General features: G+C 37.4%; 2 protein-coding genes across 2 annotated transcripts; both read left to right on the forward strand.

Annotated features, from left to right (window-relative positions):
• The first annotated feature begins 16,786 nt into the window (after nt 1-16,786).
• On the forward strand, nt 16,787-31,719 carry LOC117407201 (solute carrier family 22 member 15-like). The gene is made up of 12 exons (XM_034011904.3): nt 16,787-17,200; nt 18,670-18,882; nt 20,167-20,299; nt 20,473-20,637; nt 21,242-21,371; nt 22,098-22,313; nt 23,093-23,233; nt 24,299-24,384; nt 24,616-24,736; nt 26,102-26,174; nt 26,786-26,974; nt 27,827-31,719. The coding sequence occupies exons 1-12, from the start codon at nt 17,114-17,116 to the stop codon at nt 27,899-27,901; spliced, it is 1,629 nt and encodes a 542-aa protein (XP_033867795.2). The 5' UTR covers nt 16,787-17,113; the 3' UTR covers nt 27,902-31,719.
• Nucleotides 31,720-34,903: 3,184 nt separating this feature from the next.
• On the forward strand, nt 34,904-48,169 carry mab21l3 (mab-21-like 3). Its single transcript, XM_059029098.1, has 7 exons — nt 34,904-35,228; nt 37,251-37,391; nt 38,237-38,308; nt 38,801-39,092; nt 40,313-40,494; nt 41,594-41,788; nt 44,154-48,169. Exons 1-7 carry the CDS (start codon nt 35,169-35,171, stop codon nt 44,385-44,387), a joined length of 1,176 nt encoding a protein of 391 aa, XP_058885081.1. The 5' UTR covers nt 34,904-35,168; the 3' UTR covers nt 44,388-48,169.
• Nucleotides 48,170-57,096: the final 8,927 nt, after the last annotated feature.

The raw sequence follows: 57,096 nt of genomic DNA on the forward strand, positions 1-57,096 counted from the left end.
TTTCAGCCTCCCATTTCTGATTATTTTTACAAACCTCTATCAGGATTCTCACTCTCTCTCTAGTCTGAAATACTGTATCAGACCACATTGTTTTATATGATGCACGTGTGTCTGTTACTGATACTGCTGACCCCTGCTTCTGAGATGAGGTGATGTGAGCATTTTATTTAGAACAAATAGGACATAAATAGGGACTGTGATGAATGGCCTGAAGAACATGATGTGCCATATGATAAACTGATAAACTTGTAAAGCCTATAGAAGCTAGAGCTGTAAAATGTGGAGAAGTAAATATTTATCATATAACAGGACATGGTGGTGGGTGTCCAACAGAAAGTCTGGAACTTTAAAAAAAAAAAATTGAGAAAAAAACACGAAAACTTATGGTTAACTTTTCAAATGTGTTCACACAGGGCTGGTCACACTCTAGTAGCCATCAAGGTCAAAATGAAAGTAAACACAGAGACTTATTCATTTAAATATTCTTCTGAGATAAAGGTCACAGACTTGTGGTTTTATTATATAGTATTTCATGCACAACGACGCAAGTTGGAAAAATACTGAGAAAACAAAAGTACGTACTGTATGTCACCTCACCTCTGCAATGTACGCACTGGCTACAAACCTAATGCCAGGAGGTAAGAGTTAAGCTTGACTGGCCTCGTTCTTGCGTCACCTGGTGTCCGACCAATAGGGTTGTTGCACGACCCCAGACAACCCCAGATGATTTCCCTCCCTAGTCAACGGAAGCACATAAGATAGCAGAACGACCCATGGGTTCCATGTATATTTTGTGATAAAGGTCACAGTCCCATATTTTTATTATGTTTCGCATACAACCACACAAGGTATGTTATCGAGTTAAAATGAAAATACGGTTATATTATAACAGTGGTTAGAAACCTTATCCAGCAGTCTGGAGGCTCCGTTGATCTGCACCAACTCACAACAGAGGAATCTTTTACAGTAGATTGAATGTGTAGCTTAAAAAAACTAAATGGAAGAGAAACACAACAACATTGAGAATGACTTGTGCAGGTGCAGAGCACATTTACAACCAGTTTTTATTGCTGCAGACTCTCTTAGCCTACAGCAGGGGCAGTCCAGAGCCTAGATTAAAAAAGGGCAACTTGAGCAACCATATCTAAGGAGTCTAAGGAATCCTTTCCTCAGCACTGACCCATTAACCCTCGCATCGCTGCACACATGCAAAGCCACCTTTCATTACACGGTTTTGCTTCTAGTTCCTGTCACAAACCATTTGTATAACAATTTACTCGAATCGCAAGTTCATCCACAGCCACACAGACAGTATTAATATGAAAAAGAAAACACTGTAAAGACTAAAACCATACAAACAGTTTAATTCTGTTCATATATGCAGTAATAAAAGCAGCTAGCTAATAGAAATGGCTGTAATAAATACATATTAGCCTTAAACACAGATGGTCAGTAAAGCCTGTATTATTATTATTATTATTATTATTATTATTATTATTATTATTATTATTATTATTATTATTATTATTGTATTTTATTTATTTATTTATTTATTTTGCAAAGATGCAACCTTTCCATTGACAGTCTCATTTATATTTCGGTGATCTCAATTATTCTGGCGGATTCAAAGAAAATTGTTTATCACAAGGTCTTTAATGTGTTTCTTTAGGTCAAATCAGTTTTGGGTGGACAGCCTGATGGATTTCTATGTAAAGGCAAAACTTGGAGGATGAGACTGCCCAAACACTTTGCATTTTTCAGAAGGTTTTTGTGATGTTATTGTGATGACAGATGAAACGTCAAGACATTCAGTGCATTCATCGATGACATTTTATCAAAATACCACCTTTAGAAGGGTTACTTAACAGTTAAATCTCTGACAACAACCCAGATGCAGAGCTCTATTGGAAACTGTATTCAGCTTTGGTTCCTTTGAGCAATGCTGACCTTCAGATGCATCAAATGCGTCTTCAGTCTCAAAACCCAAACGAAAGCTGTTGTGACACTATGATGAGGTGCTGACTTAAAGAAGGTAAAATAAATCTATAAAACTTGTTCTTTATACATTATTATCTGCTGTTTGGTGTCATATTTCAGTTTAGAAGAACAGGGAAACGATATGCGAAGCTTATATTTACATCCTGAAAGTTACATTTTGTACTTGTAGATAAACCTACAAAATGTGGCGATGTAGAGAGGAAGTAAGCTAGTGAAGTAGTTCCTGAAGGTCAAAATATCCCGCAAAGGTGCTTTGGTGTAATTCATAAAGCTATGTTATTATTTCTTAGCAAAGGGAGTTAAGAATCATAATAACATGAGTGAGTTTCTTCTTCAGAAGCTGTTAAGTGGTCTGATTGCCTCTGATTCAACTCACTGCCCATTGTGAATAGTCATTGTCTGTATCTGAAGGTGTCATTACTTCATTAGTCTTGGTACTGGGTAAGAAGTTGGGTGTGGATGTTTTTTTTTTTTTAATCTTGGATACTGTTGAGCAAACTGAAATAGCGTGTTAGTGATTTATTGGGATTCTGTCACTATCACAATGAACAAGGGTTATACAAACAGCTGGTTCATCGTGAGTCTGAATAGAGAGCTACAAAAAGAGCAGTCCATTCAGGTCCACAGGGGGTTGCATAATAAGGGAAGGATCATTTAAATAATTCTGTCTCTGGCCCCTCAGATCCATAATGCTTTTTTATTTGTTTTGGAGGTAATTCTAAATTCTGGAAACCTCATTTGTTGAGGCAGATGTAAAATTAGAATCACGAAATGAGCCAGTGGATGTGGAATAAATGCTAAATTAGCTGTCCTTAATGGATATATTACCACCGGCATTGCCATAAAGTAGATTAGCGAGTCTGACAAAATGATTATGACAAGTATTATCTGTATCTGATATAACAATAGACATATTATTAAGCTAATCTAAATTCCCATTGTTACCAAGTAAACTGTGCATATATATTTTATAGTCTTGTTGCCAATAACTGGTAGCAGCAGATGGGTCAGTCCATGAAAACATAACATTTGTTACATTGGCAAGTGCAATACTTTTTGATGATACAACTTTCTGTAAGGACAGACCCATCACCACAAAAATACTGGATAATTTTAATAGGCTGATATCATTTTCATTCCATTCTGGGGAATCAGAATGTATTCAAAAAGAGCCAGCAACTAGGATTTTACTGGAAATAATATACAAATGCAACAAAAACAGAACTCAGAACCACACAGAATGGTTGTTAACATCATTAAAGCATCCATAACTTCAAAAGGTTAAATCTGTGAAAAACCACGTCAGGTCAAACACACAGGAGAGTTCCCAGTATTGGTTTGTTTGCCCCTTGGATCGAAACCTCTTTCATGTTAGAATGGCCGACACAACTTTCTTGTTTTAGAGTTTCACAGAGAAATACAAACTGTTGAAAGTATTCTTCCACTCCAGTTCTGTTATTTAAAAAAAAAAAAAGAAAAGACATGATAATAGAGTTTTAAAAAGCCAATTAATTATATGCCGCCTCCAGAAAAAACACAGAACTTTAGATTCAACGGATTAAAATCTTTGGTCCAAAATTTGTTAAATGGTACAACATATTTTCTTACGCTAGAGATCCATTTAAATGTGTGAGCTGCTTACCTATTAACATAAAGTCCTTTACTGGACTTGTTATTATTATTATTATTATTATTATTATTATTATTATTATGTATTTCTTAGCCGATGCCCTTATCCAGAGCAACTTACAATTGTTACAAGATATCACTTTATTTTTACATACAATTACCCATTTATACAGTTGGGTTTTTACTGGAGCAATCTAGGTAAAGTACCTTGCTCAAGGGTACAGCAGCAGTGTCCCCCACACTGCTGCCCTGTGTAAAGTATATATCTTTCTATCTAGCATTCATTATTTATGAAAGAGCTTTCTCTGCAATTTCAGTAGTTTGTTAATATTCATGTGTAAAGAAAAATTATGTGAAATACACACATTGTTCTTTCAAGCTTAAAGGGTACAAACCACACGTATTTAAGGTTTTCTCACTAGCAGAGAGGTTGATCTTCCTAAGGGACCTTTTGCAATGATTTAAACAGCAGAAGTATTTTAGTATTTTGTTTGTAAATAATCAAATAAATGGTTATTTGATGTACTTTCTATAAAAAGTATATATATAACCAGTCTGTTAAGAAAAAAAGTATCACAAGTGATACATTCTGTCTATCTACAGAACACTATAAAGTACTATAGTTTCTGCATTTCCCAACTTCGACAGCACCATAATTAACATTTTGCAGAAAATAAATCTTGTGATAATGTTGGGCAGTTTTGCTTTAATTCTGCAATAAAATACAAAGAAGAAAGATTTTACGTTGATGTTAAAACAACCTGTGACGATACCCTTGTAAACTTACCCTTAGAGCAAAATAAATATGTAAAGTAGTGGAAAAACAAGCTGAAACTTTCAAGTGTTTAACAACCCAACTCCTTGCTAAACAGGAAGCTAGTTCTGAATACCTTGGAGCCATTTGGAACTAAAGCACAAGTAGTTAAAGGAATATAGTTCACATTGAAAAAGCAATGAAACAAGACTGTTGACATTTATAAAGAATGATATGATTTAGCTAGTTAGAAAATACAGTGGAGTTTATAGGGTAATCTTATTATAACACAAGAACTCTAGTGTTTCAAAGACAAGCAATGGGCTGAGTACAATGAACTGATTGGTTTTGTCACTTGATGAGAATATTTATTCTGTTTGTGTCTGTCTGGACGTTTGACTTAAATAAGTTGGGTAAAAATGATTGTTATGAGAGTATAAACTATATCTAATCAACCTCACCATATACAGCTCGTCGAGTAGGATTTCAGCATTGTTTAGCATTGCAACAACAGGCACGGATACACACCTGTCCTGAGATAGTACGTTTGCAGTTAGCCCTTTTGCACTTTGTCTTTTAACCACATGCCACAAGCCCTATAATGCTTTAGGGACTGATGGTATTCAGGCTAGTGGTACCCCCTGACCAGCCTCTAGAGGATGATGGGGAGCTGTGGCACATTTGTCGCTAATAATCTAAGTAAAATGTGTTATTTACTTGCCATTTTAGATCTATTGGTACCAGTACTTGTACAGGACGGGCAGAAAGGGGTGAAAAAGAAACTGTGAAAGAGAAACTTTGTTATTTGGAGGCAGTGTTTGTTTTTTACTCAGGGGAATTCGGTTCAAATCCTTCATGGATGCAGGGGACAAAAAGTCATTTCTATTTGACAGCTGTTCAGGGCCTCAGTGCAATAAGCGCTGGCTTCTTTTCCTGCCCGTATCTGTGCAGAAGGCAGCCCGCGAGCAGAGCTGTTAATTCATTTGTCTCTGCTCAGAGAGGGTGCACATGCCAGACTGCAATAGCCATTAAGAGAGGGAATGAGCACAACATTAAAGTTATCCAAAAGATGATTTCTGATTTAGAGTGGAAAGGTGTTTTGTATAATTAAAAGAATACATTTAAATACAATTAAAGTCTTTAATGGATCCACCAGTTTAGAAACAGTGTTTTGAGATTCATGATAAAACCTCTAGAATGAAATGTCCATAAAATAATCTTTAGTGAATTTATTATATCATGTGTTTTGTTTTTTGTATTTTTACACCCAATTCATTATTTACCATTACCACCCCCTCAGTCTGTAAACATTTTTATTCATCTGTAAGTATTCATCTGTTTTGTTATATTTACTGACTATTCTTAGGTGTCTTAGTTAACACTGCTTCTGTGTTGCTTAGAAAATCTCTTCTTTACATTTCCACTCCCATGTGCCTGGAAATAAAGTAGGAAACAAAATCCTGTGTTAGTGTATCAAGGCTCCTGCATGTTTGCAGTGGAAAAGTGTAGTTTATTTATGCATGGAATAAGGGGGTTCAGTGACATGGAATAGTTTTAGTTTTTAATGGTTATGCCAAAATCACAAGATAAATGATCTCAGGATCTTGACATTTCTTTCTTTTTTCCATGTCCTCAATGAGCCAACTTGGGGGTGTGGGGCTCAAGCTTGGTTTGCTGATGCAGCCACTAAAACTGAGAATAAAAAAAATGTGAGTATTGGAGAATCAGAGCTTGGAACCCTTTAGAATGACCAGTCTTCCATTATCTTAACACACTGTACTTAGTGTAGAAGCACAGATGCAAAACAGCATGCTGTGTTTCAGTGTGTTGCCAGCTCCCTTCGCCTCAGTAGCAGGCGGTATGGGGCTGAGTAGCAAAATCTTGTACCCGTGGGGACATGTTTTTTTCCTAGCTAAGTGGGATTAACATACCCAGCAGACAGGCGGCCACTCTGCCTCAGAGAACCTGTTTCAGGAACCTCAGAAGAGTCAACAATTACCAGAAATTGGATGTGCTCCCTCCCACTGCAAAGTGCCTCTGATAACCATGGCACCATCTGGTTCTGAACTGTAATAAAAACTGAACAAAATACATAAACATTCTGTCAATGTCTTTTTAAATACCTTTGTTGGTTTTTGCTGTTAATGCTTTTTTTAAAATAATTTCCTTTAGTTTTACCTATAAATTTATGACTGTGTTTTTATAGTAATGTATGTCCACTGTTTTTGTAATTACTGGTAATATACAATAGAATATACATTATCATAAACTTATTACAACGTTTATTATCATATAGAACATTTTGATTTATGATGTATTATACGCTTAAATGAATAAACAAATGTTTTGTCTAGTGCCGTTTACATTACCATATACAGTACTTCTGCCTACACTTTTGTAGTGCCAATTTGAAATAGGGTAAGATTTTTGTCTGAACTACGTTATTAATAATAGTAGTTATAATTATATTCCTAAACAAATTATGTACAGAAAATGGCAAAGAAATGTTGATGTTATTTTTTTTTTATCCAGGAAATAAACACTCAAACAAATAAATACAGTCACGCACATATACATACATACATACATACATACATACATACATACATACTGAAATCGTGTTGCACACAGGAAGGCTTCACCGTCCTTGAACACTGGACCACATTTTACAACAAGAACTATCTATATAGGCGGGATGGACTGCTCTTAAATAAAAAGGGAACCAATCTGCTCAGAGAAAGGATCTTCTAGGAGGTTAAGAAGCATTTAAACTAGAAAGGAAGGGGGGAGAAATCAACAAAAAAACAGAAGGGAGATGTCACACCTAACCCTGAGTGAAAGAAACGTGCATCTATATATACTGTTGTGCTGGGATTCAATTACTAATTAATTATTCACTTGAATCCCAGCACGTGAATTAATTCTGTGCAACCCCGTGCTTACATATTATTACATATTTTAAATGCACGTGAAGTGCAATCCCGTGCCTAAATATAATTATACAATTTTAAATCACACGTGAAACACAGACCCGTTTATATCCCGTGTACCAATCTATACACCAACATTAACACACGCACGCAACATACAACATATAATATGCACACAGGGGCGGGGCACATTGCCACAGGAGACTACATCAAAACAAGGGCAACAACTCAGGTAAGACAGCCATTAAATGTATTTATCTAAATGCTAGTCTCAAAAACAAATCTAAAAGTCTCAAAAACAAAATGTTAGAACTTGAAGCTACTGCACTAACAAGTAACTATGATGTGATAGGTGTTACAGAAACTTGGTTATCCGAGAGTGATGGAGACGAATATAATATTAGTGTGTATACACTGTATAGGAAAGACAGGCAGGACAGAAGAGGTTGAGGGGTAGCGCTATACATCAAAAATAGTCTTGATGCCCCAGGTGTTAAATCTGGAAGAAAAAAACAACACAGAATCAATATGGGTCAGAAAAAAAATTCAAAAGGCATAATAATAGGGGCATGCTATAGACTGTCAAATTCAGGCACCAAGCAAAATAATCTGTTATACAATGACATTAGAAATGCGTGCAGCAAAGGAGAAGACATATTAATGGGGGGATTTCAACTTCCCCCATATAAAATGGGAAAACCCGATGGGGAGCACAACAGACGAAATTGAAATGGTAGAAATGACAAATGACTGCTTCCTAACGCAATTTATCAAGGCACGACTAAAGGGGATGCCTTGATTTAGTCTTTTCAAATAACAGACAGAATAACTAAAACAGAGGTCAGAGAACCATTGGCAAACTCAGATCACAACATGATCTCATTTGAAGTGCTTTGGCAAAAACATAGACAAAGAGAAAAAAACTGCAAATATATTAAATGATTACTTTTCTTAGATAAGTTTTTACAAAGGAGGATACGGACAACATGCCCCACATGTCGACCTATTCCTATCCAGTTTTAAATAACTTTAGCATAACAGAGGCAAAAGTGTTAAAGGGATTAGGAGCTCTTAAAATAAACAAATCCCCTGGGCTGGATAAGATCCTCCCAATAGTACTCAAAGAAATGAAAGAAGTTATTTACAAAACGCTTACCAAGATCATGTAACAGTCTCTTGACACAGGGGTTGTACCGACAGACTGGAGAATTGCAAACGTAATACCGATCCACAAAAAGGGAGATAAAACCAAACAAGGTAACTACAGACTTCTATTATATGTAAACTTATGGAAACTATAATAAGATCCAAAATGGAAAATTACCTATATGGTAACAGTATCCTGGGAGACAGCCAGCATGGTTTTAGGAAAGGGAGATTGTGTCTAACTAACCTGCTTGGTTTTTTCAAGGATGCAACAATGAAAATGGATAATTGCAAAGCATATGACATGGTTTATTTAGATTTCCAGAAAGCTTTTGACAAAGTCCTGCATAAAAGATTAATCCTCAAACAGAACACAGTAGGGATTCAAGGAAATGCATGCACATGGATTAGGGAGTGGTTAACATGTAGAAAACAGAAAGTACTGATTAGAGGAGAAACCTCAAAATGGAGCGAGGTAACCATTGGAGTACCACAGGCTGACACCCTGGGATCCTTTTGGGATCAATAAGCTACTAACAATCAAATGAGCAAAATGGGCCAAATGGCCTCCACTAGCTTGTAAACTTTGTTATGTTCTTATGTTCTTAAGTGCCTCTGCATTGCCGTTGGAGATCATGTGGTGATTGGTGGGGTAATTGACCACAACAGAACGTGACTTCATGACACAAATGACCTGCTTCTGTAGATGACATCACTGATTGTGATGTTTACAAACCTCAGCAAAATGACAGAATAAAACACAGATAAAAACTGTGACAAATTTGTTTGTGCACAACCACAAGAATCTATAGGCAGATACTGAAGTTGAACATTGTATTAAAGGTTCCTGGGAAGGGGACGGGCAGAACTTGGCAATAAAGGTTATGCCCCTACTACTTTTGAACACAGTATGGGGAATTTAGGGTAAACTAGTTAATGAAAATTATAATTCAGTCCCGACAGTTGCGATACATTACCAAGGAAGCAAGGCACAGTTGATGGTTTACAAAGTGTATTGAGATGTCCCTACATGGAGCAATAGTGACACCCAGTGGTCAGACAGGTTCATGGCATGTACAATCCCAGGTCTCGGGAATGCAAGGACTTGTACAGATGGCGATTCAATTTTTCAGCAATTTTTCAGCAATCCAGATGGTGTGGTTGCCAGTTTACAATACTATGGATGGAGATACTTATTATTATACGAATACAACATGATAGGATGAGACATATTTAACTGCATAAGGATGACAGACTTCAAAGAAACTTGGCAATAGCTTACATTCCCTATTTTTTCATGTCTTCAGTTATAATACATGTCTCTATATTTATATCAAAGGTGTACTCTCTGGAAATGCCTTTGGAAATATTAATCGCATTGTTACCAGGTTTTTAGCAAATATTTGTACATGTATTCATGTTTTACATGTATTCATATTTTACATTATTTATTATTTTAACTAAGAAAATAGCCTTGAGATATAACTCATTTGCAACAGATTCCTACGAGCTAAATGTAAAGCAGCACGCATACGAGAGCTGCCACATGTTACGATGTAACACAGAAACAATGGGTATATTCATATCGTATGTCAGTTTTTTTGTTATGGTATGTTGAACACCGTGCAGGAAATTATTATTTTCTTTCACTTGGAATACCAAGGGATAATAACAAGAAAGAAAGTAATGATGATAGATTCAAATTGATCCCATGCCATGCTTTTTGTAAAAGAAAAAACAGTTTACAAAAGCCCATTAGATTACTTTATATAATCTTAAAATCTTTAGAACACACCTAACTGCCAATAGAGGTTATATGTCATGGCTGCCTTACAGAGTGTTGTACTGATGGCGCTATAAAGAGTTCTAGCCCCATCATGTGGACAAATGCGGACTTGCAGGAATCCACTTATAAACAATGATAAGAAGTTCTGAGCAACTAAAATTATTCTTTTTTTTCATTCCTTATAAATGTCAAGACATCTCTTATTCATTTTAAAGCTATTATTTGCCTTGAAACACCATCAAGAATAACTTAAAATCCTCAGTCATTATTCTGAGGTAAACCGAGACATGAGAAAGTCAAGCAGACCACCTTGTGCCTTCATAACAGGATGTGTCTGTATCTGGCGCTCCTGTAAACACATTGCCCCACCCTTACAAAATACATAATGTAAGCCCTGGTTTAGTTTTGTCTGCAATATTCTCAAGACTGACATCACATATTATAAAATACAGGCACGTTCTTATCACCATGAATCATGAATCTTGTTTTCTATATTCTTGGTATTAGAAAACCAGTAGAAAAAAAGCAAATTGCTAAACTTGTTTTGTTATATAGACATCAAAACACCAATCTCTCTTTCCTATTTTCACCTGAAGAAGAGACATCTGAGGTCTTGAAAGCTTGTGATTAATTATTGTTTAGTTAGTCCCATAAAATGGATCACATCTCCTTCTCTTTTGTAATCTGGAAACAATAAACAAGCAAACTTTTCATGTTTAAGGTACTTTCAGATTTACTGCTTAAGGTTTGCACCACTTCTGAAAACAAACAAACAAAAAAAACTATATTAAACTACTACTAAGAAATGAATTAGGCACAGGTCAGATCATGAAATAGTGTACTGGCATCCTGACTAGCATATGAGTTTCAGTGCCCTATCCTACAGACAATACAGTGTTCCTCTGACCCTCTTCTGTGAAGCTGCCCTTGTCTGTACAGTATCTGTTGTGCCTGGACTGTGCCGGACCTTCCTAGTGTTTATCAAAGGCTGAATACAGAAATACTGTCTATTAGAAATGTTATCAGCAAGAAAGCATCAGTGAGACTAGCTGCCCGGTCTGATGTCTCAATTCGACTGAAAGCAATCTTATTTTAGATTCATAATATCTTTATAATAAATAACACTACAGATATTATATTTTTTACTTTTTGCGCTTTATATTTTTATTTGAAGGAGAATTTTTTAACAAGTTTAAAAGATAAAATAAAAATGAAAACCTTATTTTGTGTTGATTTTTGAAGAACTGAACTTTTGGACCCAGAACCCAGCAAATGGCCCAGGACTGCCTTCTAAAAGTTTGTTTTTTCGCACGGCACAGTGTAAGCAGCCTGTGATTTATGGATTAAGTGTCATATTATGGGATAGCTTAATTGAGTGTGCACAAAAAAAGATTTTAATTTTCTCTATTTTTTTTTCATTTTATTTACAAAAGGGCCCTATGATCTGGCATCATGCAGGCACCCAATAGCCTTGTATCTTCTATGTGTTAAATCAGCAGTGAAGGAGGTAGTACATGTTACTAGAAATAGCTCTTCATCATCTGTTTATCCAGTTTTTCCAGTAGGTGTTGTTTGTCACAAAAGAGTATTCACTAGTGAAGTCATAAAAACATTGGTTGGTTACCAGAGAGAGAGAGAGAGAGAGAGAGAGAGAGAGAGAGAGAGAGAGAGAGAGAGAGAGAGAGAGAGAGAGAGAGAGAGAGAGTACTTTTATATTCAGTATTCTAATACCACAGAACCAATACAAATAATAATAATGTGGGATAAAAACAAATGGCAAGGTGATAAACACTCAAAGATAGAAAACTGCAGGGAGCATCGGATAGCCTGTGGTGAGCGTGCAGTGTGCTTGACTGAGATGGGACACAGCTGGAGAGACATTGCTACACAGCTGGGTCCCTCAAAGCCAGGAGCCTGTATGGTGACCGTCGAAGGAGAGCTGCGCTAACGGAGACGTTGTGCGAAGATCCCATAGAGCACAAATACTAGACATGCCGGTGGGTCTGCCTTGACGTTAGCACTTGAGACGGGATTGAGTTTACAAAGAGACACCTGTGAGTCAGCAGTGATTAATGAAGGATGACCAGTCTTGATTTCATGAAACCAATTTTCTCAGCTAAAATGTTAATATAGGTTGAACTTCAGTAGCTCACAAGTAAAAGAGACAGCAAAGAGCCCACAGCGTTGCTGCTCTAGATAATTGACAGCCCAATGCCAGACTTTTCACTTACTGCAGTTAAAAACCTCTGAATAGACAGGTAGTTACATACTGTGATAACACTTTATGCCACACATCAGTGATTAATGAAGAATGGCCAGTTTGCTATAGGCTGATCTTTACTTTTTTTTTTTCAAGTAAGGACGGTTAAAAAAGTAAAAAAGTTGACTTGCTTTCAAAATAAAAAAAATATCTCCATGGTATATCTGTTCACTGCTTATGTGTAATTTAGGTAACTTTAAAATAATGGCAAAATTTATGTGGATTTGTAAAGTTTCATAGGATTGCATGAGACTATCATCTAAATGACAGCTATTTTGTAATGTTTTTTCTAGTCCTGAAGATTATAGCTATATGTATCATAATTAATTAATGTGGAACACCACAGGTATAGCAGCTTATGCTTTAGAATTCATATGAATTTGCATAGCATTTTTCAAGTGTAACCATCATAATATAATATATATATATATAATATAATACAGCTGTGAAAGGGGTATGCACAAGTGGTCAATACATATTTGTATCACAAATTACTTACATTAAATATTTGGAAACTATAAGAGTTTAAAATAAATATATATTGTGAAAACTAAGTTACAAATAGGGAGTGGGACAGGGTGAAGTGTCCCTGTCACATTATCATTGATTGACTGATCCATGTACATGCATGGACAGATGGATATAAAAATGGCTACAGAAAGCCCACTCAGGAAAGTAAGCTGTTGGGACAGTTGGTGCAGCAGTCAGCTCCAGCTGCAGCTGCCAGTATACCTTCCACCACAGCTCTGACCACCCCATGCATGTGGGAGCCAAATGGGGAACAACTGCACAAATGCATATTGTTGCAACAATGGACAGGCTGGTTTGATGTTAATCTAGGCCAGAAGGCAGCATACAGTCAAGAGTCCAGACACAGATTTGTGGGTACAAGCACACAGCAAATTTATTTTAATAGTCAAATGCTTCAGACCATACATAGCCTAGTTCCACAGTTCCATTCTATAAAACACATGTCACAGAGCTCAGTACTTGTATTATTTTGATCACTAGTTAACCCATGTTACTGCATCCTCACAGTCCTCCTCACAACTAAGAGGTAATTCATGGTAGAGCTATGGCCAAAAGTTTTACATCACCTAGAATTATATGAACATCGTCACCTGGTTGGGACTTGGCTCAAGAAGTTGTTTTTCTTGGCATTTGTTTGTATAGTAATAAACAAAAGGAAACTTCCTTGTTACGGTGTATGCATGATTGAGTCACAGACAGGTTGAGAACATACTGTATCGCTACCACACCCAGCATACATTGCTCTGCTTATACCCTAGAGCTCTGAACAAAAGTTTTGCATCACTTAGAATTGTAGGATTGAGACATAATTAAAATAAAAACTACATGAACATAATTTAGATCTTTTATTTAACATCATGTAATCAAAGGAACTACAAAATGATATTGTAAATGGAAGCCATAATTGTAGTACAGTATTTCATGTTAGATTTTGAAATGTCAATTGTTTCAATTTTTGTCCATTTTTTGTTAAGAATATGGAAAACTACAAAGTGTGTTTCAATAAGTTAGCAAAATTAGTTAATTCTATAGGGTCATGCAATACTGTTGGCCATAGCTATACAACCTAGTAGGAGACGCAAATGAACTATATACGTTACTCAAAGGTACAGCAACCAATTAGTAAAGGGTCATGACTTTATGGTTTGCCTGCCTGACAATGGGCTGCCTTGTGACGGGGAGTTCCACTTTAATTGACTGCTACTGTACATACTTTACACTGTTAAGCTGTCTTGCATCTTGGACTATTATCTGTTGTGTGGTTGATTTCATCATTTGCTAAGTTCTCCCTTAAGTGCCAAGTTGGTAAAACAAAACAGTTGGTGTCACCAAAATAGAACTAATTACAAGGGATCCTATGTGTTCATAACTTTGGATTGTTAACTGTACTTTTCTCCATTCCTACGTTTAAAGTTATAGACCTTACGTGTGTAGTAGTCTGCCCCGAAAATGTCATATCTGTTCTTAAATATACAGACTGTAAGAGAAAAATGCTATAACTAGGGCATGCATTTCATGAAAGCAGTTTTCTTTGGTAAAATATGAATGTAGGTCAAAAACAGTCAGACAGCAAAGCTATCATGAGCAATGAGCCCACAAAGTTGCTGCACTAGATCATTTACAGCCCAATGCAAACCTTTCACTCACCGGCACTGCAGTTAACAACCTATGAATAGATAAGTTGTTAAATATGTCCAAAGTACTGCAATACCACTTTATTACAGCATTGCTCTATTAGTAATAGTCATTTCATTTCATTGTCACAGTCAGCGATTTATTCCAGTTCTCTTAATTGAACACTAACGTATTCTGCTTCAAGGAGTGATTCAATAAATGAATGCTCTACTTACAGATCATGGTGTCGTGTAAAACAACGGCAACAGCCAAATGAAAGTACATGTTTTTAAATGTAATTGTGAATAAAACTGTATACGTTACTGAGACAGAGATTGAATGATTCTTGGTATTAGATCTCCCTTCTGACCTGTGAGGGCGCTATGTAAAGGGAACAGAGTACCCTAGACTGGTTGGTCTGACAATTCATTGCCAGGGTTTGGCGGAAGTTGGCCATCTAGAAAGGGTGTGGAGCTACAGTACACTAAACCATTGACCCAGACGGGAAATGGCTGGCATCCACGGATTGGAGGAGTGGGTGCACTCGTTAACCAAGAGGTCATGGTTGACGGAATATAACGGGGACGTAGTGATGTAATCTGTTCCTTGTGATGGTGATGCTAAAGCACCAAAATGACCCGTATTTGTGTTACAAAAATGAGTGTTTTGTTTGTTTTGTCAGTCTGTCTGCAACATCTTGTTTTGTCTTGTTTGTTAGACTAGACGGCTAACACAATCCAGAGCTGTCGCCCACGGCCAGCACCAAACCCGGACAAAAACACACTAAATAACACTGTACTTTCCCCTCCAACACTACAGCACTCACTGGGAGAGGTGACCGTGTTTGTGTTTGGTTTTCATTGGGATTTGTGTTGTATTTGATTATTGTTGTTTGCAACCATGTATCATTTACTGTGCAATACACATCATTGTGTATTACCAGCCTTCATTGTTTGTGTCTGTTTTGGTCACCAGACCCCTGGATTAAGACATTAAACAGAAACCATTTTCAACTTTGTTGTCTGTTGTTTCTTGTGGGATTACCGCACTGCACCTGCTTTAGAAGAGAAGAGACTTACATAAGTGCCTACTCTATGTGTGTCCAGGGCTCAAGCACCCATGGGGGAAAATAAGCAGGTACTCAGCACCCATGACAGCTTTTGTTTTATACGCTAATGGTGATTAATGATAAAAAAAAAAAAAATCTTTTAGTGTAGTTTTCAAACTTAACAGACCAATAAAAAACATGTTTGCACAGTGGAGAGTTAGAGGAATGTCGACAGAGCAACAAGGATGTAGCGGGCTCTGATTGGCTGTTAGTGCAGTAAGATGGGAAATACCCAAACAGCAACGAACAGCGAGTAAAAAAGATTCACAAGAACCAAACTTTTTCTGTCTGGTCAGTGGTTCTGGCCGGACACTGTACAAATTCCCTTAAAACTGTACGTCCGACAGTAGTGTGTATGCCTACTGAAGGATAAACTTTTGAAAAATGTAGTAAACAGATACAAATGAATTATACAGTAACGTTGAACAGTTGAGGACACAGCTGTTTTAAAATCTATTTTCCGAACTTGTTGCTGAGTATCTCAACCTTCATACCGTATCTTAACTTTAGGTCTATATTATATATATATATATAATACAAACATATTTCTAATGTTCAGTGAGAAGTATTGCATTCTCAGCACACTGAAAGGTAAACGGAGACAGTTTCGATCTGCTACACTAATAAATGCACTAATTAGCAGTACAATGCTCTCTGATCTTCAAAATCAAAGAATATAAAACAATTAAAATATCCAATCAATACGGGTGTACAATTGTGCGACACTATTTGGCACCTAAAGTGCCAAATGCTGCCACGCAACAGTATTTGGCAGCGCCACCATTTGGCTCAACACCGGCCAATCAGAAGGCTGCCAGAGCTATATACATGTTTAAATAAGACAAAAATTAAATCCTTATCACAATATTTGTTTGTTTTTTTTTATATAGGAAAACTACTTAAAATTACGTTTCTTTGTATTGTAGGGATGACTAACGACTAACTCGACTTTAGCCCTGCCCCATATACTACATCCCTGCATTTCTCAAATTCTCGATATGCTTAGTTACAAAAAACCCTCCCTTGCGCGCCAACCCCTCCCTTCTGGATTAATGGAGGCTGTTGGAATGACGTACTTGCTGCGTATACAGCAGTACCTACCCTGATCTCACAGAGAGCGGATAACTATGTTAATTGAGAAAATAATGTGTTTATTATGTTTATATATCAACTGTTTTAATACAGTTTTGTAGAAAATGTTTTGTGGGTATCAAGGTTATCGCTCTTCGGATTCGAAGAGACTGGAATCAAACGGAAAGAAACTCCCATCTGTACAGAACGTGTCATTGCTTTGAGTTAAAAGGCAAAGTGTTCCATTTTTATTTAACTTTTGGCGCAGTTTATATTTTCTACAAATATGGAAATAGAAGAAGCATTTCAAGTGGTTGGAGAAATGGGGATTTATCAAATGTACCTTTGCTTTCTACTGACATTGTTATTAACGGTGAGTAAATCTAGTAGGAGGAGCACTGAGTCCTACGGTATTGATGCTGCTAAAAATTCACTGTATCATGCTTACAGCGGTGGTCTGAGAGAATGACATTTGCTAGTAGGTACTTGTTTACTGGCAGTAGTTATGACATATGTTAATTAAACGAAACTAATGATAAGTTGTGTTAGTTTTAATCTAATTTGGCAAATAGACAATTATGAAGTTATATACTTAAAAAAAAAAAAAATTTAATTCCGATGTACTAACATGCAAACAAACGTTACATAGTTGATATCATCCAAAGTAATGTTTTTTTAAATGTAAATGGCATGTAGCAAAAGTCTTTAAAACGTCTGCATGCCATCAAGATCCTTGAAAAACAGCGTTGTTATTAGTGTTACAAGTCCATACAAATCGGAATCAATATTATTACCTTCAACTCCAGCTGCTATTTTGATTGCAGTGTACATACTAGAATACAGTACAGTCGTATGCAGGGACACGTTTCCCAATATCTTTAGATCAGGTCATCCAATCTTTGCATAAATTGTTTCGTAATCTAGGCCAATGTGATATTGTAGGTCATGATATTGGCAGCCAAGTTATTTACTTTGTGGTACAGCATACATTATTTTCATCATTCTATTAATTTAGGAGAATGTGTGATCATTTAAAGGTAAATAATGAAATTAAATAAACTCTAATTAAAAAAAAAAATTAAAAAAAATGCCCGCAAGCTGCAGTAACCCTGAAATGTATTTGAATTGCACTATGCCCCAACACACCCACATCACTGATTCCCACGTACATACAGGCACATTGTACTGAAATGAGATTATGTAAATGTGCAAATGCTTGATACCTACAAAAGAGTACTTCTGAATAATCCAAATATCCCCAGTACCCGGATGGTGATGATCCAGGCACATTCCCAAACGAATCCTTGCTTACATAACATATTAAACTCGTGATGTAATCTCATCAGTTAAAAGGTGAAGCTGTGCAACACATTCTTGTGTTCTTGGTTTGCACATGTGTATATATTATGACAAAGTGTGAATTGAAATCCTGTTTGTTTCTTTTTTGCACTTTATCACTTGTACAAATAACATGCAATACTTTTATACGATGAAAGTATTCAATGTTATTTATATATGCAATCAAGTGCAAAAAAATACCAATAAATTATAAGTAACACATTAAAATAATGGCTGCAAATGCATATACATTTCAATACAGTTTCATGTTATTACATCATAACATAAGCAAAGTTTTTATGTTATTTTGTAATGATTCCTGTAGTCTTGAAGATAATGTAAAGAAAATGGCCGCTAATTCATAATTCATCAAGTGGAACACCACAGGAATAACCGCTAATGTGTGGAATTCATATGAATGTGCGGCCATTGCTGTAGGTGTAACCTTTTTATTTAGCTTTCCTGGCCTTGCCTAACTGGGCTGCCTGTGACTTTGCTTTGCAGTTCTATGTTTCTACTGAAGCCATTCTTATTGCCTTGGTGGGGTTGGCACCTCCTTTTGACTGGGATCTGGAGAGACAGTTCACCAACCAAAGCCTGACCCACAAATCAGCTGATGAAGATCAGATATTCAGACACTGGCTGCATGAAGCAAACCAAAGTGAAGTGCACAGACATGTGCACTTCAACGGGAGTTATACATCAATTACTTCAGAGGTAAGGAGTGCCTCAGTGTGTGTTCGTGAACTGGGCTTTCAACAGCCAGCTTTTGATGCGGGTTATAAAAACACTTTGTGTAAAATGAACAGGTTCACGTAACTGTCATCTTAATAGTGTACATTGTACATTATTGACTTTTAGATCTGTGGATCACAGAGACAAAACGGTTTGAGGTATGTTTGGAATATAGTTCTATTCTGTGGTTGTATCAAAGTTCAGTTATGGTTCTCTTATAAATTGACTGTTTGTTAGCGATAAAAATAAACTAGTAGGAAAGGCTCTAGGCTTGTTGTTCCAGGATACAGTAGGAAAGGCTCTAGGCTTGTTGTTCCAGGATACAGTGATACTATTATTTTGTTGTTCTGTTAATTTTCACCAGATCTCTAAATTCAGTTGTTTGACAGCAAGCCACACACACAGACTTAAAGCTGGTTCAGACTTTTTTTTTTTCAGAACAAGGTGGCTGTCAACATACAGCATGCATCCACATAAGACGGTATTGCAAATTTTAAAAACCTAACGCTGACTCACCATGCCCCAGCAGCCAATAGAATTGAATCTGGTCCCTAGGCCTGCATCAGTTCATGAAAGATTATCATGAAGCTTTTCATCAAGTTGTTTTTTATGCCACGATTGCTCTTGTGTGTAGCTTTGTTTACCTTCCACGTGGCTTCTGATGTGATTGCTGTCTTGTGGAGTGCAAATAGACATTTGAACTCCTCTGCTTTGAAATGACAGTCACACACTTGCTAAAGTTTTATTTTGGTTTTGCAACTGCATGGTGCATTTTCACTTTTCTAGTTCCCTTGATCTCCTACAAACTGCAGCCTTGTGTGCTTGCTTATGTTGGATTAATGTGTTATTTTATTTTTTTTACTAATACTTTATCTTGTCAGAGCCAACACCTTACTGTGCAGCCTGACAAATTGATCCCATGTCTTTCCATCATTTCTGCATTAACTTGGCTGACTGTTTTGAACTGGTCAATGTTGGGCACACTCTTCAGATGTGGACTTCTTTAGCTTCCCTGATATTAGTTGAATACCTTTTGGGTAATATACCGTCTGTAATAATAATATTCTTTATTATTTTGTTTATTTTAGTGAGTCTGGATTTATTATATCCATTAAACAGCATGTCATGGGGAAGTCTCATTTAGATTGTGTTTATCTTACCTGAATTCTGCTTTTCTGGTTAACTGCTCTTTTGTCTATCTTAGTATGCCACTCATGTTTGCTTATGTACTGCCCCAAATGAATAACAATTCACTCTGTGTTCAAGTGGTACTTGATCGGGGATGCAGCCTACAAAGTCTCCCTGGCAAGCTCCTTTTACTTTGGTGGCGTGTTGATGGGAGTACTCGCCTTTGGCCATCTCTCTGATCGTTATGGGAGAAAGAAACTCTACCTCACTGGTAAGCAGGCATATAATATAATATATATATATATATAGTAGACTATATCTGTTGACCATACATACATATATACAATATGTTTAACAGATCCAGCATTACTACAGTGAAATGATTACAGACAGAAAACAGTCCATGTTACAGGCTACACTGATTGATTACCCATGTTTTCTCAGGTTTGGCGCTTGATATCACGTTTGGAGTTACAAGCGGACTTGCACCGTCATACCAGCTGTTTGCTGCCTCCCGTTTTCTGGTGGGCATTATGAATGGAGGAATGTCCTTGGTTGCCTTTGTTTTACTAAACGAGTATGTGGGCACTTCCTACTGGGCACTCACAGGTAAAGAAGAAGAATGCTTAAATGTTTGCTTGTGCATACATGAGCTTACACAGTAAAAGAAAAATGAATTGCCACAAATGCAGGATGTTCCACAAGCCCATTTCAGCTTCACAAACACATGTAGTATAAGTAAGATAAGCACAGGGGCTTGTATGGTATGCAGAACTATTTTAATAGTTGAAGAGGTTGTAAGTGAAAGAAATCCACATATTGTAGGCTTCAATTTAGTCTTTTATAATATTACCATAAGATCTTAGTCACTACATGTATGTGCCCAACTCAGACATGTGGATATTTATATGCAGGTCACCGTGATGCGATTAGATTAAACCAAAGGTGCAATAACCAATATATAAAACCAAAGGATTATATATAACCAATATATAAAACCAAAGGATTATATATAACCAATATATAAAACCAAAGGATTATATATAACCAATATATAAAACCAAAGGATTATATATAACCAATATATAAAACCAAAGGATTATATATAACCAATATATAAAACCAAAGTGACTATACAAGTAATTTCCTTGTCAGGTTTTATTTACTTCTATGTGCCTTTTGGTTTAAATAAACCCCTTTATGTTCTCTGCAGGATCTTTGGGCAGCTTGTTTTTCGCTGCAGGAATTTCTGTGTATGCAGTGATGGGTTATTTTATTCACTCCTGGAGAATGCTGGCTCTTGTCACTAATTTGCAAGGGGTGCTTTTATTTGTGCTGTCAGTGTAAGTGTACAATCCCGTGTCTGTCTGAATTAAAATGTAAGCCTATAAAATAGCATTATTATTGCACATGGCATCTGAGAGAAGAGAGCACTACTAAATGAACAATCTAGAATGTGATGTATAGACACTGCCTAGAAGAACATCAGTAAGAAATACTACATAGAACAAACATTCCTACATCCACTAGGGACAAAGTGTTGCAGGGGGACAGGTTGATGGTTACACTCTGGTGTAACAGATCTACTTGGAGAGCAGACATGATTCTGAGAGCAATATTGAGGTTGCATCAAAAGGTGTGATTACTGAACCAGAAAATTAACAAACAAAAAAAATTGCATTAGCTACATTCATTTCACACCCATTCAGTTTCTCTTTAAGTGAGCACTGACTCTCAAAGCATTGAAGTTTCTTTATTTTAAGGTTTCCACGTAGGGCAAAGGTAACAGCAAACTTATTCCACTCTTGGGGACCTAACCCAGGTTCAAACCCACCAGATGCAAAAGGCTAGTGAATTACTTTCCTTTTTAAAAAATACATAGATAAATACATTACTAAAAAAACTGTCTCACTTTGACAGTCAAGCTTTAAAATATTTCTATATGACAAATTTTAATGAACATTTTTTTTTTATGGTTAATTTTTCGTGTGACTCAGACAGTGAACATTTCACAATCTGGTGTTGTTTTTGCCATGGGTATACAGTCCAGTATGGTTTTGCATCCCCAGGTTCATCCCTGAATCTCCACGCTGGCTATATTCACAAGGGCGCCTTAGTGAGGCTGAAGATGTCCTTTACCTCATCGCGAAGAGAAACCATAAGCAGAAATGCACAGTGTCCTTAAAACCCCCTCTGGACAGAAGAGACAGGCAGACAGTGGGGGCCCTGGACCTGTTCTGCCACAGGATCCTTCTCAAGCGCACTCTTGTTATGATGTATTCATGGTAGGTACTGGAGATGGAGCAGCCAGTGTGGCAGTGTAACACTGTGCTGGGAATTCACTTTATAACAAGTTTGTTCAAGTAAATAGAGGTATAGGAGGCTGTGAGGTCCAGTGGTTAAAGAAAAGGGCTTGTAACCAGGAGGTCCTCGGTTCAAGTCCCACCTTAGCCACTGACTCATTGTGTGACCCTGAGCAAGTCACTTAACCTCCTTGTACTCCGTCTTTCGGGTGAGATGTAGTTGTAAGTGACTGCAGCTGATGCATAGTTCACACACCCTGGTCTCTGTAAATCGCCTTGGATAAAGGTGTCTGCTAAATAAACAAATAATAATAGTAAAGAAATTCAACAATGATGCATTCCTGGGTTTACAAACTCAATCTAGTTTAAACCACTCAATCATAGAATCTTAATAAAACTAAATATTCTTTTTTGAGAATGACAGAAACTGTCTACAGGACAAACATGTCTGTTGTACTTGAGACAGTTAGGAATAATGAATGCCTTGTCCCTATGTTTCAAACGGCACAGAGAAATCTGTCAATGAACTACTTTCAGGAAAAATCCAGTCTCAAACTCATATTGGAACATGAAAGCTCACAACTTTTCTCAAAACAAAATAGAAAGAAAGAAATACAACTTCTAGGTTTCCTATGAAAATACATCTATCTACTGAGTTTCCTAAACATACAGATTACAGGGTATACCATCACGCCAGCACTATTTGGTAATGTACTTCACACTGAGTTTCTGATGCCTCTTCTCCTTCATGTTTCTGTCAGGTTTGTGTGCAGTCTTGTGTACTATGGCCTTACACTTAACGTAGGGAACATGGGCGGGAATCTGTACGTCAATCTGGCTCTGTCTGGGATTGCAGAGTTGCCTTCTTATCCAATATGCATCTATTTAATTGGTCGTAAATGGTGAGTGAATTTGTAAACCTTGACTCTTGTGTATTGAGAAGCTTTATTTATTTAATTTGTTTTATGTGTAGCTCGATTGGGGAAATGTGGTAGTAAATATAATAAACATCATAAACTGTTATTGACTGTTGAATGAAAATGTGACAGTCCAGACCAGTGCAGTCTAATAGAGGAACTTACCAAAAAGATTACAAAGTGTTCAAACTGATATGAAACACCTGCTAGGTGTCTAGTTGCTACTTTATGTGAATACTGTAGGCCCGTTTTTGCATAATTTCAGTGAGCACAAGTATAGGTAAACCACCATTTACTCCCAGCATCAGATAAGAGACTTGGTCCATCTGTATTGCAACAGCACATGGTTAATCATTTGCATACAATGTGAGCTGAGAAGAGCATAAACAAAGGCTGCTACTGTCGTTCATTAACATGCAGTGTTTCACACGTTTATAATACATTTTATAATAAGCAGGACTTCTAAGGAAGATCAGGTGTCTGAATACGGTGCTGTAAATCATGGGGAAATAATCACATTTTAGAGCCTGTGACTTGCACATGCCACAAAAAAAAAAAAGAAGTTCTTATTTGAAAAATGGCTGCATTTTCACAGTATTCTGGATTTAGCAGGATCTTATTTCAATTAATTCATTTTCACAAGCAGTTAACTTTTTAAATGTGTGTATCCTGAAACTGTATTTGTTATAGGAAATTGGTTTGATAGCTATGCTTTCTATCAGTGACTACAGTTAAAGTTGTTTATTGCAGGACCCACTTACCAAAATATGTAATCCAAGCAGTAAGACCATTCGAGAATTAATTGTCTGATTTATATAACAAAATTTTAGTCAGTACCATGAATGTCACTGTTAATGTCTTATCACTAACTCTAGAGTTTTAGGGTTAAATTTAGTGTGAGGGTTAACATTGTGAATTTCAAATACACCGATGTGGGTTATGAATTCAGATATTGGAATGATAGTGGTACATGGTTTAAAGCTTTCAAGAAAAGTAAATTCTCTTTGATACAATCTTTAGGTTTTAAGTATTTGTTGTGTTTTAATGTAGGTCTGGACGCAGAAGGACGTTGTCAGGATTTCTGTTCTTGGGAGGTATAGCCTGCCTCATTATCATGTTCCTGCCAGAGAAACAAGGTTAGAATGCAGAGCAGTTATAGACGGTAGTTACCTGTTTGTTGACCAGGTAAGTGTTGAAAGAATAGAAACTGCCTGTCATTTGCATTCTCTGTGGACCTATCGCTTATTCTGTGAGATGATTTGGTATTCTGTGTAATCATGTTTGTAACATTATCATGGAATTAAAAGCTGTTTCTCGTACCAGTCTGTACGTGAACAATTATTACAATACTTTTTTCTCTCTTCTAGAAGCAGGGGTGTTTGCATATGTAAATAGCAGGTCACTGTCTTTGCTGGGGAAGATGACCATCAGTGCAGCCTTTAATATTGTCTATATCTACTCTTCAGAGCTCTATCCCACTGTAGTCAGGTAAAGGCTTTGGAGCAAGTTAATACTCACACTTGAATTGTTCAGTTGATTTCATTCTTTGTTTACCATATTCATTTTCTGTTTGCATGCCACTGTTTAACATGGTAGGCAATACACTCTGGTGTCTACCTGTATATTTCTGAATCTTTAACTTTTAATTGGAGAGCTTTGAAGGCATGCTGATCAAAAGTTGCATTTTCCGATACAAAATAAACCAAAACATTTTTAAATATAGAAACCTATTTTATATACAGTAGAACCTCATTTATCTGCACCCTGTTCATCTGCGACTGCAATTATCCGTGTCTCCCGGAAAAGTTTTATCTCTTAAATACAGTACATGTAGTCAGACACACACACACACATAAAGACGCATGCGTCAGTCTAACCTGTGGAATCGACGCCAAGACAGCAGCGCTACAGATGCGAGGATTAATGTCTTGGTATGCACAGCAGAAGGATTCTGTAAAATTAGTTCCTCTGAAGCAGTTACATAGTTAAGCCCAGCAAACATATTTTGCCTCACTGAAACAACAGACCATGATGGACTTTGTCAAGGTTCAATATAATGACTTGCAACAGTGAATTGTTTAAAAAAGATTATTAATATTAATGTGTGGAATAAATTAGCGATAATACCTTATGACATTTCTATCTGCTAGCTACTCAACTTAGTTTACAGGGAAATTGTGAGCTCTGATGGGCTGAATAGCTTATTCCCGTCATAAAATGCCTTATGATCTTGTAGCTTTATAGTATTTTTGTTTTGTGGTAGTAGTATATTTATTTTTTATTAGTTTTTTTTTTTTTTTTTGGTAACATAAAAAGCTAGGGAAACGGTGTATCACATTCTAGGAGTATCACTGTCAAAGTAAACTCATTTTAAAACATTCTTCTGTATTTTGTTCATGCATTCCAGTCATACGCAATGACACCACATTTATCCATGGATTTCACACATCCGTTGACTTATGTCCCCCCCGAGCGCGCTGATAAACAGAGTTCCACTATATTTAAAAAAAAACATCATTTTAATTTAGAAAAGTATTTTATACGTAGCTGAGATTATAGGGGTAGAGGTATCTTAACTAAACGTGTTGATAAGAAATATCAAATAAATATGTCTTGGGATCATGAGGGGTAGAGTGTTGCAGGACAGACTAATGGTGACACACTGTGCACTGAGTTTTAAAAAGTCACCAGGATTTGATGACTGAAACACAAAATGATACAATGGGAAACTTAACAACAACAACAGCAATACATTTTTAACATAAGTTGCTCTTTAGTTATCCATACGTAACTGACACAAATAAAATTCCTTTTCTTTTATTGTTTCACATGAACCACATTTCCATTTTACAGGAACATTGGGATGGGCATGTGCTCCGTGGCAGCTAGGATAGGGGGCATCATCGCAGCCTTCATCCCTTCTCTGGTCAGTAGTGAGTGTTTGCATCACTGCTCTGTGTGTACTCTCTCTCTGTGTGTACTCTCTCTCTGTGTACTCTATCTCTTTACAGTCCCTAACTCTGTGTCGTAGCTCAGTCATTTCAGCCTGGGATTAGTCTGGTTGTTGTTCTTTGGACTCTTTCCAGTGCCACAGTATCCCTTTGGTGCTGTGATGATCAGAATAGGAGACATTGTTCTGAACGCGGTCTCACCAGCGCATTGTACAACCTCATCATAACCTCCTTGGATTTGTACTCTACACTTTTGGCTATATACCCAAGCATTCTGTTTCCCTTTTTGATTGCTTTCACGCACTCTGTGGTTGCTGACAGTGATGAGACTATTACAACACCAAGGTCTTTCTCTTGATATGCCTGGTCTAGTTCTACTCCTGGTCCAGTATGTGTTTAATGATGTCAGCATTCGTGGTATATAGTGGATACTGAATGATTGTTCGTGGTATATGTTTTCTTTTTTTTAATTTGTTTAAAGGAAATAAAAACTGTATACCATGAATAATCATCCATACATGAAGGTATGGACAGGTGTTAAAATACAATTTCTTAAGGTGTCTTTTTCTTTAACTTTTCTTTCTAGAAGTCACTCCAGTGGGCCTTACCTTTTATTGTGTTTGGTGTTGCTGGCTTATCAGCAGGAGTTCTGAACCTCTTGTTACCAGAAACCCTCAACACACCCCTGCCGGAGACCATTTCCGACTTGCATGCTGGCTCGTATCGGAGACTCGGAGACGAAGGGTTGCCATTGCAGGCATTCAGCAGTGGATTGGTAATAGAATACATCTCTTCATATACTGTATACATTAATTTAAAAACAATTTAATACAGTGTGAAGAGGTGCCTTAATGCTGGTGTTATGAACATCACTAAAAACTATTGAATCCCTTAACCGGGCATTGTTAAAGTGGTCTTATCCCAGGGTGTCCCAGCCAACGTAAATAAGTGAATAGGGCCTAGTGAGCTTAAAATACTGCAGAAGAGAACTGCAGTGCCTTGATCTATAAATACTTGCTTCAAAAAACATTGACCGTAAATGTAACTTTTCTTCTAAATGTGTTGAGCACAGTTTATAAATCCTTTTTATTATAATATAATTTGTCCTGCTGTTTTCAGAAACGATACAGCACAGGCACACACACTCCAGCTGCTACAGGTTTCTAGTATGAGGGGGTTGTTCTTAGTGTTGCCACGTAGTTAGTTCTGGTGCTTCAGATTAACTGATCATGCCTTAGACTGACAGACACACCCTACTGATCCTTATGCAAGATTGGATTGCCGCAGTGTACTAAAGTCCCCCTCTGTGCCAGCTCCTGCTTTTGTGTTGATTTAAATAATCAGTTTAGCAACAAAACAAACAAGTGACATCCAACAAACGACACCTGCTCCTGAAAATTAATTCAGATTATTTTTGTTTGCATTTTGCCTACTTATCTGGGAGTTTTGAATGTAATTTAATCTGTAATTTGCAGAGAACATCTTATTCCTGTTGAAGGAGTTTCATTATTTTTAAGTTGTGCAGAATTTGTGAGGAAACATAACCCCATTACTTACTGTCATTGTCCCCATTCAAGCCTAAAAAAGTTATTGGCACTGACAAAGTATTTGTGTGGTTTGTTTTCAGGTAACAGAAAGCCCTGGAGAGACTGACGAGGAAGAATACTTGGATGTGAATGAACAAACTCAAATGATCTTGTGAGCAATTTAACTGGAATTCAACCCTGTAATACAGAGAGTAATACAGAGAGTTTGCAGCACAATAACAGCTCAAATACAGCCCTGGTCTTTTGAGACAAAAAACACAAAGGGGGCAGTGAAAATAAATACTGACACATAATCCTCTGTCCACAGTTATAAATTGTAAAGAGCTACGGATTAGTATCCAGTGTCCTCTTTAGAATTTGACAACACAGAAAGACGCAGGACTCCTGCTTCCATGGGCTGCAATGGCGTTGGTTTAAAACAATATTACGAAAGTCTTCAAAGTGTAGGAAAGAACATAAGCTGCTGTATAGAAAGACAATTGAACCGGTGTCAATCTGGTATGTGTAAAACGACAATGTAAAACTTTTTTAAGGTGCTGTCAAATACATCTATCGGGATCATTTTATTTGTTTATTTTTTATAGATTGCTAATAGACTCCTCATATCAGCGTTAATTGACATAGTTTTTATCGCAGTCCTGTCCTCCTGAACTATATTGTAAAAATACTCCTATCAAAAAACTAGACTGTAGCACAGATGTTATTCTGCACCGTGTGGTTCTTCAGTGCTTGAAGTTTCTGCACCAGACAAACTTGAATGTATCTTTGTGCAATTCATTTAGAGATCATGCTCTTTACAAATATTGACTTAAGGATAATTTTAATAATTACAAGTGGATATTGTATAGATATATAAAAGCATATATTAACTAAGCTGCATTTCCATATACACTGCTCTAACTCCGCAAATTGGCATTCTGGTGATTTCTTTCCAAATTTCCCCTTTGGGATATACTGAATGTCCTATCGAGCTGCCTGTAGACTTGATTTAAGCAGAGGCTTTAGTTATATACAGTGGTAGCCAAAGTATCTACATCCTCAATTAATTTCAGAATTATTCCTGAGTAACATGCAATGAATGTTGAGTTTGATCAGATGTTTTGATGTACTGCAGTAGAAACATTAAGGCATTTGTTTGGTGGATAGACCATCAGGATGCACATTACTGGAAGCATGTTTTTGACTGCCTTGAATGCATGGTTTCAGATACATTGTCATGGCAGTGTAGAGGGCAGTAATACATCAAGTAAAACGGCTGTTTGTATTCTGAGGGTCAAAACAATACTGAACCATATTTGGAGTTACTGTAAGAACACTCTCTTGATGGAAAATACTTTTTTGTACTGTATATGTATTTATCTTTTTAATATAATTTTACTACTTAGGAAATGTAATTCATAAGCAATCCCTGGAGGAAGGCCTAGGCAAACTAGGCAGCCGTCTAGGATGGCAAAAAAACAAATAATGAAAGCAAGGAATCTGCCCAATGTGCGAAGCACCGCTTCTGTGACGTTTAGCACCACAGTAACTGGCATCACACTAAAGAATTCGATCCAAACACGCTCTTTCACACGGTATGGAGTGATCAATAGTAAACCGAGTTAATTCTAGCTGTTATGCCATTCTATAGAGAAAATAGCATTATGACTGACTAATGGAGACGCAAAGTTTCAAGAAACCACTGGACAAGACAGGCATTGATTTTCGCCGTCAGAACAAGAATTTGATTAATAATTTGAACGTATGTGAATTTGCGGTGTTCTGTTCCAATCTCTGAAGTTCCAAATCAGTCGATAAAAATTTTAAGTAATCTGAATGTTGCCTATCACATGACACTGGCAATTTTACTAACCTGTAAAGACGTAATACTGTAGGCTACTAGTTAAATGGAACCCGTCCCAGACATGAGTTGAATTTAGCGGTAAAAAATATTTTTTATTTATTTATTTTTAAACTGACTAGCTAAGCTACTGTCATCAGATTCCAATCTTCCTACTTACCCATATGTCATAATTACGGGGTGACCAGATGGCTTTGTGTCACCAGTGACACAGAGTCTTTTGATGACACTATTTGGCATAACACTGGGACGGGCTGAGACAGTTCAGGTTTACAGATTCCCATCATCACCAATCCGTTAACAGATGTGTCGGGTTATTCAGTTGATCCGTGATAAGCGATTCGTGCATCTCAGTTACAACTGTGAAATGTATCAATAATAATGATAAACTTGTGAAGTACTGTACTTCGTATTTGTGTATTTGCTGTGCAGACAAACACTGTTTGCTGCCTTCCTGTTTAATAATAGGCTACATGCTTACCCTTACCCTTGGGATATGTGCCTGTATTCTAAAAGCATGCAGTTAGTTTAATTACAGTGGGTGTAATTAGACTGACAGTATTTCGAAAGGTGGTACTTGTAGTTGGCGTGACATCGTCTGTGTTGCCCTGCAGCCATTTCTGCTAAGTTTAAGTTATAATTTTCAAAACGTATGGTACATTGGGAGTGTGTTTAGATCATTTGACTGCACAGATTCATGTTAAATTGTGATCCATAATGTGTGCTACGCAAGTTAAAAAGCTTTCTTTTCGGTCTGCCCCACAACCTACCGTTTTAAAATGGTTGGATATGTCACTATAGGGTTGTGTTCTTAAGCAAGAAAAAGCTAATTTGCAATATCAAAGGAATGTTGGTTAATGCTTTTGCCAAAACATTCATTTTCAACCTGTACATTTAGTTTCATATTACAGTTTAAAATGATGATGTTATTGAAGTTATGAAACAGTCATTTCAAAATCCCATGGGAATACTGTGGGAAATCCATTTTTAAAATCTGTACACGGTCCGTACAATTTTTAAAAACAGAAACCAGCACACCGAACGATTGCACAATACAAGCTGAATAAAAAACCTGTTGATTTTTAAAAATAAATAAAATAATCATTGCTTGACTGATATAAAGGTGCTATGCTAGGCTTTGCCTAGCACCGGCCCTGCCAGTGAAAGGGATTTGGATATACTGTAGCAACCTCTGCCTGCTCCGAAGCATCCATGTGTTCCAGTGCTCATCTCATATGATAACGGTTTGTCTACACAGTTCTTGAATGAAAAGCACTTTTAAGATATTTTCTATAATTTTAGTGCTTGCTCAAGTGAACTAGATCAAGAAAGAAAATCTTGATTTGTTTATTTAACATTCGCTCTTAAAGTTCAAGTGTCATCACAGCACAGTGTTTTCTAAATGACTCAAATCTTTTAAGATGTTAGTTTTACAGATGTGATATGAAGTTATAACCTATATTTAAACATTTAAAACAATCAACCATAAAAATCACAATTTTTTTTTTTTTATATATATATAACACATTCAAAATGTTCAGTAGCTTGGCATTTCATTCCTCGTTGCATCCAAATATAAGGTTGTGCAGTTATTGAGTATAGAGCATATCTGATTGAACTAAAAAAATACATTGAATTGTACTTAAAGGGGCATCATTACCTTTTTTAAGTTCCAGATTATGGTTGTGGAAACATGATTATGTTGTATGTTGATAGCTACATGCTGTTACTGGAAGCTTCTTTATCTGTAATTCTGCATTCTGTTGTGTAACTGATGTGCACTGCGGTTCCCTGTTTCTCACGTCTTGGCAAAAATCTTAGGTTTGAAATATCTTTGGATCTAAGGCAGCTAGGCGTAACCATATATTTGTTTCGTACAATTTTGTGCTGTTCTACCTATTGATATAAGGTGTTGATTCACGTTCATTTTTACGGAATCTATTAACCTGTATTTGTGTTGACATTTGACCTTTCCGTGTGCCTCTTATTGCTTATGTCTAATTTCTGATCAATGTGCCTTTTGCTTTCCTTGAAGAGAGTGAGAAAACTAAAATACTTGCATGTAAAATACAATCAAGTTGCATACAATGAATGTGCATTCCCTTTAGTGCAATAAACATCTTTTTCATATTATTTGCTGTGTTTTTTGGTCATGAAACATAACCGTGTAATAAGATTCTGTGTAGTAATAAGCCATGCTGTCAGTACAAGCCATGCATGAAACTTAAGAAACACAAGAGTGTTTTACATGGTCCAGCTGGTAATACTTTCCTGGGATAGTTCTTGTAATATGGGCAAGTATACAATCAAGTAATGTACATAAGAAAGGGACCAGTCAACCTAACGCCTCGTATTAGCTGTATGTATGCAATCACTCAACCATGCCTACAATGCAGCCAGAATCCAAACAATGTTAACCTACTGAAATGATAAGTATTGAAAAATTCAAACATGTTACACTTTAATAAAAGAAAAACAAACAAACACAAAAAAAACCCATAAATATATTTTTAAACTTGACAGCAGTATCATACTCAGCAATGGGAATACGCTATCAGGAAATTGTCAGCGATATTAAAAAAGGCCAAGATAAATATCCAGCAAATTGCAAAGGAGGCAAAAGACAGCACAGCAGTAAAACAGATGTATCGGATGCAAATCTGAAGATGATGAGATTTTGATGAAGCACTCCAGAAGCGGTGTACTGGTCCTGGGAGAAGGCAAAGCAACTACCAACAAATGTATCCAGACAGAGGTGAGGCAGATTTTAAAGCAAGTGCGTGACTGAGCAAGTTTCACAAATGCATTTTGTTTAAAATAAAGTAAACACAAGCACTCTGTTAACCCAGCTTTTCATGGATGTTTTTGCTACAATTACAATTTGAAGAGTAAGTTACATTTTTGCATTTTCGCATGTAAACAACAATTTTAAAGCCTTTCAAACCATAATGATACGAGTGCTGTCCTTGTTACCCTTTTACATGCTCTTGAAACGGTTAACAGATTCATTAGGGGAGCTGTAATCGATTCACTGAGTCTGAAAACAAAATTAGAAACATTTCCACTGTTTGGGAGTCAATGATATTGAATGTGTCACATTGTATTAATGTGCCAAATGCTGATGGCTTCCTGTATATCGAGTCTCTGACAACAGTCTTTAGTAACCCAATTGTTTAGTTCAGTGTGAGCTTTAAAATTCATATAATTTTTTCATGTTTTAAGATCAAAATGGTTCTAAGAACATTTTTGTAAGATATACAACAACAACAAAAACAGTATATATATATATATATATATATATATATATATATATATATATATATATATATATTTAAATTAGACTCAATGTTTTATGATTCTAGATGCAAACAGAACAACGGACCAAATTTATTGTACTATTTAACGTATTATGCAATTGGGTATATTAACATTAATAACACTAGAACATCATTATAATGCAAGTATATTAACATTAATAACACTAGAACATCTTTATAATGCAAGTATATTAACATTAATAACACTAGAACATCATTATAATGCAAGTATATTAACATTAATAACACTAGAACATCATTATAATGCAAGTATATTAACATTAATAACACTAGAACATCATTATAATGCAAGTATATTAACATTAATAACACTAGAACATCATTATAATGCAAGTATTTCTTCAGGCTTAAGAAATTCCCAGTGAACCATGACCTCTTAAAATTCACCAAAAGAGGTTTATTTTACTATCATTATTTCAATAAGACAGGCCACGTAACACTATAACACATAAGACATTAAACTTGGCCAAGAGACTAAGGTGATGTTTTTTTTTCTTCTTCTTTTTCTAAATTATATGACCGAGTTTGATGCCAGTATTCATCATGCAGCAATATGTGTGCAGTAATATAGGACCCAGGTGGAAATCAGGACTGTAAATGAAGTGAATGGCAATCATGTGGTTGCAACGTGTGTTGATTCTACATTATTATTTCGGTAGTATGGATAGAGTATAAGATGTAAAGGTGACAGTGTGCTCTCCAGCAGGGCCCGTGGACATGACCAGATAAAATAAAAACTGACTTTAAAGTGGAGACTTTACAAAATGGCACAATAAACAAAGTCAGTTGAACTCATTTTTTTCTTCACATTATGCATTTAATAAAAAAAGTTTGAAAGCTTTGTGTAATTCAAAAAGAAAAATATAAAGTGTGTTTAAAGATATGTGATTATGCGACTTTAAATGTAATGCTGAGGCAACAACCTACTGTACACTCACTATGTCTAAATAAAGATGTATTTCTGCTTGGGATCACATCATGTGTCCCTGTATATAGAGTATGTTATTAACACCATTGACGTATGATGTAGCTCACAACAATGCCAGATCAGACCATCTAAAACAGAAAAACCACTAAAGGCATTGGCAGATGTTAAATGGAAATGGTTGGAAGCAGACTGCACATGCATTTACTACACAATCTTGTGCAGACATTTAATTCTCTTTGTTTTGATTTTAAAATTAAACAAACTGATGGCAGTTTTGTTGGAAGTGCTTTTTCACTCGGATGTAGAATAAGGTCAGTGTAGCTGTTACAAGCAGTATGTTATGTAGTTCTGTTTTTATATTTGTGTTTCAGTCTGTGAGAGCTTGAAAAAAGTGTCAGACAACCAGTTAGAGGAAAGGTTTCTAGTTATTGAGTACAGCCTTTTACAGTACTTGACACGTCCGAATAATCAAGCTGATAAATCATCAAAAAATGAAGATGATGAAATGAGTGGTTGTTATAAAGACCTTACAGTACTACATAACCTGTACCCCTCTTTGTACAACAATTCCAAACTCATTATTCAGTGTAATTGCAATTATTTTAAACTGAATTGTTCCATCACAATTGTCACACAACCACAGTTGAAGTCATCCATAAAATTACAGTAAATAGACAACTTTTCTGATGGGCTATGATTAAAAAAAACTGAAGAGGTTTTAGTAGATAGCTCTATAGGACATGCACTTTCCCCGATGGAGATAGGATTAAAAACTGATTTCATTCCTAGCACTGCAATAAGCACCTTCATTTGTATGTGTGTGTGTGTGTTTTTTTTAACCAGTCCTGCTGTAGCACCTCAAACCTCAATGATGACTTCAAGTCATTAGGCCAAAGAAATGTGCAGTAGCCTGTATGGAGGACTAAAGGACCATGGGGACAAAACCTGCTCTGTTTAATGCTATCTAAAATCAATGAATTACATTGATTGTCGATGGTTAAAGTGCTTCCCTGTGAGTTGTATTTGTGTCAAACAGCATCACAGAGGGAGGTTTAGAGCCGTTCATGTTTGCAGCAGAAACTAGTTTTGGCAAGAGCTTAATAGACAAGATTTTAAATACAGAGGTGGTGTATGTACATACAGCTCAGGTGGAAGTTAAGCACTCAAAGAATATTGAGGACAGTCAAACCACACTTAATATATTCATACTACAGCCATATGCTGCTACTGAATACAAGCTGAAAGTATTTTGAATGTAGAGACACATCTTGTAAAGAGACACCGTAAGATAAATATAGATATCTGAAAAAGATAGAATGCAGATTGAAATGACAGATTTTACAGATGAGGATTTGGATAACTATCTACAGAACCAGGTAAGTAGTTCAGGTGAATCTTTTGAAATGCATTGCATGTTATGAGGGTTGCCTAAAGGAATTTTGAATGGAGTTTGAGATTATGATAAATCCAGATTCTGTGTTGCACACATTAAAACCTCAGCTAGGCTTCTATTGTAGTAGACTCTCTCCAGTAGCTAAGTAACTTGAGTAATATAAACACCCATCTTTATTATCTGTAAATCAAGACCAGATCTTTTGGCATATCAAAAAGGGTGCTGGTCTCTGAGTGGGGACTGGGGCGCTATCCTTAGTCACTGCCTTTTGTGTTATATTAAGAATACTGGTGTGAATATCCAGCAGTTCCCTACACAACGTTAGAAGCTGCTCATCGAAATATGTGGCTTAAGGTTGGGTCTTGATAGCTAATGTGAGGGCAGTGGACCTGCACAGGAAACAGGAGTGTCAGTCCTTAAACTGTGAGTGTTGTGGAAGAAGAAATCTGTCAACTTGTCAATGTGAAAATAAAAGGCTAAATGATAAAAGACGTGTGCTAAAAAGATGAAAGAACATTTTAAAGTCATGGTGGTTATTACACCTTTAAAGAAGTCTGAATATCTGGCATACTACTACTACTACTACTACTACTAATAGTAGTCATTTATTTATCTTGCTCTTAATAAATATGTATTTATCTTGCTCTTAATTGTATTATTACTTGTACTGTAATACTTGAAATGTATTTGCTTACGATTGTAAGTCGCCCTGGATAAGGGCGTCTGCTAAGAAATAAATAATAATAATAATAATAATAATAATAATAATAATAATAATAATAATAATAATAATAATTACTGCAGTAAAATGTATTGTTTGAAATGCATTTGAGAATAGTACTAATACAGGTGGAGGCTGTTAAACTCTTACACTTGAATATCCTAGCAGCACATTTCCTTGAGCCACTGTGAATATTTATAGTTTACTGTGCTATATATTTATTAACATATTTAATCAGTTGATATAGAATGTGCTTTGGTTTAAGCTTTTCGAATGTTTTATCATTGACATTCTAAGTATGAGATCTACACAGTGATATCATAAGCACCGTTCCCATTATTGCATTCTAATGGGGGCAGTACTTATTATGTTATATAGTATTATGAAAACAATGTTAATCAAACAGCAGTTTCCTTTTCTTCTTTTTTTAAAATCTGTTTAATTTGTTTATCGTGATTGTTAGTAACTGACCATGAGTACATCGTGGGTGCTCCAAATGCAGACAGGGGGAAATTGCTAATGCGTCTCTCCCCTGCTCCACAGATACATGCAATATTACTGTATATGTAGGTTGTCAGAGCTCTCGTCTCTCACATCAATTTATACAAGTTATTATTATTATTATTTATTTCTTAGCAGACACCCTTATCCAGGGCGACTTACAATTGTTACAAGATATCACATTATTTTTACATACAATTACCCATTTATACAGTTGGGTTTTTACTGGAGCAATCTAGGTAAAGTACCTTGCTCAAGGGTACAGCAGCAGTGTCCCCCACTAGGGATTGAACCCACAACCCTCAAGTCAAGAGTCCAGAGCCCTAACCACTACTCCACACTGCTGCCAAACTGTTTGCAGTCATAAAGTCTATATTTTGTTTTGCTGTTGCTTGAAAATAACTGAATTTATTTGATATTTGTTAGAATTCAGTTGCATTGAAAGATGGAAACAAGCAGGTATAACAGAACATATCAATTATCTAATGGCTTCCCACAGATTTGTGAACCCAAAAACATTACTGGATCTAATTTAGGGCAAATTAATAGGGTCCACCGGGATTATTTATTCTGGGGTCTTTGTACCCAACACCCCGCGCTATTGATGAGATCCTCGATGTCCTGAGCAGTTTTTGGTATTTCTAAAACAAAATGAAATGTTCTAAAATATGGAGATATTTATGGCAACCATGCAGCCATCTTAGACCATGAGTGTAGTGTTCATGATTAATATGCTAGAGCGATGTTAGAGGATGAGGCCAATCGTCTGCTGCCTGTGTGTAGGTGGATCTCCGGCACCGGCAGGTTTTGAAAACCGTGGAGGAGGTACAGAAAGTCATCCAGGCCCTGACTGCAGAAGTCAGCAGAAAGGACGGGAGGTTTCAGTCAATTTCCAACTCAGGAATCCACAATGATAACGTCAAAGTAAGTGCTGCATTCATTATGGATCAGAAATGTAATCCAACAAAAACATAACACTTAAAACAATGCTCTATTAAACCTTGAAGGCCCAGCAGATTTCCACTCCAACAATAATGAGAAATAGTCACATGTCCCTGCTGAACAAATGAACAATGCATAGCTACTCCTGCAGTACCTTGGGAGACTGCCCTCTACTGGCAGTCTCAGGGATATATATATATATATATATATATATATATATATATATATATATATATATATATACACACACACACAATGTGTTAATAATAATAATAATAATAATAATAATAATAATAATAATAATAATATTACATGTATATACACTGCTCTGTGTCTCAATACTGACCCAATACTGTTTTGGGAGAAGTGTAAACTCAACACAGGCAGGGAGTCCAAAAATAATGTACAGTTTAAACCAGTGATTCTCAACCAGGGAAAGGAAGGGAATGGGAGGTAATTAAAAAAAAATGCTGGTGTGGCATGATTCAAAAAAGGGTGAGAACCTCTGGTAACATTTTATTTCTTTTAATGTACAGGGGGTATTGGTCAGTGTTAGATATGTGTATGTGCAGCTAGGTGGCACCAGATAGTAACTTTTCTAATGCTCTGGTAAAACTATTGCTCATGTCTTTGTAAAAGTACATCTATGCTGTCATATATATATATATATACAGTATATAATATATATATATATATAAACTTTAACCTTCTCAAGTATTAAATGAAAACGGGCTCAAGATATTGCTGCCTCATAACGTTTCACAATTGGATTTGAATTCAAGCTCTAATGTGAATTGTATGATTCTTTCTTTCACTGTTTCTGTCAGGATCAGCCAGCTTTAATAGCCAAATGGTCAGCTCTTCTGAGAGGAAAAAGTGCATTCAACCCAGCTATCCAGGTACATGGGAATTTAACATCTCTGTAATCCCACCTACCTACTGCCTCAGTTTACAGAGGTTTACAGTTTACACATCTTCCAAATGTAAAAGAAGACATTCTCCTTCCCCTTCAACCCCTTAACTTCCCACCATATTTTACTTATTTGTCCATCAATAGCCAAGCAGTTGTAAATTAAAGTTTAAAGTTTTTTTATGGTCTGCTGTTTTGAGTTATCTTGCTGCCTGGAGGTTTGAAGATTTTAGTGGCTTCATCTTGTCTAGACCTGGATAAGTTGTGTTGAGTTCTACAGTATACATAAGCAACAGTGGTTCATGAATTTCTATTCTAATGTAATTAAGCCCAGGGATTTTAACACCAGTGTGCAAACTTGCAAACAGATACTTTCCCTTACCTAGCAGACACATTGAAGGTATAAAAAATAGATAATTCCTCCGGTAAAAAAAGTTAAACAATTAGATATAGTAGCATTTTGTTCTGTTTTGTTTCTCAGGTTCTTACCCCCACATTGTTCCTGGTCTCTGTTCCTGTTAGGGGCCTCTCGGGGTACAAGGAGCGCAGAGCAAGGCAGTGGCGCTACTACACCCTGAGTGGCTCCAAGCTGCTCTCCCCTGTGCGCGAGCCAGAGAAGCTGCACCAATGGCTGGAGTTGGAGAGCTTCACCACCAGCTGCCAGGAGTGGCACAACTCCAGCGTGGCCATTGAGGGGGACATCGTCCCGGCCAAAGTAGGGAACCTTTTCAAAGAACTGCTGGAGACCTCCATCGAAAGCTGTAACCTCACCAGTGAGTTCAAGCTTTCGATCATACCTGTATGAAGTTTCCACTTACATTGTGTGAATGGCTGATTAGTGTTAATAAGTTCAATTGTTCAATTCAGAGGCAGCTGTCCTGGTAACTAACTTGATCCCCCATGGGTTACAAAATGATGCAAATAAAAACATGTTAAATATAACTGAAATACAGTAAAAGATCCGACACTACTAGATGTCATTACTTACAGAATTTTATATTTTCAGACACATTTCATGTGTCACAACCCTATCGATAGACGTTTGTAAAGTTTTTTTATGCACATTTTATTTATATCTGTTTGAAAATGTTTATGTCTTCAGTTTGGAATGACAGATGTATTGCAGAGGATGTTAAGTTAATGAAATGCACCAAGTAGGCTACAGCAAGTTTTGCACCAGGGATACAGCAGCTGTCACTGAGAAGGCATTCTGAACATCAATGCATTGCATTGTGCCCATTAAATATTTAACCTGTGCTTCTCTTAACAATTTCAAATTCATGACCACAGGGGGCTCCCGAGTGGCGCATCCAGTAAAGGCACTCCTCGCAGGATGTGCCCTATAGCCTGGAGATCGCAGGTTCGAGTCCAGGCTATGTCACAGCTGACCGTGACCGAGAGTTCCTAGGGGGCGGCGCACAATTGGCTGAGCGCTGCCCGGGTAGGGAGGGCTTAGGTCGGCAGGGGAATCCACGGCTCACCGCGCATCAGCGACCCCTGTGGCCGATAGGGCGTCTGTGGCTCTGCAGCGGAGCCGCCAGATCTGTGTTGTCCTCCGGCACTATAGGTCTGGTGGCATTGCTGTGGATCTGCAGTGCGAAAAATGACGGCTTGGAAGGAGCACATTTCGGAGGACGCGTGTTCCAGCCTCCGTTTCTCGAGTCGGCGGGGGGGTTGCGAGCGGTGAGCAGGGGATACAGATACTAATTGGGCATGCTAAACTGGGGTGAAAACCGGGGTAAAATAATTGGCGACGACTAAATTTATAAAAAAAAAAAAAAAAAAAAAAAAAAAATTCATGACCACAGGTGTCCAATTAGACAGCGCAGTAACATCCCTTTCTTTTAGACGCTGTGTTGTGTGAAAAGGTGGACTTGTCATTTATGGCGTACTATGTTTTATTATTTTTTTTCTTCGTGACAACTGTACAGCTACACGTTTATGTGGTGGAATCGCAGATCATAACATTAACATCCTTTGTTTTTCTCTGCAGGGAAAGTGAGTATATTAGAGAGTGTAGGGTCGGTGGTGCGTGTTGCCGTGGAAACATCAGAACTACAGGTTGAGGTGGAGCTTATTCCAACTGTGGAGCTCATAAACTGCTGGCCAAAAAAAGCACGATGGCCCAGATTCTTCAAACGGTGGCCCTCAAAGGAGAGAGCTCGATGCAGTAAGGTGAAGTGATGTGAAGTTTTAGTATGAACAGTAGTATTAATGTTAGACTTATAGTTATTAAAATGAAGAACCACAATAAAGATATATGCTCCCTGAAAACATTAGGGATTAATATGGGGGTACACAAATACAAATACAAAAACATTTCTACAGAACTAAATGAAAGCTTGACAAGTCATTATCAAGGAAAGAGTGCCCCCACAGGCACTATTAAGCATTACATATTGATTACAGAACTGAATGCATAGTCTCTGTGTGTATAACCATGATCCTTGGCCAGCATAATCAAATTTTACAACAATTTCAAAACAATTTGTACATAATTCTTCCTTGATCATTGTGAGCAGATACCTAACTGTGTGTGGCATACTAATGAGGCTCAAAAGTATTTCTGTTTTACAAGGAATGACAGACACTAAAGATTATAGACTACCAATCTTTATCTGATCATTAATTAAGCATAGAATACTATTTTTAATGATGAATCTGTATGTACGCTTCTTCCCCTTGGACTTGGTGTGGTCAATCTAAAGCCCTGTTTACACTGGCACTCCCACCTGGGTCCCGACCTGGGTTCTGGCTACCCAGGTCACAATCCCGCGTAGTGTGAAACCATGTACCTGGGTCGTACCCAGTTCGACCCGGGTTGCAGCGACCCACCTCAGGATGTGCGTCGACACGCTTTGACCCGGGTCGAGCGAGGCATGACGGCTGCTTGTAAGCCATATTTTTGTTGATTTGAGAAACACGATCTCCATGGCGACCTCCACTACACATCGGATGAAAATTGAAAAGATTTAATGGCCATCCCTTGTTAATTTCATGGGTACAACGTGCCTCTGCATGATCAGACTCAGAGGCTGCCTAAACTAGCTTAAAAGTGGCTTAAATGAGAAAAAAGCATACCAAAGCAGAACAGTGACTTGTCTAATTTGAGATGGAAACCTAATCACAGTTTTGAAAGTGACTTCTGATGAGTTTGTATTTGAGGTAGGCTCTGTACAATCCAAAATAAATAAATGAATAAATAAATAAACATGCAGTGTATACAGATTTTTGCATCTGCATACTGTCTGAATAAAATATTTTATTTCCATAGTCTTTCGGGTTTAACCTGATGGCTTCCTCCAATTACCACTGGCTCCTGTCCTTCACACGGGTAGAGCAGGTGTTGATGTGCAGCATTGATGACGATGGGGGCTGCAGGAGGAAGTGCTACCGGGTAATCAGGCAGTTAAAGGAGGACATTTGGTGCCCTGGAAGTAAACCTGTCATCACTGCTTATCATCTACAGGTGAGGAATGTAGGTGAAATTGGTATATATATATATATATATATATATATATATATATTAGTGAAAAAGTCATTAGTGCACAGCCCAAGTTCATAAATCTTTCATATAGGTGCTGACCCAAAACAGCATAGAATATGAAAAATGTAGTCTCTCTAGTTTAGTCATCAACCATGTTGAGTAAAAGACAAACCAAAGTCCACTTGTTTGTTGTTTGCAGAGACTGGGTGGGTCGCACACTCAGGATAGCTCAGTTGTATCCTTAATTCATTTTAGACTTGATGTTCAAGAAAGTCAAAAAAAACAAGCGCCAATGTTTTACATCTAAAAAACAACTATTTAATTATTAAAAACACGAAACACAACGCATTTCAACAATACGTGTCTTCATCAGGTGTTTATATATATATATATATATATATATATATATATTATTATTTAAGTTTTAGTGCATACAAGTTACTCGGCAGTAGCCCGAACCTGAGGGTGTGTGTGTGTGTGTGTGTGTGTGTGTTTGTGTGATGCTATAAAGATAATAACGCTATGTTCAAAACTGGAATCAGTTAGAACCGGTTTAAAATGAGATTATCTATGTTTTAAATTGCTCAAAACTAGAATCAGTTAGAACTGGTTTAAAAGGCTAGTATAGGGTAATAAAAATAGTTTAGAGTAATACAAATGAGTTAGCTATTATTGGGTAAGTCTGGCATGTTGGCGGCATGTGATAGGCTATATATTAATGAATGCTTGTTTTGCAGCTTGTATAAGTAAGAACTGTAAAGCATAAATCCTGTGATCTTCAGTGCTGTTCAGGGTCACCCATCACTGTACTGTGATGCTGTTAGACTTTTTTTCTCTGTGAAATAAACTACTTGTGGTGAGAAACATTACTTCTTTGATCACGGTAACATCACCTACAAGGACAAAGAGGTTCATAACCATTAACCCCTTCTTGTCCACACGCATACAGCAAAAAATATCAATGACTGTTCACAGCATGTGTAGTAGGTGTTGTCTATTATCCATTGGAAATTATATATTTTTGTATACATCACATTTCTTTTTAAATTAACTTTTGTGGACAAAGGAAAATGTGCAATCTCAGCTACAGTGCACATTATATTTCTGATTGCTGCATTTCTGACAGTATGATATATAATGATGTAAACCCTTTCTCAGGAAACATTTTCAAATGTTTGGCCAAGTATTCCCTGTGTGTAATGGGATCCAGCTTCTTACCAATTTACTAGCTGGGAGAACAGGATATTGCAGTCAGGATATTATTCCAATCCTGTCTGTTTGTCCTTTTCTTTGACCACTAGACCATGCATGTCACAGCTGCATACTTCCTGTTTAAGGGACAAAACTCAAAAGATTTTCTGTATGATAACTCCACTGTATGATAGACATTTATGTGAAATCACCCTTTGATCCTTTGATTGATTAATTCTGCTAATCTTCTAATTAAAAGTGACTGTGTGGCTTTGAAGAGAAGGGGAGTGTGGGGCAGGTATATTGTTGATTAACTAATCCACAGTTTGTGCAACGAATCCAAACGAATCACTTTGAAAAGGGCTTGCAGTTTCAAGTTACCATTTCATAAAGTAATACATTTATACATTAAAATAATTTAATTATTATTTTTTCATAATTATAAATTAAGTTCCACATAAACATCCACCTTGTCATTTTTTTATTTGACATATCTTCTGGACAGGTTCAATAACAACCGCAATTTCATCATCACAGTACACCTCCAGCAATAACACGGACATTAGATTTTATTTCTTTCGTTTAACCATTGTTCAAACAAGCTTACAGCCCACTTGCATGTTGCCTGAGTGCTTTTCAAAACTCACTGGCAATGATATTTACGTCGTCATCTGTTTTAGCTTTGGCAAAACTATCAATAACTTTACTTTCCTTTCCTGGTTCACATCGTTTGTTTTTTGCATATTTATTTTGTAATATGCCATTTTCATGTTCTACATGTAAAACATAGTCCTCACTACACTTAAAGAGACAATGTTGTCTGTGTAAGTCGGATTTCAAACACAGAGGAACTCTCAACAACATTCCTACAATATGAGAGACAAACATTATTAACATTATAATATAATCTGTATATAATGAGGTGTAATATATAGATAGGGCACACATATATATAAAAAAGCTATTCCTAAAAGTGTCAAGCTTTAATCAAAGTGGAAAATGTAATTTTCTCAGAGACTAGACCCTTCTCTGTCAATGGATGAGTCAAGTTGCTTTAAATGGCTGTCGTATTGTTTATTTCAAAATCACAGCCCAGGTTTACTTGAATGCAACATCTGTGTTTTTTTGTTTTGCTTTTTTTTATTATTTTTTTCAGACGCTGTTGATGTGGACTTGTGAGAAATACCCCGGCAGCAAAGACTGGCGGAACTTTAAAAAGAGTTTCCTGCGGCTTGTTAAGAAGCTTCACAAGTGTGTGAGCCAGAGGTACCTGAGGCACTTTTTTGTGAGGGGCTACAACCTGCTAAAATACACCAACACCATCGAGCTGGACATCATGGCTAAGAAAATTTCAGATTTCCTAGAGAATCCTGGGCTCTACATCCACTAACTTAGAGATACGAGGAAACAGAATTTAGCAAAGAAAAAGTCATGGTTCAGCACAGACAAGCAAAACGAATCCCTGGGAACTGTAGTAAAGCATGGTAAAAACCAGTTAGCCTTGGAAAAGCATGGTAAATGCAGTATAGTCTTGAAAAAACTATTGTAAGCCTGCATAAATGACTGCGAGATAGGCTTTTATAAGGACAGTTATTTCTTTCTTTCTTTCTTAGTCACTGTATTTTGATCTTGCTCTTAATTGTATTATTACTTGTACTGTGATTCTTGAAATGTATTTTTTGTTTACGATTGTAAGTCATATAATAATTATGTCATTTATTTGATAAATCTTTTGTGGAGTGATGAGGTGAAAAGCACCATTGTAGGCTCACTACAGTATGACACTTTGAAAAGTTGAACCCTAACCCCACAATGTGGATGAGGTGGCATCTGCTTTGATGTTTTAGTTTATTATTTTTAATCCTGGCATTGTTGCTCACAGTGTTGACCTTTTCTAATGTTCTAATGTATGTTACATGACCAATGCTTGTTAGGAAGCCATTCATTAATTGGGTTCTACTATTTTATTCCCTATTTTTTAGATCATTGTTTTTCAATGTACCCCTCTATTAACATTAACAGGAGAACAAGAGTGTGTGTTGTTTTATAAGAAGAGTTAGATCACAATTTTGAAAGAAATCGTATTTATCTTATTGTTATTTGGCTGATCCTTTAACTTGTGTGCATGCTGCTTGTTTTCGTCAGATTCTATTTACTGTACAGTCACTGTAACACAACATGACTATTGTAGCCCCCCCACATAGCATGTTACATCTCTTTATAGCTGGCACATTTCTGTATAAGACATATTTACATACTTGCATATTTAACTGAAATTGTGGCCTCTAGACTAACTTGTGATTTTGAATGCAAGTAAGATAAGGTATGTCAATGTTTAAATGTATTTCTATTGATTTTATGGAGTTGCTGTTTAAACTGATGTCCACACTCTGGTAAAGATCACTGGACACACTAAACTCATTATGCAGTAGGCAGTGTAAGCAATGTATCAGGGAGTTCTACTGCCAGTGTGGCCAAACTAATTCAAATAGACTACACCTGACTCATGCATGACCTAAAAGGCAGATTTGTCAAACTGTTTTTAAATTTTTGAATTAATGTATTTTTTCGTTTGTTTGTTTAAAAACACAAAGATGGGCATTAAAATCAGAAGAGTGAGTCAGATTCTAAATTAGAACCTAAACAGCCTACCCTTGAAGAGAGAGAGAGACAGCAATACTTTTGAATCAGGTAGTGCAATTCACACACATGCTTCCCTATCCACAATCTGTGAATCACAGGTAGTTAATGTGCTGATGTCATTGTTATTTGAAATTACACTGATAAAATAGGACACCCAAGGAAGCAACGACTTGTTCCAAAAAAGTGCTGTTTTAGGCATCATAGGTGTTCAAAAACAAAATGAAATTGATAAATAGCTTGTGAGAAGAAAATCACACCACAAGCATTAGCTATCAAGTGGAGTGAATAATCAAACTGAATGAAAACTTTCCAGTGAGTCAGCAGTACCTATGCTGTAGCCACTGCAGTTTAAGCAGAAAGGCTTCTTTTTTTTAATATAAAAATAAAATAAATCTTCAATTAGTTATTTTTGAAGTTAAACAATTTTGACTTGGGTGAGTGAGTATTTATTAGGAGGCAGTGTGGTCCAGTGGTTAAAGTCCAGGGCTGGTAACCAGAAGGTCACCAGTTCAAATCCCACCTCTGCCACTGACTGACCCACTGTGTGACCCTGAGCAAGTCACTTAACCTCCTTGTGCTCCATCCTGCGGATGAGATGTTAAATCAATGTCCTATTGTAAGTGACGCTATATATAATGCACAGTTCACAGCCTACCTCTGTAAAGTGCTTTGTGATGGTGGTCCACTATGAAAGGCGCTATATAAAGATATTATTATATTAAAAACCTCAGCGCTCCTGTCAACAAACCCTGAACTTCACTGTCAAATGTATGGAAGTGCCAGACTCCTCGGGCTGTGTGTACAACACTTACAGACACATTCCATCGGTGTGCTCATCTGTCATTTTCAATCTGCATGTTTGTCCCAGCAACTGAGCCTAAAGGAGACCTGTGAGAAACAGCTAGCTCCCCATCATGTAGCTGGCAGTCATCCATTAGAATACAAGGTAACAAAGACTTTTGGGATCAGTACTTATTTTATATTTTTCACACACTGCAAAAATCCATCCTGCTCTACTCCCTATGCACTGCTAACAGATATAATATAACAACCTGCTAAGTGCCAAATTGCAGGAGCTTCAGGCACACTGTTGGTTTCACATTGTATTGCAATTTATTGTATATGTAGCTCGTGGGATGTTGCCTTTTAATCCACAGCCACTATAGCTCTTCAGTGCCGGCATAGCTCTTCACATAGGCAGTTAAGACAGGTCTGTTCCGTCTCTGATTTGCCTTGCGAGGTAGTTCAGAACCGTCACAAAATATTTCCGCTCTGCTGGTATTCACACAGCCCACCATGCTGCTTCAGTGCTGGCTTTGAGCCGTAATAACTCTTCTGTGTGAAAAGGGGCTCTTGTGACCAAAATCACTGAGCCATGCCAAAATACAATCTCTTGATATATGTAGTGCTGCATAAGAAGCCTGTCAAGTTGAAGGTTTTACAGTATGAATGCTTGAAAGCTTGAAACACAGTTTGAGGAGAAGGCCAATGAACCCTAGCCTAGATGACCTCTTGTTATTCAGAGATAACAGTGGTCTTTGTATAGACATCTGTCTACGAAGAACGGCTAAATTCATTTCACTTGTGAGCTATGGATATTCAGGTGTAAGGCAAGTACTGTACATTAAGTGACTGCATGCAACACAGATAGATCATGAACATCACTCGTAAAAAGGGCAGATCTGAGATGAGAACAAGGATACAAATCCATACTTGTTGCTATATAGTCTATATTAGAAATGACAGTTGGCCCAATTGTTTCTTTTTACTCACAAGCCATAATATATCTTTGTTTCACTTTGGGGGGTTTGCTGGGATCTGTCACTTCTGATTTCACAACCCCTGCCTCTGCCACAATCTCTTTCCTTAATTGTGTTACAAGCTGTTCGAAGTATTTGTTTTTTTCTCAATGTCTAATAACAGTAGATCTGTACTGCTCAATACAAGCAATCTCTGTTTTTGCTTCTCACAGGAATAAAAAATATGGTCCTCTTCAATTTTGTATTATTTAATTTAAAAAACTGAAATCTTCTGTTCTAGCCCTAAGCAGAAACAAATCCGGGGTTTACTCTTTAAGCAAAGGCTTTGAAACGTGGCTAGGGTTGCCTAGCAACCCCAGATTTCAAGCTCAAGGCAGTGTTTTTTAATACCAACCAATGCGGTATTGGGTACAAGACGTACCTCTTTCGTGTTTATTGCAATGAGTATAACAATAAGGGAGCTGTTTAAAAGATTTCCTTGAAGCCAGCACTGACAGGCTTGCTGCAAGGACCAACTGGATTCACTGTCATTCTTAACAAAACAAAAAACAAACAAAACAATCCTGTCAGCACCCCACTTTATATCTTTCATAAAATCTGCCCACTGAGAGTATCTCAAAATTCTATTAACCTTTAGAGAATCTGTACACTGAAAATGAGGGACAAGTAAATGGCAGCAGTGTGGAGTAGTGGTTAGGGCTCTAGACTCTTCACTGGAGGGTCGTGGGTTCATTCCCAGCTGGAGGACACTGTTGCTGTACCCTTGAGCAAGGTACTTTACCTAGATTGCTTCAGTAAAAACCCAACTATATACAATTGTATGTAAAAGATAATGTAATTGTATGTAAAAATAATGTGATATCTTGTAACTATTGTCAGTTTCCCTGGATAAGGGCGTTTGCTTAGAAATAGATAATAATAATAGTTTGACTAGGTCATAAGCAAAAACTATGATCATATTATACATTCTTTGGTGCCACTTCCCATTTAATGTAATTCAGCTAATACTGTACCATTTTTATGAGATCATTTTTCTTTGCTTTATCTGTTTGTTTTTTTTCCTTTGGCATTTTTTATGACAACTTTTCTTTTCTTATTTTATTTTAAATCTGTTTTGTTGTCTTATTATCTTAATGACAAATTAGATTCAATTCTTTTTGCCTGTCTGCATATGACATGCCTTTTAAACCCGGGATAATTCTGGTCGCTCTTCTTTGCACTCTTTCTAGAGCAGCAATATCCTTTTTGTAGTGAGGTGACCAGAACTGGACACAATATTCTAGATGAGGTCTTACTAATGCATTGTAAAGTTTTAACATTACTTTCCTTAAATTCAACACTTTTCACTATATATCTGAGCATTTTGTTGGCCTTTTTTATAGCTTCCCCACATTGTCTAGATGAAGACATTTCTGAGTCAACGTAAACTCCTAGGTCTTTTTCATAAATTTCTTCTTCAATTTCAGTATCTCCCATATGGTATTTATAATGTACATTTGTATTGCCTGCATGCAGTACATTACACTTTTCTCTATTAAATTTCATTTGCCATGTGTCTGCCCAGTTCTGAATGCTGTCTAGATCATTTTGAATGACCTTTGCTGCTGCAACGATGTTTGCCACTCCTCCTATTTTTGTGTTGTCTGTAAATTTAACAAGTTTGCTTACTGTACCAGAATCTAAATCATTAATGTAGATTAGGAATAGCAGAGGACCTAATACTGATTCCTGTGGTACTCCACTGGTTATCTCGCTCCATTTTGAGGTTTCTCCTCTAATCGGTACTTTCTGTTTCTACATGTTAACCACTCCCTAATCCATGTGCATGCATTTCCTTGAATCCCTACTGCGTTCAGTTTGAGAATTAATCATTTATGCGGGACTTGAGTTTGTGTTATATTTCTTATGTATCCATTATTTACAGGTTTTTTCACATTAAAAAATGCTACAAGGACCTTGGCATCATGGCATTGCTGACATGTATTTTCCATTCCCAGATGGTGACCCTATAGATTATTGCATCTGACTCTTAATATTTTAAATCCTTAAACTGGTGGGGTGGGGAAAAAAACATGAATCACAGTTAAAATATAAGCACAAGATTTTTGTGTTCATTCCTAAAATGCTTTTTAAAACGACCTCTGTGATTGATAAAATAAGCAGACATAAAATCTAGTGCCAGGTTTTATAGTTTAGAGTAGAAAAGAAACAATAACATGTCATACTTGATCACTTAGTCATGTCCCCTCTAGTGAAAATAAGGTCGTAAAAGTTGAAATGCAAGAATGAATCACTTAGGCCTAACAGTCAATTTGAGGGCTAAACCTTAAGTGTACTGTAACATAAATTAGAATTGTATATACAGTCGCAGACAAAAGTATTTGGGCAGTTAAAAAAAAAAGAAAAACCACAAAGAAAGTGCTTTCTATAATTATTAATTGTTCTATTAAAAAATAAACATTAAAGTAGAAATTCAGCTTTATAATAAAACAACAAATGATTACATAGCATGCATGAAATGAAAAAAAAAACAAATTTCATAAAGTATTTGGGCACCCTTACATTAGTATTTTTTGTGCCCCCCCCCCCCCCCCTTTTCTTTAAATTCTTCTCTCTTCCTCCAAACATATTATCGTTTTCTTGGTGAAAAAAATTATATTTTGGATTCGTCTGACCATATAATTTGGTTGAAGAAATCATCAGGCTTCTTCAAGTATTCAGTGGAAAACTCCAATCGCTTTCTCTTATGTATTGTTTTTAACAAGGGTTAGCATCTTGGTTTTCACCCATGGACATTAATCTTGTTAAGGTATCATTGAATTGACCATCTTTTCTCAATTATTGTGTCAAATCTTATTCCAGATTTTGCAGAAATCTTTCTTGGTCTTCCACACCTGGAGCTAGTTGCAGTAGTTCCTGTTCTCCTGTGTTTGTCAATAATAGCCCACACAGTGCTTTTTGTTAAACCGAGTCTTTCTGCAATTTTTCTGGTTGTTTCTCCTTTTCCTTTAGTTGTATCACTGCCATTTTGAGATTGTTGCGGTACTCTTTAGTTTTAACCACTTTTGTCGCTTTTTTTAATCACTAATTTCCAATTTATTTTTCAGCACTTGATGATTATCTATTTATTTACTATAATTATCATCAGCTGCTGGTTTTCAATCATGATAATTGTCAATAATTAGCACAAATGGGTTTCATATGAAATATGTTGATTGCCCAAATACTTTTGTCAAAATATGAAATTAGTTTTTGCATGTTATTTTTCATTTTATGCGTGTTACGTAATCATTTGTTTTATTTTATTATAAAGCTGAATCTCTACTTTAATGTATACATTTCAATAGAACAATTAGAAATTATAAAAAATCACTTTGTGTTTTTTCTAATAAACTGCCCAAATACTGTGTCTGCGACTGTATATATGTGTGTAAATATGGTGGAGAATGCGGGGAATGCTCTTTAAAAATTCACAATAACAAATATGAGAACCAAGATGGCCGAATCCATGATAGATGCAGTCCTACAAGCCCTGCTACAGATGGTAGCAGCACGGCAAGAGTCACTGCGGGTACACCAGACAGCACAGGAGAATGCACTGTTGATGCACCAGGAACCAATGGCGGCGCAGCAGCAAACTAATCGCTTACTCCAAGAAGGACAATCTTGGATGGAGAACGAGTTGCAAGAGGTAGCGAAGAAAGCTGAGGGTCGATCGACAGTTACAGGCCAGAGAAATACAAACTGATATCTCCAAGAAATGGCCCCACTTTTGAATGTACGGCCGAGCAGGAGAAGTGGCCCAAAGAAGAACGGGCCGGGTTGCTAGCACCTTTCCGGTGACTCCCAAAAAGCATATTTTGATCTGGATTTTACTGAATCACAAAACTATGAAAAATTGAAATTCTGCATTGGTTGGGGGTTACTGATGCTGTACGAGTGCATCGCTTCCACAAATGGATTTACAACTCTGAACAACCACCCAGATCCCAAATGTTTGACCTGATCAACTTGGCCAGGAAATGGCTGCAGCCTGAGGAATAGACGACGGCAGAGATCATGGAGCTGATAGTGCTTGATCAGTTCCAGCAGGGACTCCCTAAGTAAGTACGATGCTGGGTCGGGCAGAAGATGGCAGATCAGTGGTAACGGCCCTGCTTGATTCGGGAAGTATGTTGACATTGGTAGCGGCAAACTTAGTGCCCACCTCCAAACTGGATAAAGGCCAAATGCTAAGCATCACATGTGTACATGGGGACACCCATTCCTACTCATCAGCTCTAGTCGCCCCTAAAACATCTGAGGGTGAACTGGAGTATGAAGTAGGGGTGGTGCCTGACTTGCTGTACGATGTGATTCTTGACAGGTACTTTCCTAACTTCGGTAAGTTATGACCAAATAAAAATTCAGCCCCAGAAAAACAGATGAAGGAAGCAACCTCGTTCCCCGCTTTAAAAATGGCTGATACGTCAGCAAAAATTACTTCCCCTGTATATGTGGGTGAGTCTGGATCTGAGATGGAACCGGAGAATGAGGAAGGGGGAGATGCACCAGCTCCAGAAGAAGCCAGTACCAGCAGGTTACAGCTTCCGAATGACCCAGGTCTCACGGACATAGAGACTCTGGAGCTGGGGGACGTTGTACCTCACCCTGGTAACTTCGGGATGGCTCAGATTCAGGACCTCACCCTACAAAATGCCCGAGCAAATATTAAGAAGGTGGATGGGAAAATTATGGAAGGGATTGAAGGAGAGATAGCCTATCCATATTTTGTTATAAAGAATGGATTGCTATACCGAGCAGATATCAGGCAACTGTTTTGAGCTTAGCTCATAGGCACATTTTGGGAGTGCACTTGGGGGAAAAGAAGACCCGAGACCGACTTTTGCAGAGGTTCTACTGGCGCGGGGTGCACACTGCAGTCAGCAGGCATTGCAGGGAATGCCTGGAATGCGAAAATCAGCTAGGGGACACCAGCATATTCTGGTAGTAATAGACTACGCAACCCGTTACCCAGAAGCCATTCCACTACGAACCATGGCCACTAAAGGCATTGCCAAAGAGTTGTGGTTGGGCTGCCTAAAGAGATCTTGATGGATTAAGGAACCCCCTTTATGTCCCGAATACTCAAGGACTTGTGTACCCTTTTGAATATAAAACAACTAAGGACGTCTGTATACCACCCCCAGACCGACAGTTTGATGGAACGGTTTAACCGCATTTTGAAATCTATGCTGCGCAAGGTAATAGATAAAGATGGAAAAAACTGGGACTGTATGTTACCTTATTTGATGTTTGCAATCTGGAAGGTGCCTGTGGCAATGTGCCCTGCCCCTGTGTGCATTTGTGTGTTGTATGTTGCGTGTTGCATGTGTAAATGTTGGTGTATAGTCATTGGTACACGGGATATAAATGGATGTGTGCAGCACGAGTATTTAAAATGTAGATTTGTATTTAGGCACGAGGAGGGCACAAATCACTTCACGTGCTGGTTAAATGTAATATGTGAGCACGGGGTTGCACGTAATTCATTCACGTGCTGGGATTCAAGTGAATAATTAATTAGTAATTGAATCCCAGCACAACAGTATATATAGACACATTTTCTTTCACTCGGGGTTGTTGTGTGTTCGGTGAGTGGAGAACGGGATTGGAGATGGAGGTAATAATAATAATAATAATAGTTAAAATCTGCTCACCGTGTTTGTCTGTGTAGTACGTTTTGTTTGTCTTTTTTGTTTTGGCTCGAGTGCTGTGTCCTGTGTTTTTGTTTCAAACCTTTTATTTTCTGTTCTGTTTATTAAATGCTGAGCGAAAGCATTCGCTCAGCTCCACCAAACCACAAGTCTCTGTCTGTTTATTTCCTGCTTCTGGTCTGACGCCACCCACTCCGGCCGTCTTTGTGACAGTGCCCCAGGAGTCGTTAGACTTTTTGCCATTTGAGCTACTTTACGGTAGATACCGAGATGTATATTAGATGTAGCACGAAAGACTTGGGAACATGAGAACACCCCCTTTCACAGCATAATAGAGCACGTAAACACCATGCAGGAGAGACTAGCCACTCCCATAGTATGAGAACAACAGAGACACAGTTATAACAAACAAGCCTCGACAAGAGTTTTTGCACCTGGGGATAAGGTTTTTGTATTAGTACCCACGGTAGAGGAGGTCAGCTACAAGGTTAGACACCCTTGTCGATGACCAGAGATTCAGATCTATCATGTAAATTTATTAAAACACTGGAGAGAAAGGGAAGCACTCTTAGCGTCAACCCCAGAGATAGTTTTGCCAACAGCCAAGGTGAAGGTAGCAGAAACACTACCCCCCTCACAGAAACACGAGGTGAAGGTGTTTGTACACAGGAACCTGCCAGGTCTTCTTGGGCGTACCGGGGAGAACTCACTTAGCTTCTCATTACATTGTATCAGAGCCAGGGGCCAAGGTGTGCATGAGACCTTATAGAGTGCCGGAGGCCCGCCACGCGGCTATAACGGAAGAAGTTGAAAAAATGTTAGCAGCAGGTGTTATTGAGGAGTCCTCTAGCAATTGGTTTAGCCCAATTGTCATGGTGACAAAGCCTGATGGCTCCTGGTGGTTCTGCAATGACTTCTGGAGGGTGAACGAAAAATCGAAATTCGCCGCTTATCCCATGCACCGGATAGACGAGTTACTTGAGAGTATAGGAAAGGCCCGATATATCACCACCTTAGACCTAGCCAAGGGATACTGGCAAATTCCATTAACTCCTGGAGCAAAAGAAAAGACAGCCTTTACCACACCTGATGGGTTATATCTGTACACTGTAATGCCTTTTGGGTTACACAGTGCCCCCGCAACCTTCCAAAGGCTCATGGATAAGGTACTGAAACCTCACAAGGAATATGCCGCAGCCTAGCTAGATGACGTGGTAGTACAGAGCCCGGATTGGGAGAATCATTTACCCCAAGTCTAAAATGTGTTAGACTCCATATGGCAGGCTGGATTAATGGCCAATCCGGACAAATGCACCCTCAGAATGGAGGAGGCAAAGTATCTGGGATATGTGATAGGAAGAGGGTTGATAAAATGTCAAGAGGCAAAAATAGCAGCTATTAAAAATTGGCCCAAACCTGTCAATAAAAAATAGGTGAGGTTGTTCCTAGGGATTGCTGGCTACTACAGGAGGTTTGTTCCAAATTACGTAACCATTGGTATCCCTTGACTGAAATGATGCGGGGAAGAGGGCCAATAACGGTCAAGTGGACGGAGGACTTAAAGAAGCCTTATGTAGTAGCCCAATATTAGTGATTCTTGACTTCAATAAAAGGTTTATAGTTCAAACTGATGCCTCTGAAGTGAGTTTGGGTGCTGTCCTATCCCAGGAGATAGATGGGGTAGAACACCTAATAATGTTCCTAAGCAAAAGGACAGAGAAAAAATTACGCTGTATTTGAGAAAGAATGCCTCGCAATAAAGTGGGCGTTAGAGAGCTTATGCTACTATTTATTGGGATGGCAGTTCACTTTGATCACAGGTCACGCACCACTGACGTGGATGAATCAGATGAAAGACAAGACTGCCCGGGTTATGCGTTGGTTTATTTCCTTCCAACAGTTCAAGTTTAAAGTAAAACATCGGGCTGGGAAAGACATGGGAAATGCCAATGGCCTTTCCAGGATACATGCGTTTTTTGCGACTGTAGCTCAACCCGAGAGGTTCGAGCTAAGGGGGGAAGTGTGTGATAAAGCTAGGTGTAGAGTCATTAATGGGAGGTATGTGAGGGCAAGTTTGCTGGCAAATTATGACCTCACATTACTGGAAGTAATATGGCCGACCCGAGGGGAACTTCGTTTCCCAGACCACCTCATGGTGGGAAATGATGTCACAAAATTAAGGATAAATCATCATAAAAAGGTAAAGCCCACAACAGGTTGGTGAAGAAGTAAGGCGACAGCTTTGTGCTGAGGGAGAGTGAGTGGAAAGAAAAGTAAGTGCCTGTTAATACCTGTTTGCCTGTGATTACCAACCTTAGATTAGTTTGACTACCCGACTTGTTGCCTGAACCTGAACTTTGCTGAGAACCCGTAACGTGAACCAAACCCTGCCTGTGTTTTGACCGGCCTTTGGATTGTGGAAAATAAATACATCAGGTGCCGCCCTGATTTATACCGTATTACTGTGTTGTGCAGAACTTTGTTTACGGATCTCTGCTACTGTTTATGTGAGCACGTTTGTACTTACCTCCGAAACGTGAGCTTCGCGTGGCAAATACAGATCCAAATTATAAACACTTAACAACAGTGTGTAATATCTTCAGGTAGGGTTTAAAAAGTGCTTTCGATTCAAAGGGAATTGTCGGCTTTTAACTGGCCAATTATTGTCATGTATGTTTTGCCTCATCTCAATTTAAAACTTTTAAACCCCAACATCAATAGATTGAAGAATTGTAACAAGAGGGATTTTTTTAAAACCCTACCTGAAGACATTACCCACTGTTGTTATGCTTATGTGTTTATAATGGGGATCTGCATCGGCCATGTGAAACTCACCTGTTTAGAGATTAAAAGGCGACAATTTGTTTTTAATTGAAAGCACTTTGGAGATTATACACACAGCACAACCTGATTGTGTGATTTAAAAGTTTAACTGGCTTTCAATTGAAATGTGTCGGTTCAGTGAGACCTTAAAGGAAAATTATTCGGAACCGCTGTATTCGCCCCATCCCTAATATATATATATATATATATATATATATATATATATATATATATATATATATATATATATATATATATAATTCTAATTTGTGTATGTTTTTAAATGTCCTTGTAAAAACGAAATCATTTTGAAATGAAGTGCTATACATGTTTTGTAATAACAAGCAAAGTCACTTTCAGGAATATACAAAACAGACACACTTGCTGGTAATGTGGGTTTGACTTTAGAGGCTGTGTAAACAGGGGTCAGGGTGAGTGACAATCAATTTAAAACAGCACATCACTGACATTCATACCTTGCCACGGGTTTAAAATATAAATTAGAGCTACCTATCACTAACTGTGACCTCTTTCTACTGTATGCTCATGTAAAAACTTAATTTTAATGTACAGGCATAAGGACAGACAAGCAGACGTTTCAACTAGCACCCTCATTTTTATTTTTTGATTGATTGTTTCAAAGTTATGGCTGATATTCGTCATAGCTTGTGATAAAATATAACCAAACCAAGTTAACAACAATAGAATAAGAGATGTGCAGGTCTGCACATGATAAGCTGCTATATACATAAGCACATAAGAACATAGGAAAGTTTACTAACAAGAGGAGGCCATTCAGCCCATCTTGCTCGTTTGGTTGTTAGCAGCTTATTGATCCCAGAATCTCATCAAGCAGCTTCTTGAAGGATCCCAGAGTGTCAGCTTCAACAACATTACTGGGGAGTTGGTTCCAGACCCTCACAATTCTCTGTGTAAAAAAGTGTCTCCTATTTTCTGTTTTGAATGCCCCTTTATCTAATCTCCATTTGTGACCCCTGGTCCTTGTTTCTTTTGTCAGGTCGAAAAAGTCCCCTGGGTCAACATTGTCAAATTAGATTCAATTCTTTTAGCCTGTCTGCATATGACATGCCTTTTAAACCCGGGATAATTCTGGTCGCTCTTCTTTGCACTCTTTCTAGAACAGCAATATCCTTTTTTTAGCGGGGGTTACCAGAAC

The sequence above is a fragment of the Acipenser ruthenus genome, chromosome 8, assembly GCF_902713425.1.
Source record: "Acipenser ruthenus chromosome 8, fAciRut3.2 maternal haplotype, whole genome shotgun sequence".
In the NCBI taxonomy this organism is placed as follows: Eukaryota; Metazoa; Chordata; class Actinopteri; order Acipenseriformes; family Acipenseridae; genus Acipenser; species Acipenser ruthenus.

Excerpts from the sequence above, each read along its gene's own strand:
- LOC117407201 (XM_034011904.3), top strand. The coding sequence starts at position 17,114 with ATGGAAATAGAAGAAGCATTTCAAGTGGTTGGAGAAATGGGGATTTAT. Across the intron at positions 18,883-20,166 it reads ATACATCAATTACTTCAGAG|TGGTACTTGATCGGGGATGC; the intron begins GTAAGGAGTGCC and ends TCTGTGTTCAAG. Across the intron at positions 23,234-24,298 it reads TATTTAATTGGTCGTAAATG|GTCTGGACGCAGAAGGACGT; the intron begins GTGAGTGAATTT and ends GTTTTAATGTAG.
- mab21l3 (XM_059029098.1), top strand. The coding sequence starts at position 35,169 with ATGCAGATTGAAATGACAGATTTTACAGATGAGGATTTGGATAACTAT. Across the intron at positions 37,392-38,236 it reads TCCACAATGATAACGTCAAA|GATCAGCCAGCTTTAATAGC; the intron begins GTAAGTGCTGCA and ends TGTTTCTGTCAG. Across the intron at positions 41,789-44,153 it reads TCACTGCTTATCATCTACAG|ACGCTGTTGATGTGGACTTG; the intron begins GTGAGGAATGTA and ends TATTTTTTTCAG.